Source organism: Benincasa hispida, chromosome 3 (genome assembly GCF_009727055.1).
Source record: "Benincasa hispida cultivar B227 chromosome 3, ASM972705v1, whole genome shotgun sequence".
Classification (NCBI taxonomy): Eukaryota; Viridiplantae; Streptophyta; class Magnoliopsida; order Cucurbitales; family Cucurbitaceae; genus Benincasa; species Benincasa hispida.
Window position 1 is genome coordinate 839,325 of NC_052351.1, and position 71,425 is coordinate 910,749.

The 71,425-nt window shown below is 31.9% G+C and overlaps 7 protein-coding genes across 11 annotated transcripts; 6 read left to right on the forward strand and 1 right to left on the reverse strand.

The window, feature by feature from the left end:
- The first annotated feature begins 1,786 nt into the window (after positions 1-1,786).
- Positions 1,787-4,022, forward strand: LOC120074176 (protein SRG1-like). The gene is made up of 4 exons (XM_039027204.1): positions 1,787-2,148; positions 2,685-2,932; positions 3,004-3,328; positions 3,428-4,022. The coding sequence occupies exons 1-4, from the start codon at positions 1,894-1,896 to the stop codon at positions 3,692-3,694; spliced, it is 1,095 nt and encodes a 364-aa protein (XP_038883132.1). The 5' UTR covers positions 1,787-1,893; the 3' UTR covers positions 3,695-4,022.
- Positions 4,023-4,548: 526 nt separating this feature from the next.
- On the forward strand, positions 4,549-6,852 carry LOC120074177 (protein SRG1-like). Of its 3 annotated transcripts, XM_039027207.1 has the most exons (5): positions 4,655-5,102; positions 5,237-5,508; positions 5,581-5,828; positions 5,993-6,317; positions 6,403-6,852. In XM_039027207.1, exons 2-5 carry the CDS (start codon positions 5,254-5,256, stop codon positions 6,652-6,654), a joined length of 1,080 nt encoding a protein of 359 aa, XP_038883135.1. In that variant the 5' UTR covers positions 4,655-5,102; positions 5,237-5,253; the 3' UTR covers positions 6,655-6,852. The 3 variants fall into 3 exon arrangements, with proteins under 3 accessions (XP_038883134.1, XP_038883133.1, XP_038883135.1); XM_039027206.1 differs by having other exon boundaries at positions 4,549-5,112; positions 5,237-5,828; XM_039027205.1 differs by having other exon boundaries at positions 4,551-5,102; positions 5,237-5,828.
- A 15,510-nt stretch (positions 6,853-22,362) lies between these two features.
- Positions 22,363-29,496, forward strand: LOC120074175 (ABC transporter B family member 9-like). Its single transcript, XM_039027203.1, has 12 exons — positions 22,363-22,596; positions 23,529-23,583; positions 24,186-24,361; positions 24,460-24,681; positions 24,814-25,052; positions 25,137-25,662; positions 25,790-26,063; positions 26,147-26,801; positions 26,874-27,102; positions 27,700-27,966; positions 28,069-28,332; positions 28,690-29,496. The coding sequence occupies exons 1-12, from the start codon at positions 22,363-22,365 to the stop codon at positions 29,335-29,337; spliced, it is 3,789 nt and encodes a 1,262-aa protein (XP_038883131.1). The 3' UTR covers positions 29,338-29,496.
- Positions 29,497-33,588: 4,092 nt separating this feature from the next.
- LOC120073379 lies at positions 33,589-37,336 on the forward strand. Of its 2 annotated transcripts, XR_005480749.1 has the most exons (7): positions 33,589-33,911; positions 34,579-34,880; positions 34,974-35,241; positions 35,341-35,414; positions 35,512-35,624; positions 36,098-36,196; positions 36,826-37,336. XR_005480749.1 is itself a non-coding variant. In XM_039026203.1 (6 exons), the coding sequence occupies exons 1-5, from the start codon at positions 33,836-33,838 to the stop codon at positions 35,602-35,604; spliced, it is 813 nt and encodes a 270-aa protein (XP_038882131.1). In that variant the 5' UTR covers positions 33,589-33,835; the 3' UTR covers positions 35,605-35,624; positions 36,098-36,458. The 2 variants fall into 2 exon arrangements, 1 of the variants encoding a protein (XP_038882131.1); XM_039026203.1 differs by lacking the exon at positions 36,826-37,336 and having other exon boundaries at positions 36,098-36,458.
- Positions 36,623-37,818, reverse strand: LOC120073380. Of its 2 annotated transcripts, XM_039026205.1 has the most exons (4): positions 37,677-37,818; positions 37,357-37,576; positions 37,059-37,104; positions 36,623-36,915 (listed from the first exon to the last, which is right to left on the reverse strand). In XM_039026205.1, the coding sequence occupies exons 1-4, from the start codon at positions 37,786-37,788 to the stop codon at positions 36,832-36,834; spliced, it is 462 nt and encodes a 153-aa protein (XP_038882133.1). In that variant the 5' UTR covers positions 37,789-37,818; the 3' UTR covers positions 36,623-36,831. The 2 variants fall into 2 exon arrangements, with proteins under 2 accessions (XP_038882133.1, XP_038882132.1); XM_039026204.1 differs by having other exon boundaries at positions 36,623-37,104.
- A 13,785-nt stretch (positions 37,819-51,603) lies between these two features.
- LOC120072963 (pentatricopeptide repeat-containing protein At5g46460, mitochondrial) lies at positions 51,604-56,358 on the forward strand. Its single transcript, XM_039025504.1, has 2 exons — positions 51,604-54,262; positions 55,168-56,358. Exon 1 carries the CDS (start codon positions 51,784-51,786, stop codon positions 53,920-53,922), a length of 2,139 nt encoding a protein of 712 aa, XP_038881432.1. The 5' UTR covers positions 51,604-51,783; the 3' UTR covers positions 53,923-54,262; positions 55,168-56,358.
- On the forward strand, positions 55,286-56,176 carry LOC120073018 (interaptin-like). Its single transcript, XM_039025572.1, has one exon. It carries the CDS (start codon positions 55,286-55,288, stop codon positions 56,174-56,176), a length of 891 nt encoding a protein of 296 aa, XP_038881500.1.
- Positions 56,359-71,425: the final 15,067 nt, after the last annotated feature.

Genomic DNA, 71,425 nt, shown 5'->3' on the forward strand with positions numbered 1-71,425 from the left:
GGCCTCCTAAACCTCCATCTATCACCTTGAACTCATGTTGGTCAATTGACTTAACTTCATGTCTGTTTGCTTTGTCTGTCATGTCACGAATTATTGCCATTGCATAGTCTGACAGTCTTGATGTGCTGTTTGATGCATTTGTTCGACGTCTGTAATACAAGTCCTGTAACCAACCTCTAAATGATCTAGAAATGACGTGATTGGTAGTTGTCGTGCATCTTTTAATACTTCGTTTATGCACTCAACGAGGTTTGTCGTCGTTTAATTGTAACTTATGTTACATTGGTACACCCTAGCCCACTACTCAAGACCAATATCTTCTAGGTATGAAATCCTTGATTACTTGAACACTTTGGAAGCATGGATATGTATAGAGGTATTACTGAAACCTCTTCCCATATGAGGAATGTGTGTAGATCTTCATCATTCTGAATTACAAATGCAGGGGTTTTAGATTTCAATTGAAGTCATCTTATAACAAGATTATACTCATCTGACATTATACCACTTATCCTATAAACTTCAGTTAAGAATTCATTATAGGTCATGCCGACCTCAATGTCACACCCCCACAACTCTCATCCATCGTAATCCTTTTCCCTTTCATTCGAAACGCCACCGAATAAATCCAAACACGAGGTATTTTCCTACAATTTATAAAAAAAAAATGTATTAATGTAATGTAGTTAAAGAAAAAGCAAAAAAAAAAAAAAAACTAAAGACAAATTGGCCTGGTCATCCACCCTGTCGGGTAGAACATCGGACCAAAAAACAAAATGCTTAGTTTTTTGTACGCTCGGCCAGGCTAGATTAAACTCTACCGGGCCCCAGACCAGTTCCAGCCCGGTTTCTATCCCGTACCCGGGAAGATCGGGTCAATCAATTAATTTCATACCCAGTGAAGTTCCAATGAAGCTCGATCGGGAATCAAATTTATTCCAACAATTATTTTGTACCCGTGAAGCCCAGTCGGGTAATTTCAACTCATTTGTTTTCTACCCGATGACGACCCGGTGAAGCCCGACCGGGTAATTTCAACTCATTTGCTTCCTACCTGGTGAAAGCCTGGTCGGGTATCGTAAAAAAAAATGGCTGTTTTTTTCGTTTTTTTTTTAATTTATAAATATCAAATGCAAGGCATTATGAAAAGAAAATAAACAATCAACAAAGCAAGAATAAATCAACTCCAAAAAGGTCGTTTATTTTTGTCAATTTTTCTAGAAATTATCGAACTATTAATATATACCTTCTTACGGAGTTTACAAAATTACAACTTTGTGAAATATAAGTTTTGGACTTCATGAATTTCTTTCTGGAATAATTTGGTGAATAGAACTTTTTGTGGGGTTGTAAACAAATCAAATTTAGTTGTGGAGAATTTTTTGTGTGAATATTTTTTTGTTAATAGTTTTTGGATAAATTAATTTTTTGTGAATAAATTTATGTGAATAATTTTTTATGAAATAATTTAATAGGTTGCTTGTTGAAATTTGAAGTGGGAATTTAATAAGGGCAGAAGAGTAATTGGAATTTTTTGAATGAATAATTTTTTTGTTAATGCTTTTTGGATAAATTAATTTTTTTGAGAATAAATTTAAGTGGAGAATGTGAATTAATTTGGTAGTTTAATGGTTGAAATTGAAAGTGTGAATTTAATAAGGAGCATTTGTACAACAAATATTTCTTACATCATTTTCATCAACATTTTCATCAACAAGAGATCAAAAAAAAACTTTTTTTAAAAAAAAATAAAAAATACAATATCAAACTTTCACTAAGCCATTTTTCCCAATTTTCCAAACAATGTCTGAAATTTAAGAGTCAGTGAGACATCCATGGAAATGGAGGACTTCTCGTAGCAACTTATTAATAAGTCAACGCTTTGGGAAATCCATGGAATCGAATACTGAAATGGTCGACTTCGGAAAATCCATCATAGTACCCAGTGTTCTGGAGCTGGCAAAGCAGTCCATCCCTAAAATCCCTCTTCGCTATCAACGTGCCGATCAGGACCCCCCCATCGTTCCCGGCGGAGAATCTGGGCCGCCGGTACCGGTCGTTGATCTTCGCCGACTGGCCATCGGAGATTCTGCTTCTCCCGAAATTGACAAGTTGCATTCTGCGTGTAAGGAATGGGGATTCTTCCAGGTATCTAAATGTAATGTAACCCTTTGCTAATTCTGCCCTAATCTTGTAATTCTACTTCTTTATATCCTTGTATTCTCCGAAAATTTGAAAAGAACTATTGTTGTAATTCTTTAATTTTGAAATAAATGATTCAAAAACCTTTATAATCCAACCATGGTTATTTGAGTTAAAGAAATCTACTGCAAAACATTCCGAATCTTTCCAATCCAACCTAAAATTACCCATTACCATAGACATCTTGAATTAGGGTCTTAGGAAAAACAAAAAGATGAAGAATAAAAAAAAAGATTAGCAGGAAAACCAGAAAGATTAAAGTATGATAGGGGTACCATTAGGCATTGATTAGAGAAGTTATGGTGATTTGTTATGAATAGAGGGAGCTAGGAAGGAGGAAGGGTTCTATTGTTATGAAGAAGAAACTCTGTATGAAAGAAGTATAGGAATTGATTACTAAGCAGTTTCTTCTTGATTTTGTGAAATCTGGCACTTGGTGGTTTGTGGTTGGCTCAAAAGACTGAATTAATTGTTGTTGGCAGATTATAAACCATGGAGTTCCAACCTCATTGCTGGACGAATTCAGAAGGGAAATTGAAAGTTTCTTCAATCTTCCCTACGATGAAAAGAAGTTGCTTTGGCAAAACTCAGAGAGTCAAGAAGGATTTGGGCAGCTTTTTGTGGTATCGGATGAGCAGAAGCTTGATTGGTCAGACATGTTCAAAATAACTACTCTCCCTCTTAGTCTAAGGAATCCTCATCTTTTTCATAAGCTTCCACCAAAACTCAGGTCTTTAGCCACGTCTTGAAGCTCCAATTGAATGGTATGTTTCCGATTTCTAATTGACTTACATGTTGCAGAGAGACATTGGAAGCTTACTCAATTGAAATCAAGAAGTTGGCAATTGTCATCTTGGACCATTTGGCTGGAGCTCTGAAGATGGATGTTGAGGAAATGAGAGAGCTATTTAGAGATGGTGTTCAGTCAGTGAGGATGAATTACTATCCTCCATGCCCTGAGCCTGATAAGGCCATTGGATTCTCCGCTCACTCAGATGCTGATGCTTTGACAATTCTCTATCAGCTCAATGAAGCCGAAGGATTGCAAATTCGAAAAGGTGGGAGATGGGTTGCTGTTAAACCACTTCCAAATGCATTTGTAGTCAACATTGGAGACATCATGGAGGTGATTCATGATTTCTGTGCATTGAACTTCTTCTGATTCTTGTGAATAACTTTGTTAGCAACTTACTATCCTTGGCCTGTCTCTCTACCTTTGCTGCAGATAGTAAGCAATGGAGTATACAAGAGCATCGAGCATAGAGTTTCATTGAACTGTTCCAAGGAAAGGCTTTCAGTTGCAACATTCTATAGTTCAAATCTAAACTCGGAGTTGGGTCCAGCCAAAAGCCTCGTTGGACCGCATAACCCAGCAGTTTTTCGAAGAGTTATGTTGGAGAAGTATTTCAAAGACTTCTTTGCTCGTAAACTAGAAGGAAAATCATACCTTGAGCATATGAGAATAGAGAATGAGGGCGACCATGTTTGTTGAAATTTGGTTACCGAAAGGAAAGAGAAAGAATATCAGGCGTATGCTTGTCTCGCACAGGTGCAAGTGGAAGAAATCATATATCCATATCAGAAACAGTGAAATGAGGGATAAAATTGGTACAGGTTGACCTTACATTCTTAACCATTAATTTCCTGACCTTCACAATCGTAGTAGCATTTGTAGGATAAAAACAAATTTCTCATCATAATTCTGTATTCTTTCCACTGTTATGATTTGAATCTTGGACCTAAGAGATTGATTGTTCTAGGCTTTTTGGGCTGCCCCCTGATCCAGCAAGTGCTTGGAAAGTAAAATTAGAATTAACCAATGGTAAAGATAGGTTAGGGTAAATTTGATCCCTTTAATATATTGGGAAATTGTGATAAATAACCTTCTCACGTTTCCATCCTTCAAAACTTCACATTTTTTTAAAATTCTGTTAAAATAATTATTTTTGGTTCCGGTCAAGAGAGACCATTTAGTTAAAAAAATTAACTTTTGAAATCTCTCACAGCTAATTTTTTCAAATATTATATAATATTTTCAAATTTGATATTAAATCTGACCTAATTTCAAAATCTTTTGCCTAAATATCAAATTTTGCCCAAAAAAAGATTTAGAAAATATAAAGAATTTCAGTGTTATTTGGGCTTCTTGTTGAAATTTTGGGCAGATTAATATCGAGATTTTTTTATATTTTTCAAATGTTACCCAATTTTCATAAAATTTGCTCTTTTCAAAAATTTAAAAATCACAATACAATCATCTAAAATGCAGTTGAAAATTTTAGATAATTGGAAATAGAAATTGTGTGAAAGGTTTGGAGAATTACTTAAGATTTGATAAAAATTAAAGAAATTTTGAAAAGATATAAGATTTAGAAAGATTAAATAATATTTGAAAAAAATTAGTAGAATCTTGGATTAAATAAAGAAGGAAAAAAATCATTTTTTAACTAAATATCGGTGGTCAATTCCGACCGAGATGGATGGAGACAAATTAGTTTAACAAATTAAAAAGAAAAATGTTAGTTTTGAAAAGTAAAACTAAGGAGGTGATATTCGTGACAATTTTCTTAATATATTTTCAATTAGTTTCAATGTTTGGAATGTTGGAATAAAACTATTATGTGCCTCGATGATCCCACAAGAAACAAAACATCATTGGCTTTATAAATAAAAAATATCGTGGTGGGAAGTTATCAAGATAGGTTTCAATTTTTTGTGAGGTTGAAACAGAGCTATTGTGTTCCTGTACGTCATTGTTTCCACAAAGAAACAAAATGTCTCCTTGGATGAATTAAGAAAAATCCAACTTGGGGAAAATTGGTTATTTGATTTAGAATTAGAGCTTATCCATCTCCAATAATCCTTTGCTGACGGATTCAAGATTGGCGGAAAGATCAAAGGTACGCCCAGGTTGCCCAACTGAACACTCTGTCTTGACCTTTGTCTTGTTTGTCTTAACAGTTGCATGGGCAATTCAGCTTTGTTATTTATGCATATTAGATGTAACATTTACTGGTAGTATATGTGTGTTTAGAGGAACTTTGTAGGGAGATGGAGACATTAGTAACAAAACTGCAGCTGGCAGACTCTCTTCCGGTGCCTTGCGTTCAAGAGTTAGCCAAAAGCTCACTGTCGACGGTTCCCTTTCGATATGTTCGCCCCGATCAAGATCCTCCTTTCGAGTTCACTGACACTTCAGCTGAAGTTCCTGTTATTGACATGCACAAGTTGTTGTTCTCCAACAATTTTGAGGATTCTGAACTTGATAAGCTCCATCATGCTTGCAAGGATTGGGGTTTCTTTCAGGTACTTCCAGTTCCATCTATCTTTAAACTTTTCATTAATATCATTCTGTTGATTCGTTTTCTTTATGATCAGGTGATAAATCATGGAGTGAGTGATATATTGGTAGAGAATGTGAAATCAGGCATTCAAGCTCTCTTTAATCTTCCTATGGTAGAGAAGAGGAAGTTGTGGCAAAGACCAGGAGATGTTGAAGGATTCGGACAGACCTTTGTTGTCTCTGAGGACCAGAAGCTTAATTGGGGAGATCTCTTTGGAATGTTTCTCCTCCCAACTTATTTGAGGAAACCTCACTTGTTCCCCAACCTCCCTCTTCCATTCAGGTACTATTTCCTCCATTTTCCAGGAATATGTATTTAAAATCAAATTCTATCATAAAACATGTAAGACAAGCTTGACTTGATGTGTATGATGGGTTTGTTTTAACCATTTGATATTAAAAAAATTGGTTAAAGGATTCTTCATTTTTCCTCCCTTCTTCTTTTAGAGATGATTTGGATGCTTATACACTGGAGATGAAAAATCTAGGCACGGAACTGTTTGACTTAATGGCAAAAGCTCTGAAAATGGACAGTAGCGAAATGAGAGAGCTGTATGAGGAAGGAATGCAGTCAACAAGAATGAATTACTATCCTCCATGTCCTCAACCAGAACTTGTCATGGGACTCAATAACCATTCTGATGCTTCAGCCATTACCATTCTTCTTCAAGTCAATGAAGTGGAAGGCCTTCAGATAAGGAAAGATGGGAAGTGGATTCCTGTTAAGCCTCTCTCAAATGCGTTTGTTGTCAATATTGGAGATGTTTTGGAGGTAAAAACTTCCATTTTCCTCTCTACATATGTTGAATCAACCCCATAAAACTGACTGGGCTTTGACATTGAATACGAACTTTCAGATCTTCACAAATGGAATATATCGCAGCATCGAGCATCGGGCCACAGTGAACTCAACGAAGGAGAGGCTTTCAGTGGCCATGTTTTTCAGTCCAAGGTTGGATGGGGAGATAGGGCCTGCCCCAAGCTTGGTCACTTCAGAAAGACCTGCTTTGTTCAAAAGAATTGGAGTTGCAGATTTCCTCGGTGGATTCTTCAAAAGGGAACTGAATGGGAGGTCATATCTTGATGTTTTGAGGATCCAGAAGGAATAAGACTAATTAAAACAGGTGCTTGCTTGTTGATTTTCAGATCGCATAGGTCAATTCTCTTGTCAAGTTATTAGTTGATCCGTTAGATTTGGATAATTGTCAGAAATAAAACGTTGTCGACATTTTATTACTTAACGTTTCAACACCTAGTTGTTCGCAAATTCAAGTGGGTGAGTGGAGTTCTCTACCGTTTTCATCAAATGCAAACCCCAATACGAGTTGGTGTTTTCCTGTTTTGATCAAAACCCAGTTCAGTTTTTGAAGAAAAATTAAGTGGATAAGTGGGTGTTTAACTGTCTCAGTCAGGAGTGAAAAAAAAAACCGAAAAATCGATAGAACCGCTTAAACCAATCGAAACCGTTTTGTCGGTTGGGGTTGAAAATTCGAAAAACCAAAAATTATTGGTCGGTTTCGGGTTTAACATAAAAATGGATTAAAAAATCTGAGCCGACCGTTAAATATAAAAAATAATGTCATCTAACCTTTCAAAAAAGATATTTGGTCAGGTTGTTGGTGAGGAAGTTTTCTTTGATACATCGGTTTGAGCGGTTCGACTTCTTAGGAAGTCCGTTTGGTTCCAGTTTAATATCCTACTTAAAATTTTGGAACTAATCGTCATTCATTCAAAATCTAGATGATGAAATAGAAACTAAATCATGTGAGTTTACGTTCAAAGTAAACAAAATATCATGCTATATAAAAATGAGGTAGAGATTTTGTTGTCCTTATCAATATAGATATCATAGTCTAAACCTGGCCATGTATTAGAGGAAATTCTCAAATTTCAAAGGAAGAAAATTAGTTTACTTCAAGTTATGTTCCTATTTGAGTGTTTTCCACTCGCCTTGATAAGAGGTCGTACTCTATCTTGGTGTTTCCTACTTGCTTTGATAAGAGCAAATGTGATATGTACTCCAGCTTTATTTGAATAATATTGACCCAGGATGAAAGAGAATCAAGTTCTCACGTGGATGAATTTGTTCGAAACAAGACTCTAATAGGTATCTAATGGTCAATGTTTATACATGGAATGAGTCTGTGTGGAATTATTTTGTGTGAGTAATGTGGGCTCAAGTTATATAGATAATTAGAATAGCTTTAGTAATTGTATTGTGAGGGTAGATATCGTATCTTGATTCTTGTTCGTATATAAAATTAAAGGCAACCTCGAATTCAAGTATGATACTTTGTTTTATGAGAGAATTGTTAGGAAATCAAACAAAAGTCCCACAATAGTTAAGGGAAAAAAGAGATTCATGAAATATAATAGAAGATAATTTTATTTTTTTGGTATGTGACACCTTTTTAGTGAAATGAAAAAATAAAATTATGCTTATACCTAAAGTTGACAATATCATACTAACGTGTATGTCAATCGGAATTGACATTGAAGATTCTAAATTTTCAATTTTATTTTTATTTTTTTGTGCACCCATCTGTCTCAAAGAACGAAGGTCAATTTAGCAATTTTATAAATTGCAAACCCTTTCAGGTCCAATTTTTATCATAACTCATGAAAAATACTTTTTTCAGTCGAGGACTCAAAGGTTGAAATTGAAAAACTGTTTCAAAAAGGGTTGTTAAAAAAAACTCAATAACATAAAAAAATCGATCAACTCAATCCAATCGGTATACTTTGGATTGAGTTATCATCTCATTTGGGTTGGGTTGGGTTCAATAAAATTTTATGTGTTTGGGTTGGTTTATAGGTTGGTTCATGGGTTCACTTAATATAATCCAAATCAATCCGAATTTATTATTAACTTTAAGATATATTTTTTAATACTTATAATACAAGTATTTATATCCATATTGATTTTAATTTTATTTAATTTCAATATTTTTTGAATAATTTATTCGTCAACAACTCCTAAAAGTAGTTTCTTTGTACTTTAGAAAGAAAAGTTTTACTAAAATTAAAATTGAATTGTTAATCTCAATTTAATATATGAAAATAATTAAATTAGATTTTTACATATTTACGTTTTGTCTTTTTAGAACAAAATTTTAAATAAATGATCCGATTAACCCGAACCAATCCAACCCAAATATTTCATGGTCAGGTTGGGTTTGATTCATTTTTTAATAACAAAATTTACAATCTGAACAATTAGGTTGAGTCTAAAAAGTTTTTTAATCCAATCCAATCTGAATCATGAACACCCCTGGTTTCAAATATTATGCCAGGCTTTTATAGTCTCCATTGATTAGCATCCAAAGCCAATGCAACTAGTAGTTCTCATCTCACAATGTCTTTTGATTTTATTTCTAATTTATTTTCATGAGTATAAAATTGGTTAAAATAATTTCCTCTATTTAAGTGTTCTCTAAAACCCTAAATACTAATCTCAAACATCAACTACCAAAATATATTTTGCCATAATTTCAATAATGTCATTAAATAATGTTTTTTTTTTTTTTTGAATAATTAGATATATAATTTATCTTCATCTTTACTCCATTAAAAAGTGAGTGAGTTGCCTTATCTTAAAAAAGGGACATAGTTGGAAATTACTTTTAGACTTAATATTTCTTTATAGGATTCTATTACTTTAAATTCTCAAAGTCATGTCTTGATCTTATAAGGGATCCAAAATGAAGGGTGTTTGGAATAACTTTCATACTTATAAAAAAAAACATCTTTTGTGTTAGTATTTTTAAAGAAATTAATAATTTAAATGTGTTTAGAACCTATTTGAGATATTTTGTTATATCTATAATCACTTCTATTTTAATTTTTAAAATGATGATGTTACACTGAGATATTCAATTTAAGTGATTTTCAACCAAGCACTTGGAAAGTGATTCCCAAGTGCTTTTTGATAAGTGATTAGTGTGAAATTTTCTTTTTAAATGACTATTATTATTTCAAATTAAAAAAACAAATATCTTCCTATTTCACTTTATCAAAAATGGTAAACCACATTTAACAAAAAAGTTAGAAGAATCTGGTTCTCATTTGGCATTTGTTATTTAAATCTATTATTATTATTATTATTATTATTTTGAAATGATCTAAATCAATTAATTGTACTTGAACATATTTTAATAAGTTGGAGGAAGAGAAGGATGTATGCAGTATGTACCATGTCCATTATTCTACAATCTGATTTACAAATTACATTTAGTTTTAATTACTTTTTTTCTTTTTGAAAAAAATTCTTCTCAATTTTTTACTTTCATAGTTGTTAAAAAAAATCTTGATTGTATTCTACTAAATTCTTAAAAAAAATATATACTTAAAAAAATTATTATTTTTATATAATTTTGACTGATTTTGTTTTTTAAAATATTAATAAAAAGGAGATAACAAAATATAGAAAAGGGTAGAATAAATTTATAAATTTAATTTTAAAAACTAAATAGTTATCCAGAATGGAATTTATGATGTCATATATTTAATTGATTATCATATTACGCCACTTTATTTATGGAGACTATGAATAAATATTATTAAAAATTTAGAAATTTAGATGCATATATTATTGAAAAAAAATCAACTATTTTTATACCCCAAAGCCATATCTTTATTCTTGCTTCTTCATTCTACTTTTTTCTTTTCTTCCTTTCTTTTTTTCTTTTATTTTTTCATTTCCTTTTCTATTTTTAGCAGTTCTTGAAAATTTCATCATCTTTTATTTCAACCTCATACCATAATAATTCCAGAAATGAAAAAAAAAAAAAAAAAACTAGACACCAAAATTAGAATTTTGAAATATTCGTTTGCAATTATTCACAATTTAAATAGATGAAACTTTTACTAAGCTTATGAAAATTTGGCCACAACTTTCTCAAAATATCTTTTGATCTATTAGTACGTAATGAATAAATATTGAAATTGAGATAAGTCGTAGTTAACCAAAGGAATATAGCTCTCAAACTAAGTATATTGTTGAGCTACAACCATTATTTCTTAGTTTAACTAAGAATATAGAAACCAAAATATTCGAACATTTGACCTCGTATGTTTGACGACATGTGACTTAATTAGTTGACTTTGGGTTAGATTAGCAAATTATGACTTTTAAAGAATAACGGTTTAACTTTTAAATACTTGTTTTTTAATTCAACAACATGTGAGATGGGGGATTCAAACTTCTAACTTTTTAGGTGATTATATATGTTTTATGTTATAGTTGAATTGTGCTTATGTTAGCCTTTTTAAATATAGAGATAATTTTAATTACAAAATATTTTAAACATTTTTGGAATTGATACACTAAAGTTAATAATGATTTTAGTCCATATAACATAATTATAAAAATTGGAGTTTAATGTGACATAATTAGTTGACTTCCAATTAGATTGCCTAACTACGGTTTTTAAAGAGTAGTTGTTTTAAATTTTATACACATTTTTTTTTTTGAATTTAACAATATACGGAGAAAAAATTTGAATCTTTGACATCTTAATTGTTTGTATATATATTTTATATTAGTCGAGTTATCTTTGTATTGACATTTTTTAGTGCACTATTGACGAAGTGATTTTAATTGATTAACATTTTCAAGTTTTTTGGAACTGAAATCTAACAAAAAGTTAACAATGATTTTAGTTCAAGGTATGATTCATTAATAAAATTTGAAATTTTCTTTTCATAAAAAAATCTTCATAGAAGGAGAGAAAGGAGGAGGAAGGGAAAAAGAAAAATAAAATAAAATAATAAAATCAACCAAATCCCATAATATTGGTGTATTCCGAGTAGAGTTGCCAACGAGGGTTCTTTGAAGGTAGGGACGGGGGCGAGGATTCCCTATCTCGGAAATGGGTCCTCACAGGGACCCATTCTCCGTTTTCCCTTTGTTGGGAACTTTTTTTTAAAAAAAAAATTTCTAAAAATTTTCTTTGGTTTGAGCTTGGACATTTTAGTTAGGCTTAAATTGGGTTAAATTAAAAACTATGCTAAATGTAATATATATATATATATATATATAATCTAATCGTGTCGGGGTTGGGGACGGGACGGGATACCCTCCCCATCCCCGATTTGAGGACCCTAAAGAGGTCCTCGGTTTGACGATCGGGGATTTCCCATCCTAACCCTAACTACGAGCGTCGAATTCTTAAAAAAAAAAAATTGTTTATGAATTCATTATGTCTTAGTGGCAAAGAAATATGTCCAAATTGGAGTGCTCTCATATTTGCGTGGGGTGTTGGACGTTATGGATGGATCGAAACTCTTCAAATCAGGGTCAAGCAGTGGGAAAGGTGGAGCTACAAGCGAAGTCAAGTTCTGAATATGTTCAGGAGCATGTGGAGCAGCAATACTTCGATGTTGATGCTTAAACTAAATGTTGATGCTTTAGTGGTGTCGACATGTTGTTAAAATATATATAGCAATACTATTTAGTAAAGTATTTAATATATGACATCAAATATAAAATTACATTATTTTCTAGACGCATGTTATATGTAAAATAAATATCTCAAAAGAAAACATCTAAAAATATTCTAGATTTTTCTTAGATTCAAGGAATTCTAGAATTCCTTTAGATAAATATCTATAATGTTTGTAGGATCCAAGAATAGCCTAGATTTTTTTTTTTTTTTTTTTTTTACTTGGGCTCAAAGGATCTCATGCCTATAAATAGGAGGTTTGACCCCATATGTGAACCAAGAAAAGCTAGAGAGCTATGGTAGAAAAGTGGGTGAATGTCTTGAGAGTGAAAGAGTAATTTCTAAGTGTTTATCCTTATGTATTTCTAAACAAAAGTTTATTTTTTCAAAAGAGACTGTTTCTCTTCCTTTTGTGCCAATTTCTTCAACAAGTGGTATCAGAGTCAAGCAAGCATACCTTGTTGTTGTGGAGTTTCTGAAGATTGAGTACAGTATGGGACTGTGAAGCTTGTTGTCTGGGACACAGCTACTTGTGGAGTGCATTCATCACTACAAGATGATGGGAGACCTTCAAGTTGTTTGGAGGAATCAAGAAGCTCAACACTCAGAACTACAAAACATGGTCCACATGTATGACGTCGTATCTCCAAGGCCAAAACTTATGGGATGTTGTTGACGGCACTGAAGTCGGTCCACCTAAGGATGTTGCTGCTTTGAAGAAATGGAATATCAAGGCAAGTAAGGCCATGTTTGCAATCAAAATTACAGTTGATGAAGAAATGTTAGAGCATATCAATACATCGAAGATGCCAAATGTAGCATGTGACACGTTTACCTTACTTTTCTCGATGAAAAATGATGTGAAATTGCAGTTTCTAGAGAACGAGTTCCTATCAGTTGCTCAAAGGGAGATGACTATCAACCAATACTTCACTAAGGTGAGAACTGTATATCGTGAAATCTCTTAATTAGATCCTACTTTTGCTATTTCAAAATCGAGGATGCCAATAATTATTATTCATGGACTTAAACCTGAATACATAAGCTTTATTATTGCTATTCAAGGTTGGGCAGTCCAACCTTCTCTAATTGACCTAGAAAATATGCTTGTCAGTCAAGAAGCATTGGTTAAGCAAATGTCGGAGGTCATAATAAAGAGCAATAACGAAAAAACACTCTTTAATGGCTAAAAAAAAGGTCAATATAAATATCAAAAGAAAATAGGATAAAAAAGGGATGAAGAAACTCCAAAATGCTTTCAAGTAGGGGGAGCTAGTAAAACTAATTAAAATCACGAGCATAGAAAAAATGGTGAATGTTATAATTATAGAAAGATAGGCCACTATGCCAAAGATTGCCGTTGAAAGAAAAAGGTAGCAGAAAGCAATGCAATCACCTCTTAGGTTGAGAGCATCGGTGAAGAAGAGTGGGATGCAAAGGCATGCTTTGCGATAGTAGATCCCATCCCCCATTCTACATCCAATGTGGTGGAGAACGAAGTGTTGGCTCTCCATGCAAAAGAAGTAAATGATGAAAATGATTGGATTATCGATTCAGGTTGCTCTAACCACATCACAATAGATAAGAGGAAGCTGCAAAACACATCTGAGTACAAAGGAAGTCGAGTTCTGCAAACAACTTGAAGTTGCCAATAGCCCATGTTGGCAAAACTATGATAATGCCTCACTCCAATTCCAATCAAGTAGAACTAGAGAACGTATTTTATGTGCCTAGAATGAAGAAGAATTTAGTATCAGAATTGTTGGGCTTTATGCCCTAAAACTCGTAGATAGTAAATATTATTAATTGACCGTCATCAATAAAGAGTTACCAATGTTAATTCAATAAATGTTATTGATTGTGTTGTATTCTATTTTGTCTCAATAACCCTAAATCTAATAAACTAACATCCAAGGTTGCCTTATGAGTCTTGAATTGATGTGGAGACATCTAGGGATCAATGTTCAAGATACAACCTAAATGGTCTATAATATAGAGATAAGGTTGAATACCTTATCCTGGTGACATTGTGGATACGACCCACTTTGAATTTGATGCAAACACAATGATCCAATGTGTTCGTATAGGTGACACGCGAGTGGGGGCATCCTATACAATAAGTTTGCATAAGACCAGATCGTGAAATAGTAACCAATAGATGTAACATCGTTAACTAGTTAGGTTCCTATTTCAATTAGAAGACCAAGGCAACTTAGTTTTAATCTTGAATGTATTATGAACTTCTATTCATGAGGAATTATCCTTTGATTTGTATGGATGAGAGTAGTCAGTTCCCTAATTCAACATGCCTACCATTTTGTGGACAAAACCGAGTGGAGAGCTGGGAACATAATAATACAAGATGGAATTCACTCTTTCCCGACTTCAGGGTAAGTAGATGAGTGTTCCCTTAAATCGCGTTTCTGGGACTTGAACAAAGGGCCCTACCCTCTCATTGACCCAAAAGGGTTTCTGTTTGTTGGTTAGACCATAAACATGTTGTTCATTAGAGGAGCACTGGTACTTAAGAAGTCAGAGGTAACCCAAGAGTAAAATGGTAATTTTGCCCAGTTGGCGTTACGAACACTCGTAAAGGACTAACTTATAATTATTGGTCTATATCGTGGACATAGAAATATATTTACAGTGCGAAGAGTTCCGCTATTGGTCTTTAGTGGAGTTCGGGTAGTTAATGAATATTGATTAATTTAATTAAAGAGTGTAATTAATTAATCTCATATCGTTGGAGCTTCTAATCTATAAGTTCATATGGTCCCCTTGTTAGCTCACTAAAGGAAAAGATGAATGATTTGAATTGTTCAAATCAATTGATGGAATAATATATTAATGAGATTAACATGATATGGTTAAATTTTAGACCTAATTTATAGTTAAGAGAGAAATATTTGAATAAGATTCAAGTATTAAATTCTTATGAATTTGATTCATAAAGAATTAATTAATTGATTTTGAGAGGTGGAGGCAAATAAACATATGATGTTTATTAATTAATTAAATATATATTAAAATGAATTTAATATGGTTATTTAATTAATGGACTAATTAATTAAATAATGATTATTTAATTAAATTAGCCTTAAAGGTAATTTTGGAAAATTATGGAAAAGGTCTCCATATAAATTTGTTATTTTGCCCAAATTAGAGCAAAGGAATTCATTTAGTGAAATGAAACCCTAGCCTCCAAATTAATCTCCTCTCAAAATTTCTTTTATCTATATTCTCTATTCTTCTTCCTCATCCGAGTTCCAATGGAAAGACTGAAAGGTCCGATGCGGAAGCGTTATCAGTCTCAATTTTCAATTTCACAAAGAATTAAAGTTTCAGAGAACTACATTATGTAATATAACAAGATTTTACATCATGCATCATAAATAACAGAGGAAATTTTAGGATTAGGCACACCTACCTTTGAAGCCAAACAAATCTTCACGATTTCCTTCTCGATTGGTCATGAACCCACCTTAGAACATGAACAAAAACAATACCCAAGAACCGAAAAAATAAACTTTGGACACCACTACAACGGAACATTGGTATTCTCCTTTGGTTGAGGATCCACAGGAGTTTTGTGGGCTCTGTTTTAATATTTGGGAAGAGAGGGAGAGAGTTTTTGTGATTTTTGAGGAAGAAGAAGATATCTCCCTAAAACCAACCCACTCACACGTTTTTTATAAGAGAGAAACAAGAGGAAGAAGTTATAACTCCCTCTTTAATTAAATTCAAAAAATGAATTAATGAAAAGAATTAATATATATGTGTGTATGTGTGCGTGAGAGATAACTAACTTATCATATAGTATATATTAAACTATATGTTATATCGAATATGACACATAACCTATAGTTTTTATATTGTATCAAATACAATATTACCTATAGTTTGAATTCTCTCAATCATTTACGGTATTTAATATAAATCAAATTTATGTTAAAATTAATTATATGAATCTAATCCATACAATTAATATTTGAATCATATTCAGATATTTATTTACTCTAAAAATAAACCTTATATTATATAGTATATCAAATACATTATACTAACTATAACATATATAATTAAATTTAAATTAATTTGAACAATTCAAATTAACTCAAAATTAATTTGATTCTTAATTATCCCAATTGAACTATCAATGGGACCTTATGCACATGTAGATTGAATCTCTAATGATTCATGGATAATTAATTAAATTTCTTTAATTAAATTATTTTAATTAATTATCCAACGTCCGTTAACTACCGGCCACTCTACTAAAGACCAATAGTTGCACTCTTCGCACTACAGATATATTTTTGTGTCCATTGAATATAATAGGTTAGCAGCTTGATGACCTTTCACAAATTGCTCGTAAGTACAGTGGGCCAAAATTACCATTTTGCCCCTATAGTTAAATCTAACTTCTTAAGTACCACTGATTCCTTTAATGAACAACAAGTCATAGTCCAACTATGATCAAACCTCTCTCGAGCTAAGAGATGGTGTGGCGCCACATTGTTCAAGCCCCAAAATCAACCCTTAAGAGAACAATTTATCTACTTATCCTCACATTAGGAAATGAGTGAATTTTGTCTTGTGTAGCTGTGTTTCCAACTCCCCAATTAGACGAATCTCCAAAATGGTAGGCATATTGAGTCGGCGTACTAGCCACTTGAAGGAACTCGTTTTGAAGGAGATCCTTGAACGAAAGCGGATTATCCAAATTCCATTTTTATTGAAAGTTAAATTTACAGTAAACATACAAGATATGCATTTAATATAAATTACAACATTCTTTTTCAAGAAAAAGGGATTCAAGATACATTACCTTTGAAGACCTTTTCTCACGTAACTCCCTCTCGAACAATCGCAAACTTCGAACTCAGCAACTTCTTGAAGATCTTCTTCAAGAACTTCTCGAATCAAATAGAGACACAACTACAACGAGCCTTTGGTATTCTCGGGATAAGAACCCAGGAGTGGTGGGCTCTGACTATTTTGGTTAGGAGGGATTGTTTGAGTTTGGAGGAAGAAGATTAAGAGAACGCATAGAATGTTTCTGCAAAAATTCTCAATCATTCAGTAGAAGTGTCAATCGTCTAGAGGAAGAAGAGAAAACTATTTTCTTTTATTCCTTTTGCCACAAAATTGAATAACCATCCACTAAGGTGGCTGGAGGGAAAAGAGGAAGTTATTATTCAAAATAATAAAATAATATAAATAAATATGATAACTAACTTATCATATTATATTTATATTAAACTATATGTTATATCAAATATAACATATAACCTATAGTTTTAATATTGTATCATATACAATATAAATTATAGTTTCTTTTCTCTATTTTATGACATTTAATATAAACCATATTTATATTAAATTTCACAACTATGAATCTCATTCATAGAAAATATATTTGAATCTCATTCAAATATTTATTTCCTCCAATTAAATCATAATGTATCAAATACATTATAATAATTATATCATATATAATTAAAATAATTTAATTATATCATATAGAATCAAATCCTTCTTGTTAATTTGAACAATTCAAATTAATCTAAAAACTGATTCTCAACTAAATCCTTTTGAGCTACTAAGGGGACCTTATGGACCTGTAGCTTGAAGCTCCAACAGTATATGAAAAATTAATTAAACTCTTTAACTACATTATCCACCATCCATTAACTGTCGGGCACTCCATTAATGATTGACAGCTACACTCTTCGTGCTATAGATATATTTCTGTGTCTATTGGATATAATCAATCAACAATACGATGACTCTTCACAAATTGCTCGTAAATACAGCTGGACTAAATTACCATTTTGCCCATGTAGTTACATCTAACTTCTTAAATATTATTAATCCCTCTGATGAACAATACATTATAGTCCCACTATGACTAAAACCCTCTCGGGTCAGAAAAGAGTGTGGCGTCGCATTGTTCAAGATTCAGAATCAGATCTTAAGGGAGCAATTTATCTACTTACCCTTACTTCAGGGAAGGAGTGAATTCCATCTTGTGTAATTGTGTTCCCAGCTCCCCAATCAGACGAATCTCCAAAATGGTAGGCTTGTTGAGTCGGCGATCTGGCCATGCTCACCCAAACAAATTAAAGGACCGCCCTCATATGCAGGAGTTCACAACTCACTCAAGATTAAGGTCATGTTACCTATGGTCATCTTGGTAAAATGAAAGTCTCTATTATGAACGGTGTTATATAATGAGACTAAACATTTCGTGGTCCGGTCTTATACAAACTCCTTTGTATAGAATATCTCCGCTCGTATGTCTAATACATGAATGATCAGGATCTGATCATTTATAGCACTTTACAGCAATTGTAACACCTACAAAGTGGATCATACTCGTAGTGTCACCAAGATAAGGTACCTAGCCTTATCCATATACTACAGACCATTTAGGTTATCACTTAAATATGATCCACCTGTATGTCTCCACATACATGTTTAAGTTACAATGATAACCTTGGATATTAGTTTATTGGTTTGTGGTTAATGCAACGAAAATATCACATATTTTATAGACAAAGTGAACAAAATATCATATATTATTAATCACATAAAAGTCTATTCATACAATGTTTACAAACTATAGGACCCTACGAGATTTAGGTATGAACCCCAACACTAATCTCATCCATGCAAATCAAAGGATCGCCTTCATAGGCAGAAGTTTACAACTGACTCAGGATTCAGGTCATGTCACCTATGGTCATCCTGGTAAAATGCAAATCTCTATTATTAACGGCATTATATAATGAGACTAATCATTTTGTGGTTTGGTCTTATATAAACTCTCCCTTTTGTATAGAACACCCCCGCTCACATGTTTCTACATGAATGATCAAGATTCAATCATTTGTAAAACTTCACAATAATTGTAATATCTACAAAGTGGTTCGTATTCGTAGTATCACCAGGATAAGGTACCTAGCCTTATTCATCTACTACAGACTATTTAGGTTATCACTTAAACATGATTTACCTGTATGTCTCTACATGCATGTTTATGCTACAGAAGATAACCTTGGATGTTATTTATTGGTTTTGTGGGTTAATACTACTAAATATCGAATAAAATACTTCAGATTTTATTAAATAAATAATTTTTTTGTATATTACATTACAAACTACATGATCCATAAGATTTAAGGCATCAACCCCAACAGTAGAGACAACTCTTCTACCATTGGATTCCTAAGAGAATAAAAAGGCCTCAATTACGATGGTGTTCATTGTTAGTTGGAGAATCATTCCAGAGAAGATAACGAGAAAATTGTGAAGAGTTTGAGAATCAATGAAGGTATGCGATTTTCTTCTTCCCCTTTTCTACTCTTCAATTAGCATGTTGGTTTATTACATGTTTATCTCCTATTTGGTTCTATTTTATGTGTTGATTTTGTTTCATTTAAATCGAAAAATCAAAATACAAGGTTCATAAGTTAGCTGGGTGGACTATCTCTAATACGAGGGGGAATATGGATGGTTAACTTACTTACCCATATGGTTTAGGCATGTGATTGAGCATTATGTTCTTGCTTGTAACGTGGTAATGATTGTTTCAATTTAATGAAATATGTTTTCTTCTAAAAAAAATTAGGGCAAATATCAATTTATACTCCTGAACTTTGGAGGTTGTATCAATTTAAACTTTAAACTAATAATTGTATCAATTTAAATCTTGAATAATGGCGGTTGTATCAATTATTTTTAAACCTCCAAACTAATAATCGTATCAATTTAAGCTCTGAACTTTCATAAGTTTATCAATATAAATCCTAAACTTTCACAAGTGTATCAAATTTACACTTTCATTCAAATTTTAATTTGAAAAATAAATCTTAACTGAGAGTCTAAATTAATTCACTTATATAAATTTAGAAATTTAATTGATAAAATTGTAAATCTCACAAGTCCAAATAAAACATAACGGAAGGTGTAAATCAATATACTTATGAAAGTTTAAGATCTAAATTGATATAAAAGTTCAGGTTTAAATTGATACAATTATTAGTTTGAGATTTGAGTTGATACAACTCTCAAAATTTAGGGTTTTAATTGATACAATTATTAATTTAGATTTTAAATGGATACAACTCAAAATCCAGGAATATAAATTGATATTTGTTCGAAACTTATTAAAATTCATGAATCTATAATTTTATAAGAAGATCATTTAGTATCTACAATTCTAAATTTATCAAAGAATTATTATACCCAAATTAAAAAGTTTTGACACTATAGATGTATTAAATATTTTTAAAATTCAATAACCAAATAAGTTGAGATAGTGTAATTTAACTTTATTTAAATTGTTTCTATTCTAACTTATTATTATTCTTTATTTTTTTTTTTCATCCATATACAATTTATCGGCTGGTAAAAGAACTAAAAATCGGTATTTCTAGAAGCCATTGTTTTTATGAATTCAAATTCCCACAGTGATTATTATTTCGTCCGCTAATAATAATAATAATATTCTTCTATTTTTAATCCGTTTATATCAATTCNCATTCTCTAGGTTTGATGGTGGATCTTACTGTCAAAAAATAATAATAATAATAATAATAATAATAAAAATAATATTAGTCCCTAAAAAATTAATAAATATTTTAGACCTATCACATAATTAAAACTAAAATTTGCATGCAAATAAGATTTTCGACCTTCAATTTCGTACTTAATAAAATTGTAAATATTAGGATTATTTTCAAATATAGAAAAATGAATCGAAATATTTATAAATATAACAAAATATAGTGTGATAGACACTGAACGTAACACTAATAAACTGTGATATTTGAAAATGTATTAAACAATTTGACATCTAAAATAACTTTCCTAATTATTAACACTTTAAAAGTCTACACTTATTAGACACAAGCCTATTGAAAAACTAAATTTATAATTTAATCTATTAAAAGTTTGCATTTAATTGACGGTAATCATTTGATTTTTTTTAATTTTTAATTTTTGAAAATTAAGCCTACATAAATATACATTTCACCTCTAAATTTCTTGCTTTATTACTTCTCTTCTATCAAATATTTTAAAAAATCAATCTAATTTTTAAAAAATTAAAATCTAAAAACTTGTTTTTTATTTTTAAAATTTAGCTAATATGAAAAAAATAGACTTAATTTTAATAAAAAGAAATAAAAACCAAGTAGCTATCAAAGAAATTTCTAACACAAACCTATAGAATTTGTAACTAAACTCAATAATATTCGTTTGATTATAATTATATATATGAAGAGAAAAAAAGGGAAGAAACAGGGTGTCACATAAAACTAAATGTTGCATATTGTCAAAAAAAATTAACAATAAATTTTAATATTAATCCCTAAAAAATAAATAAATATTTTAGGTCTATCACATAAAACTAAATTTTGCATATGCAAATAAGACTTTAGACCTCCGTGTTTAATAAATTTGTAAATATTAGTGTTATTTTCGAATATAGAAAAATAAATTGAAATATTTATAAATACAATAAAAAGTTAGTCACTATCAACGATAAATATTAATAGATATCTATGAATGTACTGTTAGATCGTGATATTTTTTTTAATAAAATAATTTTCTTAAATATTAACAATTTCCAAACTTATTTGAAAAACCAAATTTATTATTTGACTTATTAAATATAAAATTGAAGTTTGCATTTAATTGCCGGTAACTATTTGATTTTTTTCTTTTTAGTTTTTTCAAAACTAAGCCTACATAAACACGCATTCCTCCACCTCTAAATCTTTTACTTTGTTATCTTTCTTCTACCAAATGTTTTCAAAAAAACGATCCAATTTTTAAAAACTAAAAAAAAAAATTAAAAAACTTGTTTTTTATTTTTGAAACTTAGCTAACAATTTAGCTCTTTTACTTATGAAATACGAAAACAGTAGAAGAAATAATAGGAAAATAGACTTAATTTTAATAAAAAAATAAAAAAAATAAAAAACGAACCTATAGTATTTTTAACTTAACTGAATAATATTGGTTTGATTATAAATATGAAGAGAAAAGGAAGAAAAGAAGAAGAAGAAACAGTCTGCCAGTGTATTTACTAAAAATAAAGTTTCTAGAAGGAGGGCAACGTGGAATCATATATTTTCTGTTCATGAAATTTTAGTTCCCTAAGCATTCGTTGTTTTTAAATGCCTTCCAGATCAAAACCTTTCTTTCCGTCCCATTTTCTCGTTCACATTAAATCTCTCTCTCTCTCTCTCTCTCTCTCTTTTTCTCTTTAATTATAATTCAATTTCTTATATACTTTCTTTCACTCTCTAATCCCTTTTCTTTTTTTTTCTTTTGCTTTTTCTTTATTTCCAATCTCTCACCGCCATGGACGGCGGCGACACACCCTCCCCGGCGAATAATGGACAAGACGATCAGAAAATCCCTTTCTATAAACTCTTCACATTCGCCGATCGATTTGACAATATATTGATGGCCGTCGGCACCATCTGCGCCGTCGCCAATGGCCTATCTCAGCCCATCATGACGCTCATCTTCGGCAAAATGATCGACTCCTTTGGTTCCTCCGATCAGTCCAATGTCGTTACTCAAGTTTCCAAGGTTTTCATCTACCCTTACATTTTCTTTTTTCTTTTTTCCATTATTATTAGTAGTAGTATTTAACTTTTCAAAATATTACTTTCTAATTTTATATCATGATTATTGATCATTTTTTTTCTACACAAAATTAGTATTTATTAATTTATTTTCACCTCAATTCAATTTAATCGTTGTTCATTAATTAGCAGCTTTGGCTTTTCTTTTCTTTAATCTTGAAAAATTGGATGTATGTTCGGTCTTTGATCTAACATTTTTTTTATTGTTATTTTTGCATGAAAAAAAATTGTAATGGTATGATATGAGATTAGATTTACTTTAAAACCAATGGTTTAATCTCGTAAAAGAATTGCAAATAATTAAGTTTCTTTGCAAATCAAGAAAAAAGAAATAGATTTTATTTTTTGCAAACCAAGAAAAAAAAATAGATTTTATTTCTTTCACTTTAACCATAAACTCATGTCTTTCGTGATTCTTTTTTCTCAAAGTCAAAAAGTACTTTCCTCGTCTTTTTCTTCTTTTGGTGAAACCAATCACAACAAAACAGAAGTTCAGGTTTTATATCCGATGAATAATCATCTCAGCTCGCTTTTTATTTTCCAAAACTAAACTTATTTTATTATTTCTACGAGTATTTTTTTAAAAATTTTTTGTTAATATTTTTCAAAAACCAAAGTCAAGTTTTGAAGACTAAGAAAAATGTCGTTTTCAAAAACATTTTTTTTTTTCAATCTAACATTAAAATCGGATTTAAGTATTATTTACTAGGGATAAAAATACAAAGAAACGTGAATTGTAACAAATTTGGAAACTAAAAAAAATCGTTATTATGGGGTCTTATGTATACTGTTTCTTGAAGTTAACTCCATATACATACATATATACACACGTATATATACACATTTTTCAATTAAACTTGTTTGTTTGGGTCTCAGATTTCTATAGACTTCGTGTACCTGGGCATTGGTACTGGAATTGCTTCATTCCTACGTAAGTCCCAACAAATATTTCCTCATTATTGGATTCTTAGTTTCCTCTTTTAATCTAAGGTATCAATGTTATATTAAATTAATAAAAATGTCACATTATTTTCACTATTAAAGTGGTATATTATTATTTGGTAATATTATTTTCAATTTTCAATGCAAACCGTTGTTGCAGGTATGTATCACTTTCACCATCAATATCAAACCCCTACCTTTTGACTTGCGCTGAAACTTTTCACCCCCAGTCTATATTCAAGCTTTATATGTCTCAGAGATTGAAATTGTTTGGGACGCTATGGACTTAATATATTGGAATTAGGAACTTTGTGTTTGGGTGACAAAGTTGTTTAGTTTGGAATTGAGAGAAAAAGATGAAAAGATTAAGTTTCTTGATAAATATGCAAACTTCAATAATACACATGGTAGGAGTTGGTGGAGTCTGAGTTATTTAACACCGACTTATAAAGTCAGTGGGTCAAACATTCCCTTACTCGTTTAATTTTAAATACTCATTTAATCATGTAACTTAAGTATAATTTCTATGGCTTTTTTTAGGAGTATAAAATCAAATAGTAAACTAAGCTCTTTTTGAATAATCCACGGCAGAGGTTGCTTGTTGGATGGTAACAGGAGAAAGACAGGCAGCACGTATTAGAGCATTGTATTTGAAAACAATACTTAGACAGGACATTACTTACTTTGACACTGAAACTACAACTGGAGAAGTTATTGGTCGAATGTCTGGTGATACCATTCTTATTCAAGATGCCATGGGAGAAAAGGTATATATATATATAGAGAGAGAGAGAGAGATGCTTTTATCTTTTCATTTGCTTGTAGAATATCTCATATAGTTTGTTTGATTGTTTAACTGTTATAGGTGGGAAAGTTCATACAGTTAACATCAACTTTCTTCGGTGGTTTTGTTGTTGCCTTTGTGAGGGGATGGCTTCTTGCTGTGGTTCTGCTTTCCTGTATTCCTGCAATTGTAATTGCTGGTGGCACCACTTCACTCATCATGTCTAGAATGTCGAGCCGTGGACAGATTGCTTATGCAGAAGCAGGGAACGTAGTCGAACAAACCGTTGGAGCGATTAGAACGGTAAGGATTGGATTTAGACCATTATATATGCTCTTGATAATGACAGGTCTCCTTATCTTTCTGATTTGGGATCGTTAACGAAACCCGTCTTTTTGTCATCTGTAACTGACTTGTCCTTTTTATTGATTCAAGGTAGCATCCTTCACAGGGGAGAAACAAGCGATTGAGAAGTATAATGACAAGCTGAAAATAGCCTACAAGTCCACTGTTCAACAAGGACTTGCCTCAGGTTTAGGACTTGGACTTATCTTGTTAATTGTCTTTGGAACTTATGGGCTTGCTGTATGGTATGGATCCAAGCTTATCATTCAGAAGGGGTACAATGGTGGACAAGTTATCAATGTTATATTTGCAATTATGACTGGTGGAATGTAAGTTCAAAATTTCATTTTTCATGTCACATGATCCACATTTTCTAAGGGAAATTCACTAAGATTTTGATTCTGGTTCAATAGGTCACTGGGCCAGACATCACCTGTGGTGAATGCATTTGCTTCAGGGCAGGCTGCAGCCTACAAGATGTTCGAGACGATCAAAAGAAAACCAAAAATTGATTCCTATGATGCTAGTGGTGTAACGCCAGACGACATACAAGGTGATATTGAACTTAAAGATGTCTACTTCAGATATCCTGCCAGGCCAGATGTGCAGATTTTTTCAGGATTTTCGTTGTTTGTTCCCAGAGGAACAACTACTGCGCTCGTTGGACATAGTGGAAGCGGGAAGTCGACCGTTATCAGTTTGCTAGAACGATTTTATGATCCTGACTCTGGTGAAGTACTTATAGATGGAGTGAATTTGAAGAACTTTAAACTTGGATGGATTAGAGAAAAAATTGGTCTTGTCAGTCAAGAACCTATACTCTTTACAACTACTATAAGGGAGAATATACTGTACGGAAAAGAAAATGCAACAGAAGAAGAGCTCAAAGCGGCAACTGAGCTTGCTAATGCTGCAAAGTTCATTGACAAACTGCCTAAGGTAAACTTAAAACTCTAGTCCCTAATTAGCACTTTATTCTTTATGCAACAATGTTTGAGTTTGCAAGTTTCAACAACAATCTCAAAGCTTTGTTACTGAAGTTTCAAGTCTGCATTTTATTTCAAAGGGGCTTGATACAATGGTAGGCGAGCATGGGACTCAGCTATCAGGTGGACAGAAGCAAAGAATAGCCATTTCAAGGGCTATTTTGAAAAATCCCAGAATTCTACTCCTTGATGAAGCAACTAGTGCTTTAGATACAGAATCAGAGCGAATTGTTCAAGAAGCACTTGTAAGAGTGATGGCGAATCGAACGACCGTGGTTGTTGCTCATCGCTTGACAACTATAAGGAATGCTGATACTATAGCAGTGGTGCATCAAGGGAAACTTCTAGAGCAAGGTTTGTTGTAGGATCAAGTAATTTGAGATTTCCCTTTCCAGAATTGCACCAATCTAGTAAGCTAAACATAATTTGAAATTTAGGAACACATGATGAGCTGATAAAAAATCCTGATGGAGCTTATTCTCAATTAATCCGTCTGCAAGAAAGAACAACAACAGGAATAGAAACAGAAACTAAACCAATGAATGATGGCATTGATCTAGACAAAACAATGGGAAGTTCTGGTAGCAAGAGAATATCAGTGATAAGATCCATAAGTAGGGGTTCATCAGGTAGTCGGCGTTCATTCACGATCAACTATGCCATTCCAGGCTCAGTTCATATCCACGATGAAGAAATCGATGATGAGGGACCAAAAAGAAACGAAATGGATACAGAAAAGCCTAAAAATGTTTCAATGAAACGATTAGCAACTTTGAATAAGCCTGAAGTTCCAGTCTTGCTCCTTGGATGCATTGCAGCAGTCTTGGGTGGCATGGTCTTTCCTATATTTGGCCTCTTACTCTCAAGTGCCATTGGAATGTTTTATAAGCCTGCAAGCCAGCTTGAGAAAGAATCCAAGTTTTGGGCACTTGTTTATCTCGGTCTAGGAAGTCTCTCATTCTGTTCTGCGCCTATGCAGAATTACTTTTTTGGAATTGCAGGCGGAAAGTTAATTGAACGGATTCGGTCTTTGACATTTGAAAAGATTGTCCACCAACAAATTAGTTATTTTGATGATCCTGCAAACACAAGGTCAGTTTAAGCATTTGGATTTGTTGCATTAACATCTTTAATTATAAGCTGAAACTGCTTCCCATATTTCAGTGGTGCAATTGGAGCAAGGTTGTCCACTGATGCTGCCACAGTTAGAGGGCTTGTAGGAGATGCCTTAGCCTTAGTAGTCCAAAACATTGCAACCATCACAGCAGGGCTAATCATAGCATTTTCAGCTAACTGGATATTAGCTTTGGTCATTCTAGCAGTGTCTCCTTTGCTGCTTATACAAGGTTACCTCCAGACCAAGTTCACAAAAGGGTTCAGTGCTGATGCCAAGGTTTGTTAACTCTCTACCAATTGTTTCTCCAATTGATGAAATGCAGCGTCTTCTTAAGCTAATGCAAACTGATATGAAATGCCTTGCCATTTGTAAATTAAGAATCCTTTAGTTGAACCCCTAACAACAAATTCTAAAAACTCCAAATCAATTTGACGTCAATTGAACGGGAATGGTTAGATTTAGGTTACCTTTTGATCCAGGATCAATAAGTAAGAAGAGCTAGTTCCTCACTCCAAGTTCGAACACTCCACAACCAAGTTTATCAGACCTACCTAAACGTTCTTGGCATACAACCCTAGCTCAAGAATTGTAAAGGGGTGATGAGGATCTGTCATCTACTAGAGAATTTCATTCAGAAAAACCTAAAAACTCAAAACTACAAAACTATTTCGTACAACCTAATGCTCAGGCTTTAGATAGCCTCCAAAATCCTAATGTATGTCACATTATAGATCTTAGTAAAAGAACTAAAATAGTATTTTAATATGTTTTAAAAAGGATAAAATTGGATACAATAAAACTACATTTAGACTATTAAAGAAAATATAAATGATAACTTTGAGCCTTTAGCGGTTTATATCACAAACTCTACAGGTCATGTATGAAGAGGCGAGTCAGGTAGCAAACGATGCAGTCGGTAGCATCAGAACTGTTGCATCATTTTGCTCTGAGAAGAAGGTGATGGATTTATATGGAAAGAAATGTGAGGATCCTGTCAAAAATGGAGTTCGCTTAGGACTCGTCAGTGGCGCAGGGTTTGGCTTTTCTTTCTTTGCTCTCTTCTGCACAAATGCCTTTTGTTTCTACATAGGATCCATTCTTGTGAAACATGGCAAGGCAACATTTCCTGAAGTCTTTAAGGTTAATTAAAATTCTAATTCTTGTGAAACATCAAGGTTTTGCTTTTACTTTATGATATCCTAGTATGAATAAATAATGTTCTCTATTTATTGTTGCCAACAGGTATTTTTTGCTCTTACAATTTCTGCCATGGGGGTTTCCCAAACCAGTGCCTTGGCTCCTGATAGCAGCAAAGCCAAGGATTCTGCAGCCTCTATATTTGAAATACTCGACAGCAAGCCTAAGATTGATTCAAGTAGCAATGAAGGTGTGACACTCACCTCTGTAATTGGCAATATCGAGTTTGATCATGTTAGTTTCAAGTATCCAACAAGACCAGATATTCAAATTTTCCGAGATTTATGCTTAAGAATCCCATCTGGAAAGGTAAAAATATTTCTTCCAACTAACACTTTTGGTGAAAGTTAAATTTAATCAACTTTAGTCGGTAACAATTTTGTCTCTGATTTAGTTCCATCGTAAAATTTTTTATCAAAAGTAAGTATCAATTTTTATTATATAACAACTTAGTCTTTTATCAAGTCAAACTAATATTTTTTTATGATAGGGCTAAATCATTGCAAATTATAAAGTATAGAGACTAAACCGTTATTAAAATTTAGGAACTAAATTATTACAAATTTAAAGAACTAAATTGTTACTCACATGGAAGTTAAAAAGGATCAAAACTTACCATTTTGAAATGTTGTTGCTCATAAATTGAGATTGCATTCTCCTCTGCAGACAGTGGCATTGGTTGGAGAGAGTGGCAGTGGAAAATCAACAGTAATCAGTCTGATAGAAAGATTTTACGACCCTGATTCCGGACGAACTCTTCTTGACGGAGTGGAAATTCACAAGTTGAAACTGAGTTGGCTGAGACAACAAATGGGGTTAGTGAGTCAAGAGCCAATATTATTCAATGAAACAATTCGAGCCAACATAGCTTATGGAAAACCAGAAGCTGCAGCAAGTGAAGAAGAAATAATCGGAGCAGCAAAAGCAGCAAATGCCCACAACTTCATCTCTTCATTGCCTGGAGGCTACGAAACCTCAGTAGGAGAAAGAGGAGTTCAGTTATCAGGAGGCCAAAAACAGAGGATAGCCATTGCAAGAGCCATTCTAAAAGACCCAAAAATTCTTTTGCTGGATGAAGCAACGAGCGCGTTGGACGCCGAGTCAGAGCGAGTGGTACAAGATGCGTTAGATAGTGTCATGGTTAATAGAACGACCGTTGTTGTTGCTCATCGGCTTGCCACAATTAGAGGGGCTGACATTATTGCTGTGGTGAAAAATGGTGTGATTGCAGAGAAGGGAAGCCATGAGGAGCTGATGAAGATTAGTGATGGAGCTTATGCATCCTTGGTAGCACTTCATTCAACTACTTCTTAACTTTAGCAAAAGGAAGAAAATAATCTCAACAAAATAATTATGGTTATCTTGTTGATCATTTTTTTGACTCATTTAGTATAGAATGCAAAATTATGTTTTTTTTTTTTTTAAGATTAACAATATATACATAATATTTTTTAATAAAAAAATTAATTAAAATATATATCTTCCCAATAACTTCAGGATCGCTAATTGAATTGGTATAAAATATATACTCTTGAACAATATGTCAAATTATTGAATCCTTTCACTAAATTATTGTATTGAATAGAAAAAAAAATTGTGAATTAAGTATTTAATGTGTGTTAGTATTTTCTTTTTTTGGATTAACAATATATATTCATTAATTTTTTAATTAAAATATATATATTCGAAGTAAGTTTAAGATTCCAAAATTACTTCAACTGATATTAAATATATATTCTTGACAAAGAGTTAAACAATCAAATTCTTCCACTCAATTTTTGTATTAAAAAGGAAAAAAGGTAGCAGCTAAGGTGAATTAAGTAATTAACGTGTGTTGGTGTTCTAACATTCCTTCTCTTATTTAGGTAGGATAATAGAGCTTTCTTAGTTGTGATTGACCAAATATGATGAACAATTCAACAATTTGCTTGAAAAAGTTATAATTTAAATATTATTTCAAAAATTATATTGGAATGTGCATTTTTATTCATATTGAAAATTAGGAACAACTTTTATTGATGAGATAGTGAATAATAATATATGTGAGGGAAAATGGTTGTTTTAAGGAAAATTAGAATTTAGCCCGAATTTAGTTCTTACAATTTGATAGGATCCCATCAAAGAATCTAATAATTTGATAAAATTCTCATAACTAGTATTTGGTTTAACTTTTCAAATGTTTAATTTTGATTTTTTTTTTTTTTTTTGAAAAATTAAAACATTTGTAACAGTATATATTAAACAATTTTTATCTAAAGAATAAAAATAAAAATATCTTTTTTTAAAAAAAAACATTTTTTTTCTAATAAATTCAACTATGATGTGTGTGGCCTGTGGATGGAGACCTTTACTTTAAATCAAATTGGGCTGTGTTCTAAAAAAAAAACAAGAAGAAAAAGAAATTTGCGTAGCTGTAATTTGTTTGTGATTAATAATTACTATTATTATTATTTTGCAATTAAATTTAATTATTTTGAAACTTATTTATGGCTCTAGCATTTAGCCGTTACTTGAATAATGCATGACATTGACAGATGTCGGTAAAGTTTAAATTTTTATAATATAATAGAATAAACCATATAAAAATTAATGAGAAAAAATAATTAAGGGTTCTACAATTCAAACTCTTAGTTGGACTTTTGTACTTTTCTTTCTTTTTTTTTTTCTTTTTCCTTCTTTTCTGTTTTGAGAAATGGACTTGTGTACGTTTTTTTTAAAGAAAAATGGACTTGTGTACTTCGTACTTAGAGGACTCAAAAAGTTCATATTTGAAGCATTATGATGATTTCTTTTATTTTAATTAGTAGAATATGATTATTCAAAGTTATATTTTATATATCACAAAGTAATGATTGCTCCTTGTTTGTAATGATATATTTTATCATTATATTTTTATTTTTATTTTCTCCTATTAATTCAAATGTCTATACATCTAAATCAGACTTCTATGATATTTAAAAGTTAAATTATTGTTAGTTTCTAAATTTTTATATCTATGTTTAATATATTTTAGAAGTTAAAAGTTTCTTATAAAAACTAATATCCACTTTTATAATATAAGTCTTGAAATCTATGGATTTTATTGGTCACAAATTCGATAGTTTTTTTTTAACTAAAATTATAATTTCATACTTAAATAATGAATTTACAATTCACTAGACAAGTTGCTATTTATGTAACTTGTTTTTTAAACTATTGTTTTAATTATTAGATCATAAAAGTTTTTTCACATGGAAAACTATATTTATGAATCAATTATTTTTTTTTAATCTAGATAACTAGAATTTTTAGATGTCCAAAATTATAGATATTTGGAATTACAAATGTTCGACATTAAATAACCATGTTTATTTTGTAGAAATATTTTTGAAGATATCTGAAAATATTTGGATAACTGTGTCTGTTTGGTATGATTTCCACTTGTCAATATCTTGAATTTATATAATATTCCAAGAATGCTCTTATAACTAGTCATTAATTTAATAAAATTTGAACTTATATAACATATTTATTTTTATTAATTTGAATTTTTTAAAATTAATCTATTTTTATTATTTTATTTGTTATTTTTCTTAACAAAATAATACAATTTAATTTTCTATAAAAATAAATATTAATTTGAATGTCTTTCCAAAACAACACTAAAAAAATATAATATAACTAAAGAAAGTGAAATATATAGCTCACGATTTTTATTTCAATTATAAAATGAAAATAAAGAAGAATGATATATATTTAAAGGTTAAAAAATAAAAAGTGGATGTCATCACCATGAGAATCTATAAAACTATATTTCAGAAAGACATCCAAAACTCTCGAGATATCATTCGCGAAGACATCTTAGGATGTTCGATAATTTTGTATCTTTATATTACCGTAAAATAAATATAATAACCCATTTTATCAGAATCTTGGATTCCTACCAAACAAACAACTCGGTAAAATGATGTCAAAATCTAGTAACAAAGACAATTCATAACATTTTTTGGGGTTTTTTTTTTCTTTTTTCTTTTTTCCAAAAAATAGTGTCCTTGAGATTATATAATGACAAAAATAGTGACACTCGAACATGGCAAATTCCCAATCACTCACATCCGTCCCCTTTTTTCTTGGATTTTTCTTTCATTAAAATTGGGGACCAAAATTTCATTGTATTTATATCTCTACTTATTATATTTTTTTCATAATATAATGTTTCTTCATTTCTTAAAATGTCCCACACAGATTCTAACTTCCCCCACATCCACACATTCTTCTTCCTAAAATATATTAATCTTAATTGCTTTTTCTTATTAAAATTACTTTTCAAATTTTATAAAGTTTAAACATAGATTTGTTTGGCTTAAGACTTAAATTTAAACCTACTTTGTAAGTTTTTTTTTCTAGAACTTATTATTACGATTAGATCATCTAAATTTCTAGCCTTTTACTTATAAATATATATCTTAATCATATGAGCTATGTCGAAGATAATATCTTGTACCTTTGACAAGTTTGACAGCTTACATAAATTCATAAGATTCAATATTTTACCTAAATCGTTATTTTATCATATAATTTATTTTAAAGAAAAGAAAAAAATAATTACATTTTTTCTAAAATAGGGTGAACCGATTCGACTTAATAATCTCTATCTTAATATATTGAATTCATATCCCAAACATCTTTTAAATAAACTCCCAACTTTTACTAGAACAGATCAAATGTGAGTGTAATGATTGGAACATTTGACCAATGACAATAAATATGTAATGTTGTTTCTCTTTATTTCTTTGTTGGATAAAGAATTTGATCCTCTAACTGTTAGACTTATTTGGATTAACATTTAAGTATTTTTAAATTAAAAAGATTTAGACACTTAAAAAAATAAATTTAAATATATTCTTAATGGAATAAATATCCTCTAACACAATTACACGATATCTCTTAAAACTTTTTTAGAAAAATAACTGAGTGCATTTCGAATTACACCCATCTAATTTGTGCGATAGCCCAATCAATATACGTTGTCAAGTGACAAACTTTTTCCTTTAAAAAAAAATTAATTAATTTTACCTTTCATAATTTAAAGAATTGATACAAAGATGAATGCAACTAGTACTACCATAGTATTAAATTTCCATCGACATCTTAATATTTCCATCGATATTTATCGATATAAGGAGTGAATTGATATTTTCATTATATCTTAGAAAAATCCATGAAACATAATAATTAAGCAACAAAATATCACTAATGTAAATGTAATATAAATAATAGATATGTTAACTTGTTTAATAATCATATAATATTTATTTTATAATTTAAATTTATTTAAAAAATTCAAAAATATCTATCGAATCGAAATTTGATCAATAATTTTATCGAAATTTTTATAAAATTAAGATTTTGATATTTTCGTGGACATGAGCATTTTAAACATTGAGTACTACTAATGTTTTTCATTTTATTGTTTTTATTTGATTTAAATCACCTGAAGCTCACCTACCCAACCAGAGCATAGGGATAAAAATCGAATATTTTTTTCTTTTTCTTTTTTTGTGTGTGATTTTTAATATTGGGGGAAATGAGAAGAGATTATGAGAGGGCATAGGGATTGGGAATCTCAATTGGCGCTTCAGCAAATTTAGGGAGTGAGTGAGTGAGTGAACCTCCAGATCGTCATCCCCACCTGTCCTTTCCTCTGCCATATCCTTTTTCTTTTTCATTGTTTTTTTTTTATAACGCACCTCACAAGTTTTCTCTCGTTCAAATCCATTCTGAGGCTGCGGAGCCTCCAAGTTTCTATTCCCTTCCTTTGCTTTTGTTCATCATGCCCTCAGGCGCTAAGAAGCGAAAAGCTGCCAAGAAAAAGAAGGAATTGGAAGCTCATATCAATCCTTCTCAAGGTACAATCCTCATCATTTTCCAATTTAACCCCATCTTTTCATTCTCCTTCTCCTGACGATTCAAATCCCTCCTCCACTCCTTGTATATGTAATGTAATGTAATTTCTGAAGTGGGTTTTTCCTGTGATGTCTTCCTTTTGCTTTTGAGATCTTATTTCGTTTAGATTACATTTGGTTTTTATTTGAACCCTTGTAATTTGAATCTGCCCACATATCCTTTCTTGTTATTATTGTTTAAACCAATTTACCTTTGTCGGTAGATTCAAATTTCAGCTATTCTTTATTATGACTCTGTTTTTTAATTTGACTTTCCCCCTCTTGGGACGCTTCATGAATTAATCTCGCTTCTCTGTCTGATCAATCGCAATTTTTAATTCTTTTTTCCCCTTTGGTATGGCTTTTGGTTGAAATTTTTAATTTTTATACTGTTGGGTTTGAGAACTTCTGTTACTGATTTATTTAGCAAGCTGACTCTTGGGGTATTTTAAACTTCAGTTCTTTGATTGTTTTGGATAGTATGATTTGACTTAAACTTGATTACAGTGAGTTGTTTCATTTCAATTTACATCATACATACAAAGCCCTTTGAGATAACTTTACGCTTTTTCCACCTGGGGATTTACATAATTCTCTTTTGAATTCTTCTGATTGTAATTTTCCATGTCAGGAAATGAGGATGCTAAGAACCAAGATGATAAGGGAAGTGACAGTGGTGAGATTGATTCCCCAGCTTCTCAGAATCACCCAAGCCACAGTAATCCATTTGGTGAGGGGAGTAAGGAAATACAAGAGAGCAGCTCGTCCGATGCTGGGGTCTCGAGCAATGTAGGGACTAATCAGAAAGTAGGACTTGTATCTGAGAGAAAAAATGGTAATGTTCAGAATGAGTCTGTGAAAGGATCACGTGCTGACGATCATAGCAGTAGTAGTTCAGATGATGAGTCTGTGGATCCAACAAAGAAACCTGAGGTATGTAATCCAGTTTCTAAAGTTTAAATTGCAACATATTTTTGTCAGCAAGATTAATTTGCAACTCTAAAAATTTACAAGGTGGATGGATAGGTACTGGATGGGAAGACCAATGATTTGGTTGTGCCAACTGCTGCCTCTATTGTTGACTCGATTACACCAGAGCTCTCGGCATCTGAGGAAACTATCAGCATTGCTGAAAGTGCATCTGTTGAAAATACTGCCACACCTGATATGATTGTTTCGAAAAAGTTAGAGACAACCCCCTTCTCCACAACAGATGGAGTTACATATGTGCTAGTGACAGCTCCAAGGGATCTATCATCAAAACCAAATGAAGATAGAAATTTACACTTATCAGGTGAAGCTGTTTAATAAGGGCTCTTCTTCTTCTGATGCCTTTGAATTTGCATCTGGAAAATTTAGACTGAAAGTATTACTGCCATTGTTGGTATGACAGGAACTAATAATTTTGCAGCACATGCCAAAAATTCTGAAAGTGCAAAAAATTCCAAACCTGAATCTGAAGATCAGGTTTTTTCCAATTTCATGTTATTGCTTAACATAGCTGCATATCATATGTTTATTCTTCCTTGAGAAATGAGGCTTTTGTTTTTCAATTTCCATGCAGCCGTTGATTGGGTCAAGGCCACCAGTGCCACAAAGGACCTCATGGTTGAGTTGCTGTGGTTTATGTGATGTATTTACCAGCTCGGACCGATAATTACAGTTTCTATATATAGGGTTAGAACCTAAACTTTTTGTTTATCAACTTTTACCTTGTCCATTAATAAGCGCTGCTCATATCATGAAGTTGTTTACGATTGAAAATTTAATTGTTATGAAAGGAAGAAAAGAAGTTCTAATGTGTACATCTTGTCAAATCCCGGAATCTACAGAATATTTCCATTTACTAATCTGTGTATAAGGGGTGTGTGAGATTCAGCTTTATAAATGCTGAATGGAAGAGATTCAGTATTTCATATTTCACATTCCATCCTGTTATGGTTTGATGATATTATTATCTACCAGACTGGTGGTTCCTTTATGACAAATGCTTTATAGTCAATATTAGAATCGACTAGTATGCCTACAATGTCAAATTTCCATTTGAACAACTTAAATACGCACTCTATTAATGGTTTCTTTTCTCGAACAATACAATCCAAAATCTGGTTGGCATTGGCACTCAGATAATGTGTTTTATGTTGAGGCAGGAATGAAAATTCTTCACAGGAGGGGTGAAGGTTTAAACAGCAAGGGTCTTTACAAGCGCATGATAGGATAGTCATCGAACTTGATGAGCCCAGCCTAAGGTAGATCATATTCTTGGATTTAGAAGCTAGCAAACATGGTGACATTCCCTTACTACATGTTTTTTTTTTTGTCTTACAGTGAGTTTTTTTTGGAGCATGATGTTCTCGATTTTGTATTAGTCTGACGTTTTGCAATTATATTATCATAAATGCTTTGATTGTGTCGATAAGCAGTTATCACCTTTTACTTTCATATTCATATGACATCTGCTATTGCTTGGCCGAATGAATTCTCTCAACTTATGCAATGCTTTTTCCATCACTTATACATGGTTTATTCATCTGTGGAAATCTTGCACAGCAACTTCGTTTTCTACTGATATTGACATATTTTTTCTTCTCTTTTTCACTATTTTCTGTTAGTTTAGTGGTACTTAGACTTGCAAAATTTGTGTGCATACTGTTGAAACTATTATGGAGCAAATGAAGACATCAAAGTCATTGAAATTTTATTCTTTTTTTGCACACCAATTCTCATATTATCTTCTTTGCTTCATCTGCCAATGCATTGCAAGTTTCTTCCATTTTACATGATTGCAACCAAGATTTGAGGTTGAGAAAAAAAAAAGAATGAAAAGAAAATTGAAGACAAACCCACAAACTAAGCATTCAGCGAACTCTATTTCTAGAATCTACTAGCCGGTTGAGGTCCACACGATGATTGCGGTATAAACAAATTGCGTAACTGAAAGGATAATCAGGAAAGCCTCCAACGCAATCTGCATAAGAAAAACACAAAAAATACTCAACATTGGCTTCGTAGCTTCCATTACTCTGTGAAGCACTTTGGAGAACTGAAACATGGTTTGCTAAAAGGGAAAAGAAAAGAGAGGAAAACAACAGAAGCTTTTAGGTTCCTCACCAGATGGCCACTGGTGACAGTCAGGGCAATCTCTTTCCAAGCGAACCTGCATCAGTGACATTCATTCTAGTTATAATCCATTTTGAAAAGATTCAAACTTTTATATAGGTTTTCAGTTCCCAGATGTTTGGACCATGTCCCCTTTGACACAACTGTATTTCAACTGTTCGTACCATGTTGAGGAGTACGACTTATAGCTTGTTATGTGAAGTTTATTATTGACTAGAGATGCAAGTTTCGATGAAGATGAAATAAATACACAAGTTCTAGAGTCAAAATAAGATTTAAACTTGCATACCCCATAGCGAGAAAAGTTAGAAAGCAGGCGATGAGTGCTGTTGAAGCGGCGGGGGGCAGGTTGCTGGAGTCCGAAAAACGAAAATAAAAGCTTCCAGAGATGGCAGATGCAACAACAGCAACAGCAGCAATCAAAGCAAAAATAACAAAGAACCCAGTGGCAGAGTTCCCAATTTGGAAGAAAATTGGAGAAAAATACTGAGGAACTTCAAATCCTGCACCTGATAAATGAAAAGTTTGCACAACATTACCATTACCACTAAAGTTGAAAGAAGATCAGCAGAAAGATGAGAAAACAGAGAGAGAATTTAAAGTTCAAACCAATAACAAATCCATTATCCATAGTGTGATTCATCACCCAGCCACCGATTCCAAAAATGACGATGCATATGCAGAAATTAAAGAACAAAATCGGTGCTGCAATCGCCTTCATGTCTATATGGAAGAAGGTTTTTGAGATGATGATGAAATTCGAGGAGAATGAGTTTTTAGAGTTTAATGTTCATCCTGTGGAGAGTTGGGATTTTGTTGAAAGCATTTTAATGGAAGATGTCAGGTTCTTTGCTTGCCAAAAGGGGTCAGAATTGGTTGGAAAGAGGAAGTGAATCATTCTTGCTTGGCTCATCTTTCAGAGGAAATTTGATGCATCTTTTTCACATATAAAAGTTATTTTCATTTTTTGCTTTTCCTTGCAGGGAGTTATATTCTTTGCCAATTTCATTGATCTCTCAATATTTAATCTACCCAATGTATTAACTGAAGGTTTTAACTCCTAAACTTCATCATCAATTTCCATATAATTTTATAAGAAGTTATTATCACTTGAAGTTTTACTCATTTGATAACCATTTGATTTTTAGTTTGTAATTTTTAAAAAAGTAATCTTATAAATATCAATTCTACCTCTAAATTTTTTTGCTTTATTATCTACTTTTTACTAATGTTTTTAAAAAAACAAGCTAAATTTTGAAAACTAAAAGTTAATTTTAAAAAACTTGTTTTAGTTTTTAGAATTTGACTCAAAATTCAACTCTTTTAACACAAAATAGATGAAAATTGGGAGAAATTGAGAGGAAATAGACTTAATTTTTAAAAATAAAAAATGAAAAATCAAATAGTCACCAAACAGAACTTTAGAGAGAGATCTAAAAGTTATCTACTTTAATCGAATAAAACACGTTCCGCTGAAATATGTCCGTGATAGTTTTACTTTTTACCTATAATGCAATTGGAGCTTATTGTTATAGAAAATGAGCAATTTCAATGGTCAGTTTGAGCTCTGAGAATGAAAGTACCCTTATAACACTCTAATTAGTTCTCGTTTCAAATGTCATAAAAAGTTTAAATCTTATTTTGGTCTCTAAACTTTGAAGTTTATTCTATTTTGGTTATTAAACTTTTTAAAATGTCTATTCTAGTTACTGAACTTTTAATACTTTGGTCCATATTATTAAAATTTTGTTAACTCTTAAACAAAATGATGAGATGACTTGAAATTTTAGATGATTAAGTTGCCAAATAAGTAGTCACGCTAAAAAATGTAGGGTTTCAATTTTGAATTAGATGGTAAAACAATTTTCTATAAAACTCAAAAGTCATTTTGCATTCAAGATTTCGGTTGTTTAGTATTTTGGCTGGTTGTTGGCATTTTACTTCACCTTTATTTTGCTAAATACTTTTAGGAACTAAAACAATGGTTTTTAATGCCAAATTGATAAAATTTTGGAAAAATGGCATTGAATTAAATTTCTGCTAGAATCAATAGGTGAATTAGCAGATATTGAATTAAAATGGATACACAATTCATAATTTATTATAAATAAGTGTTAGATGCCTATGCTTAGTGTCCAATGCCAAATGTCATTTTTCCATATGTCATTCAACCAGTTATGCATAGTGTCCAAAGTGTACCATATCCTACTTGTCACTTTGTCTATAAATAATAACATTTGGTGGATATTGAAATAACACAAGTGGTGAGAAATCCACTTCAAAATTCCACTCAGTTTTTATATTATCCAATTTTCATAATTTTAGTTGTTTTATTTTATTTTATATGTTTATTTATTTATTATTATATTTATATTTTATTATATTATATTATCTCCATATCCATATTACCATTGTGCTCCTCAATTTTACAACACGTTATCAGCATAAGCTCCTATTGTTTTTCCCGCTAAAGGTAAGTCCTAAAGGCATGTTGGTTTTTCCCTCTTCGTTATAATTAATAAATTTAATGTTATTTTGCATATTTAATATCTATTAAATTTCTAATATAAATACAATATTTTATGATAGTGTTGTCATGATAAATCTCACAAAATTAGAATTTGTCGCCCTTGATATTGACCACAATAATTATTTGTCATGGGTGTTTGATGCCGAAATCAACTTGGATACTATGAATCTTGGAGAGACTATTAGAGAAGGAAATACGACATTCAATCAGAACAAGCAAAAACTGTGATTTTCCTTCGTCATCATCTCCAAGAGAGATTGAAAATGGAGTATCTTACAATAAAAAATCCATTTGTCTTGTAGAAAAATTTGAAAGAAAGAGATGATCATAAAAAAAAAAAAAATTATTTTTTCTAAAGCTCGTTATGAGTGGATGCATTTAAGGTTACAAGATTTTAAATCAGTAAGGGTGTGTTTGGTATGTGATAAAAGTAGAGAGTTGAGTTGAGTTGAGTTGGTAATTATTATATGGAGAGTTAAATTATTTGGGGAATTAAATTGTCTATGTTTGTTATGCAGAGTTGAGTTGAGTAGTAATTATTGTCTGTGTTTGTTGTGCAGAGTTGAGTTGAGTTGAGTTGGAGGATCTGATGCAGTTTTTTTGTGAATGAGATTAGTTCTATTTTTTTCTGTTTGTTTTTTATTTCATTCTTTTATTTTTTTAGTTTTATGCTTTGCTATTGTTGATTAATTTTCAAATATACACGTATTTTCTTAAATCATTTATGGACAAAAACTGGACGATCTCAATTTTTTTTCCTCAATTTGTAGAACATAATAGATTATTTTTCATATTTCTTTTCAAAAACTGTAATAATTCTAATTCTCTTCAATCGATAAAAACATACCAACAAAAATATATTTCATATTGCTGCTCAATTATTGGTATATTGTATGTATATATATTGAAGGTATATATACTTCATATTGAATGTTTGTATGTATATATATCCAAAAAAATTCACAAATATATGTTCTTTTCGATACTTATATATTAGTTATATTTACAAATACAAAAATTAACATATTTTCAAGTATGCAAAAGTTATCACTCTTTTCGACATGACAGTCCATTGTCCATTTGCTGTTATCCAAAAGAACTATAAATAAAATATAGGGTGTGGTCAGTCTACATGTTTCTTCTAGTAGACGGAGGCAGTACCTCTTCCGTGCGTGTTCTGGTACTGCAAGGAAGCAATCTGTCTTCTGAATGTCTGTGACAACGAGGTCAATAAGGGTGACCTGATCATCCTTATCCAGGCCATCAATGTTGTATATGGCATTTACTACTTCCTTCCAACGCCCGAACTCCAGCTCATACTTTCCTTTTGCCACGATGCAAGTCTACCCATGCGTGTGCTTTGTATTTCAACAGTCGATCTCATGATGTCGATCATTTCAGCTTGGAATGATGACCTCTTCCTCTTACTGCCTCGAGATGACTTTGTAGGTACACTTGCTCTACCTGTAGATTGCTCTGCTGACTTTCATCTATTTCATCTTGATTTAATGGTGATTCTGTATGGCAAACCTCAGGGATGTGACAGTCCTGTGATCCAAATCGAATCTCATCTTCAAACTCTCTGAATGCATTTGTCGCCATCACGTATGGGTCCTCACTTGATTGCCCTACTGCTCTGTTTTTCCAAATATGGTGGAGAGGTCATCGTAATGTGGGAATGGCTTGTTCCACATCCCCTTCGCATTGAGATGACTCTGCATTGATACACATATACATTATTAATATTTATATTATAACACGTATCCGTACATTTTTTTTTTCAGAATCTTACCCGAACCCAAAGATCGAAAAATCTCCCTCTCGACCTGGACACATTTGAACTCCTCGTCCAGCCGAACCCCGACTGACTTAACATCTTTGATACTGCGTTGTATTGTTTCTTCAGACTCCTCACCTTGCACTCAATGGTGTTTGATTTAGTGCGCACCTAGGCACTTTCTCATGCAGAATTCGCTCTAAGTGTTGTAGGCAACCTGGTCGAAACGTCCCATTATCGGACCTCAAACTGGTCTCCACCAAATACAATAGAGCTTCCACCAACTTAGCGTCCTCCACCTTCGACCATATGTGTTTAGACCTCTTACCATTACCTGCCATTATGCTGCTGCATACGTTTGTTGAATGAAAAGATGCTATAAATTAAACAAATGCACAAACAAAGGATAAACTGTTGAAATTATATGTTCCAATTTAACTTGTTCACACAGAGTCTTGGCACAAAAAATTTTCACGCCATACTTGGAATGTTCCATAATTAAATTCCATTCAGTAGTAAAGAAAAGTAAGTAATGAACATTGAATAATCAGGCTCTTTGCCATTGAGTAAACATTTCAACTGCTAAGTCATCCCTGAACTTGGTCCATTCCTCTGATGATTCAACAAATTCAATATGATCCTAATCAAGACCAACTGATGCAGAATTCTCCTCATCGAGCACGTCAAGCATTGCACCGATTCCCATCTCCCTTGCTGATCAAGTTGTGAAAGGCACATAAAGCAGTTATTATTCGACATTGGACTTGTATCTGACGGGATAGAACTGCATTATTCCACCCTAACGAACTAGCACCCGCCCCTTTAGCAACCCAAACGCTCGCTCGATAACGTTCTTTGCTGAAAAATGTTTCATGTTGAAAAATTCTCTTGCAATTGTCGGTGCGTTTCCTACTCCACGCCAATCAGAGAGATGGTATCGTTCCCCTCTGTACGACACCAAGAATCCTTCAGCGTTGGGGTATCCAACATCACATAGGTAATAGTATCCTGTACACGTTTCGAAATGTCATTCACATGTGTTGTGGCAGGTACGCATGTTTAAATAATGTATACGGCTATTATAATACCCTTTAGAACCCTTAATCCGTACGGTCGCGAAACCGTATCCCTAAGAACCCTTGAATCGGCTGCAGAACCCTTCCCACCCTGGCAAAACGAAGACGAACTCCCCACTTTGATCACACACCGCAAGAACGTTTGTGGCAATCTCTCCCTTTCTCATCCTATATCGAGGTGATCGACGACACTAACATTCACTTTAATGTATGTGCCCTCTAACGCACCTAGACAATTATGTTTCTCTCAAGTGATCATAATGAATTAAAAAAAAAAAAATCTATCGTTGCATGCATATTTATGGCGTATTCATATAAAAAACTGAGTACTTTTTGTACCTGAAACCACTTCCATCTTCCATCGGTGCATGTATTTGTGATCGGTTCTAGTTTTCTTAACAAAACAGTGTGAAGTTGTAAGACTGCCCTAAGAACTGTGTTGAAATATCTCGAAACTGTCTCATCAGACCTCGAAAAGTTTATGCGTACCACTTGATTCTTGACATCGTGTGCAAGAATGTATAGGAATATCACAACCATCTCTTCGACGTCCATACATCTTGTTCGTTCCAAACAACCAGTCGACCGTAGCATATTACATAGAATCGTAAAGGTACATCTATCCATTCGGGTGCTTTCACGACATGCCAAGTCACTCTCGTAAATTAGGCGAAAGAAGGTCAACTGCCTAATGTAGTGCCTAGCATATGTCGGTTGTCTCTCTATCCTTCGGTAGTTGTCCAATAACGTGGTTAGTGTTATGAACAATTGTATTTGAGAATGCGAAATAATTCTCATGATCGAAAAGAGGTCTTCAACAGTATCCATCTTTATAGGGAAAGGGATACACAAGTTATTCCTGAAAGGGTAAGGTATTTGGCAGATTATGTTTCATGCTTAAGAAAGAATAGCAAACGATGTCAAGCGTCGGTATTGGGCATATTGGGTTATAATTTAGATTTATAGTGTTATTTCCTAATGAGGATCTCGCTCATGAGAAGGATCTCGCTCTTCATAAGCGAGATCCCCCTCATGAGCGAGATCCTCATCATTAGCGAGATCCTTATTGTTTTTCACCCATTGAAATGAACTTATTATTAGATAAAAAAAAATTACACAATAGTACTATTTTACCCATAATTCATAAAAAAATTGAGAAGTATCAGATTAAAAAATATAATGTCGCCAACCATTAATAAAAAAAAAATTGTGAACTAGTATTTCAAAAAAATGTGACAAACAATTAACAAATAACATATTTCCATAAAAAAAATAAGTCCTAAAAAAAGGGAGATACTCTGAACCTCAAAATAACAAACCTCCTCAAACTAATTAGGAATGATTTGTGCAATTAGTTTAGACCCCACAAGAAACACAAAATAATATAGTTAGATTAAAAATAGAATAAAATAAATTGAACTAAGAAGTAACCAACAACAAAAAAATAAAATTGAACTAAAAAGTAACCAACAAAAGCATACCTTTTTTAGTGGAGAAAGACAGTGGAAATATGAAACGTGGAAAAAGACAGTGGAAAATATAGTGGAGAAAGACAGTGGAAATATAAAATGTATGAGTGGGAAGTCATCTATAAATAGAAGAGGGAGAAAGAAGTGGTTGTTGGAGAGAGTTGGGTGCATTTATTAAAAGAGTGGAATTAATTTAACCTCATTAATTAAAGAGTGAAATTAATTTGAGTGTTAGTTGAAAGTAAGTAGCAGACACGTTGGTAGTAAAGCCAAGTTAATACAAATAGTAAAGTCAAGTAAATAGAAATAACATATTTCCATAAAAAAAAAAAAAAAACAATGAGGATCTCGCTCATGAGGATCTTCATGATCGAGATCCTCATTTCTAGCGAGATTTTCTTCTAAAGCGAGATCCTCATCACAAAATTAGCGAGATTCACTCATGAGGAGGATCTCGCTCATGAGGCTACTCTCGCTCTCTCCCACTTTCTCACTGAAAATCTCGCTCTCTCCACTCTCGCTCTCTCCAACTTTCTCGTTGGTCTTGCTCTCTCCAACTTTCTCGTTGGTTTTGCTCTCTCCAATCTCGCTCTCTCCTACTTTCTCACTCAAAATCTTACTCTCAATGATCTCGTTGGTCTCGATCTCAATGATCTCACTCTTAGCTCATACTTCTCATTTTGCCACAATGCAAGTCTACCCATGTGTGTGCTCTACATTTCAACAGTCGACATTTCTAGCGAGATTTCCTTCTAGAGCGAGATCCTCATCACAAAATTAACGAGATTTCACTTGTACAGGGTTGAAGTTTCGACTTATGTATAACCCTTTATACATATTGTTTCCAAGTTTTTTTTTTGTTTGTCGAGTTATTTATGTCGAAACTTCAACCTATGACAACCTTAATATACATTGTTTCCAAGTTTTTCTTTGTTTATCGAGTTCTCAACGTTCTACCTCTACATTAATCCAATCCCCAACCCTCGACTTCTAGCAAAACAACAATATTTCTCTAATATAAAAGGTCTAATATTTCTCTAATATAATAAGTTTTGAAAACAATCATATTAATATAAAAGGTCCTAGTTTTGAGGGGATAAAAAAGAAGAGTTTTGAGTGGGTAAAAAATGGGGTTTTAATAACCCATAGGTTTTCTTTATGGGCTTAACAAACATGGGTAATAAATACCCACCCAACTCAACTCAACTCATACCCATTTATCAAACACCCCCTAAGTGATTACAATTCTGCATTATTTAATATTAGTTCAAAGTTGGTGTTATACGGAGAGAAAATTACTGATGTTGATATGTTAGAGAAGACATTTTCTACATTTCATGTCTCAAATATGCTCCTGCAATAACGATATCAAGAGAAAAGTTTTAAACAATATTCTAAGCTAATTTCATGTCTTCTCGTGGTTGAACAAAATAACGAGTTATTTGATGAAAAGTCATGAATCTTGACCAATCGGAACGATACCATTCCCTGAAGTGAATGCTATGAATTTTAATAATAATCATGGTCGAGGTCGTGGTTGTGATCGAGGTCGTGACCGTGGCAGAAGAAGAAATAATTATTATTTTCATGATGGTCGTTCTAATCATTCAACTTTAAAAAAAAACCACACAAAATGATGATTACAAAGGAAAAGCTCCACAAGATAAGAGTTAAAAAAATGTTGAAAATAAATGCTTCTGCGAAATGATTAGTCATTGATCACGTACCTGTCGTACGTCAAAATACTTAGTTGATCTCTATCAAGCATCCTTAAAGGAAAAAGAAAAAAAATGTGGAAGCAAATTTTGCATACCAGGTTAATGACATATTTGACCCATCCTATATGACAAATTTGGATGTGGTGGACTTCTTTGAATCTCCCAACGAGAAAATCGGCAAAATTGATGGAATATCAAGTGTTTCCTTTGACTTTGAAAATATCTAGCCTTAATGTTATTGTTTTTTTTATTCATCTACGTGTTTTTTTTCCTCTTAGTAGATGTTAACCTTTGTATATTCTAAATGTTGTTTTTCTTTTTGTAATTATTTTCTTTTAATGAAGAATCCTAGATCATTTTCATATATAGGGTGACTAAAAAATGAGTAAAGAAGATTTATGTTTGGCAGATAGTGCAACTACACCTACAATACTTATAAGGAGAAAATATTTTCCCAAACTGACAATGCTAAAAGCAAAAGTCAATACAATATCAGGTTCTGCAATCCTAATTGAATGGTTGGAAAAGCAAATATTATTTTGTGTAGAGGAACAAAGTCTACAATTGACAATGCATTGTTCTCTAGTTAATCAAAGATAAATCTACTTACTTTTAAAGATATACATTACAATGGTTATCATACTAAGACTGATAGAAAGAATAATATGAAGTATCTTTATATCATATCTACTGTCTCATATGAAAAACGTATACTGGAAGAGTTGTCTACTTTATCTTCTGGATTATATTATACTCATATACGAGTAATTGAAACATATGTAACAATGAACCTAAAGTTCATGAATCCAAACATATTTACAATTTAACATGACCGATTGGGTCATTTGGGATCTATAATGATGAGAAGAATTATTAAGAATTCAAATTGACATATCCATTGAAGAGCCATAAGATTCTTCAATCTAATGAATTATCATGTGATGCTTACTCTCAAGACAAATTAATCATTAGACCATCACTAGTCAAAGTGAGGGCTGAATCACCTGCATTTTAAAATGAATTCATGGTGATATTTTATGGTATTAATAAGCGCATCCAGCAGATTTGCAAGATATTTACAAGATTACATGCTCAAATAATTAAGTTAAGAAAATAATTTTTTTTATTATAAATTAAGACTATTCATCTTGATAATGTTGGTGAATTTACATCCCAAGCTTTTGATAATTATTGTATGTCAATTGAGATAAGTGTTGAACATCCTGTAGCTCATGTTCATACACAAAATGGTTTAGCAGAATCATTCATAAACGTTTGCAGTTAATTGTTAGATCATTGCTTATGAGAGCTAAGTTATCTATACCTATATGGGTACATGCTATTTTGCATGCAACGTCACTTGTATGCATTATGACAGTATCTTATCATAAGTATTTGCCATTACAATTAGCTTATGACCATGAGCCAAATATTTCTCATCTGAGAATTTTTGGATGTGCAGTATATGTTCCAATTGCTCCAGTACTAAAATGGGTCCTCAAAGAAGGTTAGAAATATATATTGGATATGATTCTCATCAATTATGAAAAATCTTGAACCCCTGAGGGGTGATGTATTTACTACACGATTTTCTGATTGTCATTTTATGAGACAAATTTTGGGGAGAAATTAAGAAGTTAGAAAAAGAAATTACATGAAATGCATCGTCATTGTCTCATTTAGATCATCGTATAAATCAATATGAACTTGAAGTTCAGAAGATAATTTATTTGTAAAATATAGCAAATCAGTTACCAGATGCATTTATAGATGCAAAGAAAGTAACTAAATCATATATACCAGCTGCAAATGTTACTGTAACACCTTGCACATTTTTTTAGTAATAATGTAATTTCAGTAACTTTATTATTTGGAATTTCAGTAATTGTTATTAGTTAGAGGGCATTTTTGAAATTTTGGATTTCAAGTGTAAGTACAGGAATTTAATTGTTGGCGTGAAATTATTCAAATTGGAAATTAATGGCAGAAATTAATCTTCTTTTGAAATAAAAAAGAATTTAATAGTATAAAACAGAAAGGAATTAAATGTAATTATATTTATTTCCTTTTTTGTTATTATTATTATTATTATTATTGTTTTTTTATATAAAAATTCAAACCCCACCCCCTTTTCTTCCTCACGTTCGTGAGCCCGTTCGACGCGCCCAAAGCCGCCGCGTCAGTTTCTTCTTCATGACCTCCGTCCACCACTGCTCAAGCGTCGTTCGCTTTTGCCGTTACTAGATCTATCGATTTGGGTAAGATTTCTGCCGTTTGGGTTTGTTTTCGGTTGATTGTTGAATACTCATTTACTTTTGGCATCAATTGATTGAGACCCATTGTGTTTCAACTTTGGATTCAAGTTTGTGAAGGTATTGAGGTGTTGTTCAGTGATGTTGGAGTTTGTTTTAGCGAGTTTTGATAAGTTTTATGCTTTGATTACCCTTTCGTGGATTAATTTTGGTTGGTGAGAAATTTTGGTAAAGTCATTTGGAAGTGATTTTTTTTTTTTTTTTACAAAGCTACATATGGATAATTTATTTGAGACATTGGTAGTGAAGTATGTATTTGATTCAAGCTTTAATCATGTAAACCAGGCATTAGATGTATGCTTGCATGAGAAATGTACGTTATGGAAGAATGTTAGCATGATAGACTGATAGTATAATATGATCAAAGTATGTTCTAGTACGAGATCTGAATTATTTATTTATGCACATAGACACTTGAATGCTAGTATGAGATGGTATGTGCTTCCATATGGTTGTATTTGATCTGATGATGTTGAGGTACACATGTATATTGTAGAGCCATGATGTTGAGATTTATATGTATATCATAGATTCGTACAGTGATGATTATGATGTTGAGACTATGCAAATGTTCTTATTGATTAGTTAGATGCCCATTAGATTTTGTGTTTCCTTCGTGATTCACCAATTTATGTTTCCTTTGGGATTCACCAGTTTGTGTTTCCTTGGGGATTCACCAAAGGTAGCGGGCATACTTAACTACAGTAGGATAGGACTCAGTCTCCTTCTTGTTTCATGTGCATATGTGTCCCATAAGGACTAGAGCAGTTTATATATTTCACCAAAGGTGGGTATCTAGAGGACATAGATGCCCAGCCTGACCCCAGTAGTGGATTACTTACTGAGTATTTTATACTCATTCTTTCTCATGTTGTTGTTTCAAGTAAGGGTAGAGATGTACTGGCGATGGACAAGCAAAATTCATGATCGAGCCACTGGGACTAGTTTTTATGCTTCCGCATCATGAAATTTAGAGTTCTTTTCATATTTCTCTAAACTTTTTGTTTTGATGTTTAAAACTTACTTTAAGAATCGTTTTTCAAACTCATTTACTATCCTTTATGATTTATGGGTACCCTATTATTGTTTTAGTATTTGAATTTAATAAAAGTCTTTTGAACCTACCTTATTTAATTAGCATTTATTTCGCCATAACCGAGTGTCGTTTTGAGTTCCATGCATGCATGTATTTAGTAACGGCCTAACTTAAGTCTTAGGATGTCGGGTCGTTACAGTTACATTGAAAGTTGATATCCCAACACAGCAAGTTGTCACTAATGAGTTTAGAACACACCAAAAGCGTGGTAGACCATTGGGTTCGAAAGATAAAAATCCTCGAAAAAGAAAAATAATTAATAGTAAAAAAGACTTGGTTGAGGATGTTAATACCTATGAAGAAATCTTTGGCGTGACTAGTGAGGAAGGTGATATACCTAAAGATAATAATGAGATTTCAATAAACTATGTCATGACAGGAAAAAGATAAAACCGAACTCATGTTGGGTTTGATACCCTAAAACTCATAGATAGTAAACATTATTAATTGACTGTCATCAACAAAGTGTTATAAATGTTAATTCAATAAATGTTATTCTTTGTGTTGTTTGTCTATTTTTGTCTAAATAACCCTAAATCCAAGGCTACCTTATGAGTCTTAAACTGTGTGCGAAGACATACAGGGAACAATGTTCAAGATATAACATGAAGGGTCTATTGTATAGGGATAAGGCTAGGTACTTTATCCTAATAAAACTATAGATATGACCCACTTTGTATTTGATACAAACACAATGATCCTATATATATTAAAATGAATTTAATGTATAAATAATTATTTAATAATGTGAAAATTAAATTAAATAAGTATTATTTAATTAATTAATTGTGGAAAAGGGAAATAGGAAAAGAATTAGAAAAAGGGCTTGGCCCTTCTCTATATCAAGACCTCCCTATGGCCCCTTTGGGAGACACAGACACTGACAATACACAACACAAAAGTCTTGTTGAGCAAAATTTTTCCTAAGCCACAAAGAAAATCTTCTCTACTCTCCAAAACCCCTTTCTCCTCTCCCTCTCCCAATAGTTGGATACCACTTATCCCTCTATTAGAATCTTAGAGAATAACGAGGTTACTCTCGTGGTAATATTCGAGATTGTTCAAGAAATCGTTCGTGATAAAGATCGTTGGAGAAGCCATTCGTTGAAACTTAAAGAGGATTATTCGTGAAGCTTGGGAATCTATAAAGGTAAGAATAGTTCTAATATTTTTCCTTAAAGCATGCTATATTACATGTTTATATTCTATTTTAGTATACTAAATTTGTTTATGTAAAAATCAAATTGCGGGATGTAAGGCATTCACAACGCTTCCACTACGGGATTCGATCCCTTTAACTCATGTAATTATTGATAACATTTTTGCATATAGTGTTGCTCTTGATATTATATCTGAAAATCAAGATTCTGAACCAAAATCTGTTGAAGAATGTCGACATAGAAAAGATTGGTTTTAGTGAAAAGAAGCAATCGAGGCATAATTAAACCCATCTTCAAAACTTTTTAGGTTTTTAGACCAGTAGTCTGAATACCAGAAGGTATCAAACCTGTGGGGTACAAATGGGTATTTGTGAGAAAAAGAAATGAAAATAATGTGGTCACAAGATATAAATCAAGACTAGTTGCATAAGGTTTCTAATAAAGACCTGGTATTGATTATGAGGAGACATATTCTCTGGTGGTGGATGTCATTACATTAAGATATTTAATTGGTTTGACTATATATGAAAATTTGGACATGCATCTTATGGATGTAATCATAGCATATTTATATAGATTTTTTGATAATGATATTTATATGAGGATCCTAGAAGAATTTAAGATACCTTAAACATATAAATCAAATTCCCAGGAATTGTATTCAATAAAGTTACAGAGATTACTATATGAATTGAAACAATCAAGATGAATGTGGTAAGTTGATATTTGTTGAAAGAAGGATATCAAAACAATCCAATATGTCCATGTGTTTTTATAAAGAAATCACAATCAAGATTTGTTATTATAACTGTATATAATGATGACTTATTTACAAAGGCATTATGTATCGTATTCTTTGAGAAATCAGTGCACAACATTGAAATGTGACAATTCAGAGATCGCAAGTGACGTTTCTATGAGGGAGAACAAATATATTGCATTATTTTAGGATTAATAGATTATATGAAATATGTAATCTTTTTTCTTTATCAGGATTTTCTTTTCCATTGGGTTTTTTTTCTAATAAGGTTTTAACTAGACATACTTCATATATTTATAATGGGTATCTAATGAGGATTATTATAAATAGATGTAAGATGCCCATGTTTAGTGTCCAATGCCAAATATCATTTTTACATTATCACATATGTTGTCCATGTGTCATTCAACCTATGTATAGTGTCCAAAGTATACCACATCCTATCTGTCACCTTACCTATAAATAACAACATTTGGTGGATCTTGAAATAACACAATTGGTGAGAAATCCACTTCAAAATTCCACCCAAATTTTATATTATCCAATTTTCATAATTTTAATTATTTTATTTTATATATTATATATTTATTATTATATTATATTTTTTTGATATCATGTTTTCGTTGCGGTCTGTTTTGCTCTCAATTTCACAAGAGAATTGATTTTTTTTTTCGCCGACTACTCTTGATGTAAATTAATTAATAAATTTAAACGAAAATAAAGAAGAGACGGTGCGCTTTTGCGCTCGCTGGCTCGTCCCTCTCAAAGGCAAAGCGAAGCGAGTGAATTGAATTCTCAATGACCGTTGACCAACGGCCATGCAAATCGTTGGCGCCAAATTACGAACTACCAAAATTTTGCCATTGTCATTCCAACTCTCGCTCTTACGTACTGCCTGTTCTTTGATTTCCTCGAATTCTTATATTTGTTTGTTTGGAACGAAAAATTTCTCTGTTTTGGCCACTCCCCCTTACAATTCTTTACTCTCTTTCCATCTAAGAAACGGAAGAATTGATGAAGCTCGATCATTATTTAATAAGATATCGTCCCCTGGTGTTAACTTATACACAATGATGATTGGGGGTTATGCAGAAAAAGGTAGGCTTGATGATGCTCTGAAACTGTTCTATGAAATGCCTGTGAAGGATCTGATTTCATGGAATTCTATGCTCAAAGGGTGTCTCAAATGCGGGGATTTAAGTATGGCTTGTAACATGTTCGAAAAAATGTCTGAAAGGAATGTCGTTTCTTGGACGACGATTATTGATGGGTTGCTGGAGTTCGGGAGAGTTGAGGTTGCTGAGCGCTTGTTCTGGGAGATGCCCACTAAAGATGTGGCTGCCTGGAATTCAATGGTTCATGGATTTTTTAGTAATGGTAGAATTGAAGATGCTATAGAGTTGTTTGAGAAAATGCCTTCTCGGAATGTGATTTCGTGGACTTCGGTGATTGGTGGGCTTGACCAGAATGGAAGGAGTTTTGAAGCTCTAGTTTTTTTCCAGAAAATGTTGGCTTCCTTTTTCAAGCCCACTTCAAGCACATTGGCCTGTGCATTGACAGCTTGTGCAAACATATGTGCTTCCTTCATGGGTGTAAAGATTCATGGTCTAATTGTTAAGACTGGTTACTGCTTTGATGAGTATGTATCTGCTTCCCTTATAACATTTTATGCCAACTGCAAGCTTATAGAGAATGCTTCTAGCATTTTCAATGATAACACACATAGAAATGTCGTGGTCTGGACAGCTCTTGTGACGGGATATGGATTGAACGGTAAGCACGAAGATGCATTACAGGTTTTCAAGGGCATGATGAGAATGTGTGTACTTCCTAATCAATCTTCTCTTACTAGTGCTCTCAATTCATGTTGTGGATTAGAGGCTGTTGATAGAGGCAGGGAAGTTCATACTGTAGCCCACAAGCTAGGTTTGGAAAATGATATCTTTGTCAGTAATTCTCTTATTGTCATGTATACTAAATGTGGACACATTAATGATGGGATTGCTGTCTTCACCAAAATGTCTAGAAAGAATGTTGTGTCCTGGAATTCAATTATTGTTGGATGTGCACAACATGGTTTTGGAATGTGGGCTTTAACTCTATTTACTCAAATGATTCGAATGAGGGTGGATCCAGACGAAATTACACTCGTGGGACTACTTTCTGCCTGTAGCCATTCTGGGATGTTAAAAAAAGGTAGATGTTTCTTCAAACATTTTGGCAAAAACTTGCGTATTGAGATGACAAATGAGCACTATGTTTCTATGGTCGACCTCTTAGGCCGATGTGGCCAATTGGAAGAAGCGGAAGCGTTGATTCATAACATGCCTAGTAAAGCAAACTACATGGTGTGGCTAGCATTGCTTAGCAGTTCCACCAACCATTCTAATGTCGATGTAGCTGAAAGAGCAGCAAAATGTGTGTTGGATCTACAACCAAACTGTAGTGCTGCTTATACATTACTCTCAAATTTATATGCTTCTACTGGCAAATGGACTGAAGTTTCCAAAATAAGGAAAAAGATGAAAGATGAAGGGATTTTAAAACAACCTGGAAGTAGCTGGATTACAATTAAAGGGATCAAGCACGATTTTGTTTCAGGAGATCGGTCTCATCCATTGAGAAGAAAGATATACCAAAAGCTGGAATGGCTACGTGGAAAGTTGAAGGAACTGGGTTATGTGCCTGATCCTAAATTCTCCTTGCATGATGTCGAGACGGAGCAAAAGGAGGAGATGCTGTCTTATCATAGTGAGAGACTTGCTATTGGATTTGGATTAATCAGTACAGTTGAGGGTAGCACAATAACAGTAATGAAAAACCTCCGCATCTGTGGTGATTGCCATAATGCCATCAAGCTTATATCGAAAGTTGTTGGTCGTGAAATCGTCGTAAGAGACACAAGCCGCTTTCATCACTTTCGTAGTGGAATGTGTTCTTGTGGAGATTACTGGTAGCAACTGTGGTGGTTCAAAACACGTTCAGATAACGAATTCCATAATGCTCAAAACATCATGCTTACATGAAGAGGAAAGAAGCAACATTATCAACTATCAACCACTTTGAGAGTATATCTTCTTGAAGCAGAACAAGAAACCGAAATACCACCAATATCTAGTACCTTCAAGCACTTAATAAGGAGAGTTTTCAGCCTGTCCAAGGGATCTATACCGGTAGTTCTTGTTCATAGTTCATCCTAATCTTGGCTTGAATGCAGTTTGGCTGGTGAGAAAGAGATGCCTTTGAAAAGTAACTAGGAGAAAATGTTTTACAAAAAAGTTCAAAAGACTTTATTAGGTAACTATTTCATTTTTAGCCATGTTCGGTAACCATTCCTTTTTTTTTTTTTAAATTAAGTTTATTTCCTCTCAATTTCTTACACTAATTTGCATATTTCTTAAATATTGATTTTTTAGTCAAATTCTAAAAACAAAAATAAATTTTTAAAATTTATTTTTTTTAATTTTCAAAATTTTGCTTGGTTTTTGAAAACATTGGTAAAAAGAAGTAGATAACAAATCAAGAAATTTAGAAGAAAAATAGATATTTTTATAGGCTTAAGTTTCAAAAACAAAGAATTATGAAATTAAGAGAAATACGAGATTTGATATATTTTGGTTGATGAGAAAATTGCTCTCCAATTTGCCTACCAAGGCGCTTCGTGAAGGGGTGTTCGGCATTTTGGTATGTTTTGGTTGTTGAGAAAATTGGTTAAGAATTGGAAAATTAAGAGAAATATGAGAGGACGTAAATGAAAAAAAAAATGAGGATATCTATATAATTTATTTTAAGACTAGTTTGTTTTAACATAAGAAAACTTCAAACAAATTATTCGATAGGAGATTTTGTATTATTATTTTTATTTTTAAGTCATTTTTGTCACCAAGAATTAACCGTTTTTGTTTAAATACTAATGGTTGAGGTATGTATGAATTTTTATTAAGTTAAGGGTATTTTTGAAATGTTTTGAAAGTGCATGAGTATTTTTTAAATAAAACTTTAACGTTTTCCATCCAAAACTAACGTATTTTTTAATCTCTTTTTTAAAATTTGAAGATATTTTTAAAAGTTTTGAAATTTTATGGGTATTTTTTATATAAAGGATAAAGTTTAGGATATTTTCTATTAAACCATTACGAAATGATGAATGATAATTTGAATATCAGATATTAGCGTTTAAAGCCCATTTTTCTGTTGTGTAGGTTATAAAGTTGTGTAACAGACGAATCTCGAAGAAAAATGGTCCACATGAATCCACTGAACTGGACGTACTACCAAAACCCTTTCTGAATATGAATTAAACCCAAGAAATTCGCAAAGATGACGGTTACAGAGAAATCAGAGAGAGCCAATTCATCGAACACGAAAGTTGTAGAAATCAAGAAGGAACAAGTAGAAGGAGGAGAAGAAGAAGAAGAAAAAGATATCGATCTTTGGTTGAACGAACTGGTGAAAGATTCCGATTTGAATGATCATCAACTTCCAATCGAGAAAGATCTGATTAATGAAGAGGAGGATGAAGAAGACGCCGAAGAATTGGAGAGGTCAACGAAGCGAACAAGAACCACAGAATCAATGATGAAGAATACGGCGGCGAATGCGGAAGCAGATGAATCTGAATGGGGAATAGATCCTCTGGAGATAACCGAGGAAATCGTATTGAAATACCGCGACTTCATTCATGACATTTTTCAAATGTTGAAAGATGAACAGAAGGAAGATAAAGAGAAGGAAGATGAAGAGAATGAAGCAAAAATCCAATGGCAGAAATGGAGCGAGATTCTTGAGAGGGCAAAAGTCCTGGTTGAAACTCTGAATCGAGGTCTGGGAACACTGGCTTTAGAAATGGAATGGATGAAATCCATAGATGAATTTGAGAAGGAATATACTCTCAGAGAAACCCATGTTCCTGATCTATTAGCTCTACTTCGAGACATAAATACAGGTATAGAATCTTCCACACATTTCAGGCTAGTTTCAGACATGAAGAACAGGGATGAAGTGTTATCAATGTGTTTAGATGAGCTTGAGAGATCCAATGAAGAATTGACTGAAATGGTAGAGGTAATCCAAGAACTGAAGGAATTAGAATTACAAGATGTTGAAGAAGATGGAGAAGATGGAGAAGATGGAGAAGATGAATTAGTATTAGAATTAGAAGATGATGAATATGAAGAATTAGATCTAGAAGTTGATGAAAAAACAGAGTAAGTAATGGAATTTCTGCAATTTGATCTTACAGGATTGTTTTAGCTTTTTGATAGAGTGAAATTTCTGTAAATTTCTTAACATAATTCTTGGGAAATTTTTACTCTATAAATTTTTAGTTGTGGCTTTTCAGGATCATTGATGTTTGTTTACACTCTAAAACACTTGTAAATGCTACCAGACAAAGCACTTAATTAGTGAGTGGTTTTTTTTTAGTATAATTAGTGAGTGATTTAATCCTGATATTAAATTTTCAATGGGCATGTCACACTTTCTATCGAGATTTGAGGTTCGTTTCCCCCACCCCACACTTTAATTGCAATACCTTTAAAAAAAAATTCAATCGACATGTCAATCTTTTCACATTTTCTTGAGTTCGTTGCATAAAACGGTCTAGTAAGTGCACTATTAGTTATTTGAAATTGAAATAAGATGGGTCTTGATATTAAACTTGTGACAAGGTTTGATTTAGGGTATGTTTTCGATGGCTAATTTAAGGTAGGTTTTAATCAATTTCGGAGTTACAAAATTGCAATTTTGTATGCCTAAAGCACTCTTAACTATTATTGAGTGTATATTTGAGAGTAATTTTATAATTATTAATATCACTTTTGTTGTGTTTAAAATCTCTCCAAAACTCACTCGAAATCAATTTAATGTTTAATTGTACACTTTTAAACGTATTTTTTATTGAATAATTTTAAAAATGATAAAAGTGATTTTAACTATTTTAGAATCACTTCCTTCTAAATGTGCTTTTAATCTTTCATTAAAAAATGATTATCCAAAAAGTATGAACTAATTTTTTTTTAAAATATGTGGTAAGAAAATAAAAGATTTTTTTAAAAAAAAAAAAATTAATTGGATCATTCTTCAATGTAGTGCAAACAAACCAAAATTTAAGGAAATTTTTCAATGTCAAACTATTTACAGAAATAGGGAAAAAATAACTGTATACACGATAAAAATTTTGTTATTTTGTATAAATAGTTTTTCTTATTTTTTTATTTTTGAAAATCTCCCTAAAATTTAAGATTATATCTAATATATCAGTTAATTTTAAATTTTCATAATTTCTAAGGACTAAAAACACATTTATGACTAAACTTCTAATTTAGCCCAAACAATATTCATCACAAAATAAATACTCAATAAAAATCCTTATGTTAAATTAAAAAAAAACTATATAAATTCCTGTCTTTTTAAATTCGTAATGAAATTTGTTAATTCAAAAAGTTTAATAATAATAGTTGTCAAATTAAAATATTGTTTTTATCCTAAAGTTTTCCTACTTTTCACTTAGCCATTGGCTTTTAAATTAACAGATATCTTAATCATTAAACTCTAATATGTTGCAGTTTTTAAATCCTTTGTGTCAAATTGAGATTAAGTAATTAAAATAATTGCCAAAACAAAACCTAGCTCAATTATGGAGATACGTTAACAACGAATGCCAAATAGATTAATTAATTTTTAAAATTAAAAAAATTAAAAATCACTTTTAGTATCTAAACTTTTATAAAAATAACAATTTAGTCCATAAATTTTGGTTTGTAACAATTTGACCCTTAAACTTTAAATTTTGTAATATTTAATCCTTGAACTTTACTATGTAATAATTTAATTTTTATAATTTCAAATTTGTAACAATTTAGTTCGTATAGTAGAAATTTATGTAAAGATTTAATAAGATTTTTTATATAACTAAACCGATAAACTAATTAGAAACTCAATATTTTTATAAAATACAGCGTTTATATCATAAAATAAAAAAAGTTAACATCAAATTTTGATAAATTTTTTTTATGTTAGAAATTAAATTGTTTCAAATTTAAAAGTACTAAATTGTTACATAAAGTTTATGGACTAAATTGTTATAAAACTGAAAGTAACTAAATTATTACCGATCAAAGTTTAGGAACAAAATTATTACTTTTATAATATTTACCTATACCATATATCTATTTTACGCTTCCAATTTAACCAAAATAATATTTAATGCAAGACCAATGCTCATTATATATTTAATTTGACGATCTTAAATTATTTTATCTTTCCATTTTATTAATTTATAATTTTGAATCGTTTTTGTTATTTATTTCCATCATTCTCGGAAGGCCATATTGACTTGTTCAAAATCAGTTAGTTCCATCTTCTCTATAAATTGAGACGAAAACTGTAGGAGAGAGTAGAAAGAAAGACGATGGACGAATCTCCGATGGATTCCATGAACAAACAAGATGATAACCAGCAAAATGATCAGAAATTGAAACAAAATCTTCAAGATCTTGATGATAATCAGCCACAGGATTTGGAAATGAAAGAAGAAATTCAAGATCTGCATTCATCAGATCCTCTGTCTCATATGGAGGTGTCTCCGAAACCAGGGAATCTTGAAGGAAGAGAAAAGGAGGATCGTGAAGCAGAATCATCGAAACGAACAAGAATCACAGATTCTCCTGCAGTCATTGTTACATCATCTTCAGATCCATCTTCGGAGGCTATGAAATTAATCGAGGAAATCGTGATTATGTACGGTGACCACGTCAATCATGTGATTGAAGAGGCGAAATGTGGAATTAAAGAAGAACGGACGTCGAATTTTGATCGAACTAAGTGCGGCGGTGACGGAGATGAAACATTTGCACAGAAAGTCAGGCGATTGGGATGTGAATTAGAACAAATGAAGCAGGATGATATTCAATACAAGAATTATCTGTACATAGAACCTCGTGTTATTCAAATCATGAGTCACCTGTTAATAATCCATCAACTGTATGATCCCTCTTCAAAATGTAAGGCTTTTTCTTTCACGGAAGAAGAACTGAAATTCTGTAAAACCCAAACGGATCAATTCAGGAAAGAATATTATGCGATAATAGAGAGGGTTGACGAACTGAAAGCCATGAGAGTGTATCGGGAGACGATGGAGGAAAGACGGAGGTATTACAGATTATGAACCACAGATTTTCTTCTTTGTCAAATTTGTTCTTCCAAAGGTTCGTTTTAGATTTTTTTTCATGTGCAATTTCAATTCATTCTTTGTTTTTTCGCAATGATTTCATGTACAATGTTAATAAATGAATGATGAATTTCAATGAGAAATTTTTCCATAACTTTTGTTGCCTTGATTCTTTTTGAGTAAATTAATCTTCTCAGCAATGTGATTACGTTGATGATAAATAATTGCGAGGACCGAATCTTTGGGAATTGTTTCGATTAATTTTAGTAAGGAAATATTGGAAGAAAATAATGGAGATCTGTGGTTTGAAAATGGTTGGTATATAAAATTTAATAGGAAAATTATAATTCGAAACGAAAAACAAAGTTTATTCAATTTAAACTAAAATTAAAAAATCTTAATGTTACAATTTAATGTCCCAAGTTTATTTATTTAATTTTTTTAAAAAAAAAACGAAAAAAAGGGTGTTATGATAGTTTAAAAAACAATCTAGCAATACACATAACAATGCAAAAGAATTATTATTATTATTATTATTATTATTATTATTATTATTATTATTATTCATTTATGTTTTAGTCAATTTCATTTCTATTCAACTCACCGCGAAATTAATTATAAAATTTATAATCACTCAAAATTGATTTAATATTTAATTTTAATTATTTCAAAATCACTCCTAAACATACTCTAATTACATATTCTAATATTTCCTATCACAATTTTGAACTTCATTTCTTGTCAATAAAAAACTAAAATACCTTTATTTTCACCATCCAAAAACATTTTAAGATTATTTATTAGCAAAACCTGATTAATTATAATTATTTTAAATTGATTAATAATTGAAATATACTTTTTTATGGTGTCTATAAGTTGGTTTTGAACTACTTTTTTAACCATCAAATTTTAGTAAGTTTCAACCAAAGTGAAGCTCAATAATAATGGGTATGGTCTTCCAACTTAGATTGAACTTTCTATCTAAAAAGTATAGGTTAAATTGCAAATTTGATTCTTAAAAGAAAAAAAAATATAGAATTTAGTCCTTGCATCTATTCATATATACCCTTCAATCAAAGGCAAAAAATATTAAAAATGACAACTTGTAATTAGATATTTGAGTGTAGAGTTCACCTAGATTCACTTAAATAAAATAGTAAACAATTTTTAAAAAAATTGGGTATACTTTTGGATAATAATAACTAAACTCTATCAAAAAAGAAAAAATCCCACCTAGATTTTGTGTAACATCCCGAATTTCAGAAAAAATTAAGTTAATTATCTAAAATTATTGAGTTTAAATTTTTTCATTTGGAAAATTGGGATTAAACTGAAATAAATGAAAAACTTTTATTGATTAAATTGAATTTAATTGATTAGATATTCAAACTAATGAAGGTTTAATTGATTTAAATATTTGGAAAGATTTAATTTGTATGATAGATTTTATGCCCTTTAATTTTGGTTTTTGAAGTCTAAATTAAGATAATTTGAAAAGTTAATTGATTTATAAATTTAATAGGAGATTTTGGAGGTATTGTGATAAATTATTTTATTTATCTTTTAAAAATTTGAAAAAAAAAGTTGAGATTTTTTCGAAATTAAATGAGAGTGAAAAGAGGCGAAAAAAATTGGGGAGAAAACAAACCATTGGATCGTGCTCAAATTTGGTCCGTTCGAGACATATGGAGTTTTATTTTGAACGGTTGGATTGTTGTTTAAAACTATGGTTTGTTCGTAATTGCTGCTAATAAAATCTGTAAAACTAGAAATTCCCTTTCTCTCTCACTCTCGCAAACCCTCCTCGTGCAAGACCCTCGCTACCAGCCGCTAACCTAAACAATTTATGCCGTCCGACAACAACACCCACTGCCTATCTATGGTAGCCACGAGCTGACGTGCCATCAGACACCACTTGCTCGATCTTTGCCGGAATCTTGAGAAAAACCTGAAAAACCTTGGGTAAGACCTATTTTCCTTATAATTTGGGGGGTGAAATTCATTTTTGGGTTAAATTAGTAACCTGAAACTTAGATTCAAGATTTGGAAGTTTTGAGCATTGACCATCAAGCTAGAGACTATTTTTCGGTTTGCAGAAAATTGGAGAAGATCAGTAAATTTTGTAAGTTGTTGGATTGAGAGTAATATGGAAAAATTAAGTTATTGATTTTGGATTTAATTCTTGATCAAATTGGCTAATTGAATCAAGTTTTGAAATTTGTCTTTGACCAAGCCAACTTTAGGTTGATTCAAGTATGCTAAAGAAGTTCTAAGGAGATTTGTTTTGCGTTTTTTACCAAGTTGAGGTAAGTGGTACTATTATCAGTGCCTTTGAAAGTTAACTAATGGACTCTTGAAGCATGATTTTGTCATTATGTTTTATTTGTTGCATGACAGTTATAAGTATTATGAGCATGTTCGAATTTCTAATCAGTACTGATATTATGTATGTGGTGCATGAATAGACCAATAGAATGGTTTACTGTCTCGCTTTGCGCATGTTTTATTTCAGAGGACCTACGGGTCTAGTTTCATGTTTGACGGTATGCCTACGGGCCGTTAGACATGCGTGAGCCGACAGGCTTACGTTCATATTACTTTTAGCGAGCCTACGGACCGCTAGACATGCGTGAGCCGACAGGTTTACGTTCATGTTATTTTCATGTTTGACGGCTAGCCTACGGGCCGCTAGACATGCGTGAGCCGTGAGCCGACAGGTTTACGTTCATGTTATTTCCATGTTTGACAGTGTGCTTACGGGCCGCTAGACATGTGTGAGTCGACGGGTTCACGTTCATGTTATTTTCATGTTTGACGGTGTGCCAATGGGCCGCTAGACATGCATATCAAGACAAGAAAGTACGTCTTTTGGTTTTCCTTTCATCATCAAAAACCGATGTAGCTGTATGAGCAACAAGCTTTTTTCTTTGCTCGTGGATGCATAGCCTGATCCTGGTAATGGGATCACTTACCGAGTATTTTATACTCAACCTTTTTTAATTTATGTTTTTCAAGTAATGATAGAAACGGACTGGCGGGTGACGAGAGGGACCTGTGATCGTGCCATATGAGACATGTAAATCGCTTCCGCTCGGTTTATGTTTTCAAGCTATTTAAAAGTTTTGATTTAAAACTCAATGTTGGTCAAAATTTTATTTGTTTAAGTTATTTTTTTTCTTCATTATTTTAGGGGTCCCGAACAAAGGTTTTTCTTATTTGTTATCTATTTAGTACTCAAAAGGTCGGGTAGTTACATTTTGAGAGTTGGATCCTTTTGTATTTTCGTTAGATTAATTTTTTGTTTAACCCTTCAATTATAGACGAAATTGTGTTGGTCAAAATTGATCCCATATATAATTTATTTTATTATTTATGTAAAACCGTCAAATTATAAATCATCTACACAAAAGGATGTTGTAGATACCTATAATAAAATGTTTGACTCATTCTTTCAATAAAAAATAATAATGTTTGATTCATTAGAATTTAAGCTTTAACAAATTTTGAAATAAAAAAGAAAATAAAAATAATGAAAATAATGGGGGATTTTAACAAAGTTGGTAAGCCGTTTTCAGTTTTGTAGGCTATAAAATAGGATAATTTGAATCAGCAAACGGGACCAACAGATTGCGAATCTTAATGACTTCTCCAAGATCATAAGTCCATCTTCAGGCTCTTAAATTCAATCGCCTCCTTACTTCAGGATTTGAGATTAATAATAATTCAAACATGATTCTTCATGACGACGACGACGACGATCTTCAACTTCGCATTCAACAATTTCTAAATCAGGATGATTTGAATGAAGAACAATTACAAAGCCTTGCCGAATTCCTACAAGTTTCATTTTATTACATACGAGATTCATCTTATTCTCAATTTCGTATCAATGAAGATGAAGATACTCGCATGTGCTTCACGGAAGTGTCCGTCGTGTCAGATACTGAATCCAACACTGAACTGGATGATCGTTCAAGCCTTGTGGATGAAGAAAGCCATAGAGGATCCGAGCATAAAATTGAAGAAGAAAATCAGGAAGATCTAGGCCTTGAAGACGAGGAAGATATTCTCCTTCGGCTCACGGAAGTGTCCGTGGAGTCGGATCCTGAATTGGATGATTTGCCCCAAGGTTTGGATGCTCGTCGACGCGTTGCAGAGGAAGAAATCCACGGCGGATTCAAGCATAAAATTGAAAAAGAAAATCAGGTACATTTTTCTCAAGCTCCAGCGTATGTTCAAAATGATATCAAGGAAGAAGAAGATATCCTCCGCCAGTTGGAATCAGAGAGTGAATTCAAGACAGAACAAAATGATAACAGGTCATATGATGAAATTCTCCGTCGGTTGAAAGAATCAGTCAGGGTGCCGGCTCGTCAATATAAATTCAAGAAAGAACAAAAAGATCTGCATATATGTTCGAATTGTCTTCGAAGGCTTCCAGCCAAAGAAAGCGATGGCGGAATCAAGCAAAGAATGGACGAAGCAATCCAGGAAAAACTCCACGGAGAAGCAGAAGATCCCCTCACTACGTTCATGGAGTCAGTTCTTGCATCCGTGAACGCCGGTGAGAATAGAGATTCGAAATGTCATCGAAGAGTTGCAAACAAAGAAATCGATAGCGGATGCAAGAATAAAATTGAAGGAAAAAAACAGAAATATCTTGATAAAGATGCAATGTGTTTTCCTCATGGCATGAGTGAAGACGAAGATCGCGTCGTTCGGTTCTTGGTGTCACTTATTGAAGCCGTGGACGCACGTAAGAAAGAACAAAAAGAAGTGCAGGGAGATTTGAAAGGCGAATTGAAGCAGAAAATGACAACGGAGAAGGTCGATCCGTTTGATTTGGGAACTCTTCAAGATCTGGAAGAAATTGTGTTGAAATTCTATCAATTCATTGATCATATAATCCCGATGTTGAAAGATACTTCGAAAGTGAGATTCGAACTGCAGGATAAGTTGAAATTTCTTCAGAAGGTAAACGATCTGCTTCTGACTTCGTCTAATACTGTGAACAAATTGATCAAAGAACTGGAACGCATGAAGAATGATGAAAAAAATCATGGAAAAACACAAAATGTTCCTGAAATTTTAGTTCAATTGATGGAGTTGAATGCAGATTTGGTGGAACAATCTTTCCATCACGGCATTGGGGTTCTGTTCAATAACAAGTGTAGGAAAAATGAATTATCAGATTGTGTAAAAGGGCTTAATCGATCAAGGGAGAACTTGGGGACTGTGCTGATGAAAATCAGAGAAATGATCAACGTCAAGAGAATGGAAGAAGATGGGAATTCGAGAGAGAAATGGAACAAAATGAAGAACAAGAGATTTGGTTTTAATGCTTCTCCTCAGCTTCCAGATGGGTATGAGAGATAAATCTGGTTAGTTTCTTTTATCTCTTCTGTTAGTAGTTTTTGTTAGGAGGTTCTTATGGTTTTTCAATATAGATTTGGTGTCATCTTTTTTAATCAAATAAAGTTGAAAAATGGAACTTTTATTTTGAGCTGATAGATTTATTAAAAGAAATCAGAAGAAGAAAAAGCAGAGAAAATTGGGAGAAGAGAAGGGATGATTTCATTTCTATACCGTCAATGACCTCTTTAATTACACATCAGTATTTTGTGTCTAATATAATCTAAATATGTCGGATTAGAATTGGAGTATTTGAAATTTTTTAAAATTAACTATTTTATTAGAATTATACCTAATTGAAAGTTTGATTTATTAGATGACACTTTTTTAAATTAATAGATTAGATAGATACATACTAAAAAATTTGGGGACAATTTATATGGGGTATTTGGAAAGCGTAATCCACTAAACCCCCCTATAATTTAATCCAAATTTTGGGGAAAAAATGTCATATTTTAATTTTGACAAAGTATACAAATAACCCATAAATTATAGATGTGCATTACTTGATAACCATTTTTAAATGAGCGTAATTTTTAAAAATAAAAAAAAGTTACCAAACCAACTTCCAAATGACATAAAAGAATAAATCAATTTGCTCACCATTGGAACAAGAATTTTTTTTCCTTTGAAAAAAAATAAAACAACAAACAAGCAAGGATCTGATTAGTGTCTCTTTTCAAGGTTCAGAACCTTTGTGACGTCGAAAGCTTGTCGTTTGTTGCCATTTTTTTTGTGACTTTCTACATTAATAGCCTAGTTAAATAGGTCATGTTTATAAAAAAAATTTTTATTATTAATAGCCTACTGAGCCAAAATATTTCATAAAAATAAGGCCATAATAGACACCCCACCCTCATTATCCCTTCAGAATTTAAAACAATGTGTGACGACAATAGACTCCAAATGTGCAATAGAATCTCATATCAAAACTTCTCTTTATCTTAAACATACATGCTAATATAAAAATTTTCTTTTAACCTTAAACTTAACTTGGATTTAATACATCACTTACACATTTTGATAATTAGACAAATACTAAAACACTATACTTGACCACATATCGCAGCAATCTGATGAGTTCAGTGGCAGCTTCTGATCATCTAATTCCTCTTGAAACTCAAGAGCAACCTAATAGAGGATAGTAGAGGATGAGAGGGAGAAATAAAAAGAAAAGAATGAGCTAAATAGTCCAATGAGTCGTGAGTTTGGTAAAACTTCTTTCAAACCAAACTTGTACCCCAACTTAAACGTATTGATGTAGATCAGTATACACAATCAAATTTTCTTTCCATATGTGTCAATATTTACATCACTGAAACACATTCTGGTGGTGTATCGGACAATATAACCATATCATTTACACCTCAAAAACACATTCTCAAGGTGTATCGAGAAACATAATCATATCATTTACAACCCAAAAACACATTCTTGAGATGTATCAGGTAATATAACCATAACATTTACACCCAAAAACTCATTCATGAGTTGTATTGAGTAATCACATAGGTACAAAATCTAGTGCCTTAAAAATTACTTTATCATAAAACTCATAAGTCATAATCTTTAATCATACATAAATATACTTTCTAGATATTTTGAAACCATTAGAATAAAACATGCTTTTAACCTACTCAACCATATAACTTCAACTAAAGCATGCATTACTAAAAAATTCATAAATATTTTCTTGAAATCACTATGCAATTCTTCTAAAAGCTATACATAATTAATAAAATTTCACAATACTTAACTATTAATAAAACATTTGAAACTAAACCACTCTCGAAATTATTATCCATCATGCTTCGGAATGACCAGAATTCCAACTTTGTCCCTCCTGATATTTCAACAACCATACCATCCATTAAGAACTATTTCAAAAAAGGAACACAAGTATAAAAACACTTTTTATCCAAATTTTGTACCATTTGTTCTTATTATAAATAAGAGAAATTATTTCAAATTGTAAAACTGTTGAAAATACTTATAAAATATAACAAAATTTTAGAACTATCAATGATAGATGACACTGACTTCTAACCACTATAGCATCCCTTTATGCATTAAAACTCAAATTACTTTCTTTCTCACCCACTAATTAATTTATATGAATTTCCATCTCAATCCTCTTTATATAACTAAGCATACCCATATAAAAGAATATAAGCAATAACGAGACAAGTTTACAAAACCATGAAATCTCCTAAGAAACACCCCATTCATTTCCATTCTTTAATTGAAACTTACCAAATATATAATCTTTATCCATTAGTTCTCCAAAATCCTCATGCTCTCTTTTTGTTATTAAGATCGGACTCTCATATCAAATGTTGGAATTTGGCAATTTAAACTAAAATGTGGAAGTGATTAACACCTATAGATTTTAATAAGATAATTAAATCAATCAATATACATATAGGAAAGGAGTGAACATTTACTTGATGATTCCATGATGAATATTTGAAATTCTTTAAATCAATATTCTATAATTCTAATATTGTATATTCTTCTTCACCCTTTGATAATATAAGGACTTGTTTAATTCAATGAATTAAACTTTGACTAACAGACAGTAATTTTTTCTTTTAGAAACAAAAACCATGCAGAGATTGTAAGAGTCAACTATATATATATAGGCAACTACCACATTTAAGTAACTTCCCACATTCCGGGTAACTACCAATTCATCCACTACATGGATAACTACCCATATAACTTAGGTAACTACCCATAATCCAGTTAACTACCAACTCTCCACTACATGGATAACTACCTATGATTAATCCCTTTATTTTTCTAACTTCACATAACACCACTCAAATTTATAAATTTCACAGTATGGGATGGAGGAATTTACACCCGACAATAATCTCTTCAATACTACACTAATCATCATCATATGTACAACAATAACAATTATCAATTATTTAAATTATATGAACCAACATGAGAAATCAAAATTTATAATCCTCACCACAAACTTTTAGCTTCCCCATTCTTCCTTCTTAATTTGTTATACTATTAGTATTATTATTAAAAAGAAATTTTATCCTTATTTGATGGCTTGACTTTCTATCCTTATCTTTTGTTTCATATTTTCATTAGCATGTGTATTGTTATGTAACGTTGAGAAATTTACATTACCAATATGAATGCTATCACATTTTCTTGTCTATATCCATCTTCTTTTTACCAAGTATGAGCAACTAATTTCATAATGGGTTGAGGAAAATGAAACTAACATGTATTAAGTAAATCATATACTGGCGTTCAACTTGTTTAATGCAGCTTGAAAAAAAGAAAGGGATTTTAGATCTCATTAAACAAGGAAAGAAATATCTTTAGACATAAAGATACGTCTTTTGCATTAAATGCTCATTGCATGATCCTAGAACTAGGATATTGTGGCTCAACGCACTGAAAAGTATAGCTTGTGATTATGAGTAAGTTGCTTGAACGCATGGTATATGCATTGCTTAGGAAATGTTAGTAGGTATTTTCTCAATCCTATTTCATTTATTGGAATCTTACATTTCTCTCTGCATCTTGCTTCACTTGAACTCTGGTACTCATTGCATCTCCTTTTACGCATTTTAGTAATAGCGGTAGAATAGAACCTTTCATCCACATTATTGACAAAACGTTGCATTAAGATCAAAACAATCATTTCATCGCCTCTTTAGAAAACAATCTCTAAGTTCACCCTACACTCACCAGGACTCAGTTAAACTTACACTTTGATTTGATTAGACAAAACAATACGCTTACAGACCAAGCACAATCATTTCATAGTATCTATAGAAATAGATCAACCAACAACTCAAATTCTATTTTTGCCTTTATTTCCCGTTAATTCAACACTTCATCTTCCAATTTCCAACAAAAATATTTCAAAAAATCATCAACCTAAGATAAATCAAATGCCCAAAATCTAGAAGATATAAATTGGGTGTTACTAATGCCATATACACCCTTGCATATTCGATTTGACGGTCTTTTAAATAAATAAAAAGAAACACCATATATATGTATATAGAAAGTAGTTTAAAAGTTGAAAAAATAAATAAAAACCATAAAAGGGAAATATTTGGGGAAAAAATATTAAATTGAAAACCCCCATCTCTCCCTCCTTCTCTCCCTCTCTTTTTATCATGAAAAAGAGGTCAGCCGCACACCCCCTCTCCATGGTCTCTCCTTCCAGTTGTCGTGCCTGAGGTCTTCTTCTCTGTCGAGTTTCTGTTGAAATATCGTAGTGACCATTCGTGTAGAGTTGTATCGTTTCATAAATGAATATCTTTTAATAATTAACCAACTTGAAAAAGAGACATACTATTCGAATGACCACGAATAGTCTATAAATATGTTTCTTCAAATTGCAAAAAAAAAAAAAAAAAAGAAAAAAGATTTTTGGTACTAGAGTAATTAAAATTGTCTTAAAGAGACAACATGGAGTCATTGGGTTATTAGATTTGATTTTCGTGTTTTCTAAATGATTCCTCATTATTAAATATTAATTGTACTTTGAAACTTTTTACTATAAAATAATATATTTTAAAATATTTTTTATATTTAAAAACCCCAAAAAGACCTATTTTCTGAAATGTATTTGTTTGTCATGATTCGTCCTCGTTCACATCACTTTTCTCATTTACATTTTTTGTTTCTCCCCTCTCCTTTTCAACTCAATTCTTTTCTATTTGTTTTTTTTCTCACGATGTAATTTTTTTTAACCTAAAAAACAAAAGAAAAAAAAAACAAAGAGAGAAAGATCTCTCTTGTTTTGAGATTTCTTGAGCAAGGAGTATGATTAAATTTTTTTTTGGGGGCAAATGTTCACAGTTGGCTATATGAGCAGTGGATTTATTATTGATGTTCTGCAATATTTTTGCATTTTTACAATTTTATGTATTACAATGGTTATTTAAATCATGAGTATTGCACTATTTTGTATTAGTTTTTAATTGGCGTATTTTAGTATGTTTTACTATTATGCATAAGATGGGTATCAAGCATAATGCTTTCATCGTTTTACCATTTCAAGCATAATAAATAATGTCTCAAGTTTATTTGTTATTTATTGATTTTCTTTTGTGAGAACTTGTTCAGTAAACTTGTTCGCTAAAAGTTGTTTATTTTTGGTGATCAATTTCTCATAAATGTCATCAACAAATAGAAATTGTTGTACCACATTTTGGTGAAAATCATGGAAATAATTATGAGAAATTTCTGGTAATGATTTCAAATGACGATAAGAAATTCCATCACCTTGCAACCTGAGACATAGAAACATATGAAAATATTTATGCAAGAGCCACAATTTTGAATGGACTAGATAACGCACTTATATATGTACATAATGGTGGATTTGGCAAAAATCTCTGGGAGTCATTAGAGAGAATAATATATATTATATATATATATAATATATATATAAGATAAAGATGTCATAGCAATGAAATCTATAATTAGAAATTTTGTGCTCTATAAAATGATTGATTCCAAAATCGAGATAAGACACATTTCGCGAATGTCTTTCCATGGTTGAAGGTTAATTATATTTTATATGGGATTACATATATGAAAATATAAGAAATTTCTTGTGAATTATGGAAAGGTTGAAACCTTCTTAAAATTTTATATTATCATGGGGTATTTAAGAAAAATGGCTATTTCAAAATAATAATCCAAGTTTTAGAATATCGGATAACAATTGTGGAATATGCTTGATTTGTCTACAAAATTTTTGTATGACTCTTTAGTGAATAATAATAAGTCTCGACATATATGACAAAGATTTAATACACTCGAGAAAATACTTTCTAGTGGAACTATCACAAATGACTTTGTAAGATCAGAAAATAATATTGCAGATCTGTTACGTTTTTACTCTTTGCATCATGTTTATGCCGTTTTCTTAATGTGAGACTATGCGTTAGAAGATAAAGATTAATTGTTCATGCAAAGCTCTTAGTTGCATACAACTTTTCTTGAGTTAGATCTAAGTATAAACCTAGTCTGAGTTTCCTAGCAAGCCCGGGGTCGAACGCAGGGATTAGTTATAAGTTTTCTTGAGTTAGATCTAAGAGTTATAATATATGCATGCATTATAACATATCCATGCATCATTTATATTATAAAAGTTATAATATAAGGTTGTATGTATATATGGAATGTATGCAATAGCTTAGTCCATTATTTCATTATATAAAAGTTATATATTAGTAATGAATGAACATTGCATGAAGCATGACACTACCTTAGATTAATTTATAAGTGTTATAAATAACTATATGTCTAGCTAGCAATGTTGATTGGTTTTAATTGTTATAATAAATGAAATTAAAATTAAAATAAATAATTAAGAGTTGCATGCAAACCTTAGGCTTTAATCATTTTTTAAAAGTGTTAAATTTGATGGAGATAGACCTAAGATCACATTTTTAATAAGATTAGAAATCTAAGTTTAATCTTTTAAATCGGTTTAATAGGATTAACTTGATTCCGAATAAAAGATTAAATATGTCATAAATGTATTTATAAGAGACCTTTTGGCAAGGCTGGTTCTGGCTAGGCTGGGGTACTTAAGTTGATGGAAATGTCGCACCTTTACCTGGGAACCTACCTGGAAAGGTGAATTAGATAGATTTGTTACATGCATGCAAATTTGATGAAAATCCGTTAAAGAGTTTAATAAGACTTGAATCAAAATTGTTTAATAATAAAAAACAGGTACTGTTTTTTAACAAATTAAACAAATCACTTAGATAAAATCAGTAGCCGAATTTTCTAAGTTAATGAACCCTAGGTAGAACATTCAGTGGGAGGAAAATGGAGTATATGATACTTTACTTCTACCTCTACATATTTCTCTC

What these genes read in the sequence shown, in the direction of transcription:
- LOC120072963 (XM_039025504.1), top strand. Translation starts at nt 51,784, where the DNA reads ATGCAAATCGTTGGCGCCAAATTACGAACTACCAAAATTTTGCCATTG.
- LOC120073018 (XM_039025572.1), top strand. Translation starts at nt 55,286, where the DNA reads ATGACGGTTACAGAGAAATCAGAGAGAGCCAATTCATCGAACACGAAA.
- LOC120073379 (XM_039026203.1), top strand. Translation starts at nt 33,836, where the DNA reads ATGCCCTCAGGCGCTAAGAAGCGAAAAGCTGCCAAGAAAAAGAAGGAA. An exon ending in TAGAAATTTACACTTATCAG is followed by an intron (nt 35,242 to 35,340) that starts GTGAAGCTGTTT and finishes TTGGTATGACAG; the next exon opens with GAACTAATAATTTTGCAGCA. An exon ending in AACCTGAATCTGAAGATCAG is followed by an intron (nt 35,415 to 35,511) that starts GTTTTTTCCAAT and finishes ATTTCCATGCAG; the next exon opens with CCGTTGATTGGGTCAAGGCC.
- LOC120074175 (XM_039027203.1), top strand. Translation starts at nt 22,363, where the DNA reads ATGGACGGCGGCGACACACCCTCCCCGGCGAATAATGGACAAGACGAT. An exon ending in TCATTGACAAACTGCCTAAG is followed by an intron (nt 25,663 to 25,789) that starts GTAAACTTAAAA and finishes TTTATTTCAAAG; the next exon opens with GGGCTTGATACAATGGTAGG. An exon ending in CATTTCCTGAAGTCTTTAAG is followed by an intron (nt 27,967 to 28,068) that starts GTTAATTAAAAT and finishes TGTTGCCAACAG; the next exon opens with GTATTTTTTGCTCTTACAAT.
- LOC120073380 (XM_039026204.1), bottom strand. Translation starts at nt 37,788, where the DNA reads ATGAAGGCGATTGCAGCACCGATTTTGTTCTTTAATTTCTGCATATGC. An exon ending in GGATAATGGATTTGTTATTG is followed by an intron (nt 37,577 to 37,676) that starts GTTTGAACTTTA and finishes TTCATTTATCAG; the next exon opens with GTGCAGGATTTGAAGTTCCT. An exon ending in CTAACTTTTCTCGCTATGGG is followed by an intron (nt 37,105 to 37,356) that starts GTATGCAAGTTT and finishes TCACTGATGCAG; the next exon opens with GTTCGCTTGGAAAGAGATTG.
- LOC120074177 (XM_039027206.1), top strand. Translation starts at nt 5,254, where the DNA reads ATGGAGACATTAGTAACAAAACTGCAGCTGGCAGACTCTCTTCCGGTG. An exon ending in AACCTCCCTCTTCCATTCAG is followed by an intron (nt 5,829 to 5,992) that starts GTACTATTTCCT and finishes TTCTTCTTTTAG; the next exon opens with AGATGATTTGGATGCTTATA. An exon ending in ATATTGGAGATGTTTTGGAG is followed by an intron (nt 6,318 to 6,402) that starts GTAAAAACTTCC and finishes ACGAACTTTCAG; the next exon opens with ATCTTCACAAATGGAATATA.
- LOC120074176 (XM_039027204.1), top strand. Translation starts at nt 1,894, where the DNA reads ATGGAATCGAATACTGAAATGGTCGACTTCGGAAAATCCATCATAGTA. An exon ending in AGGAATGGGGATTCTTCCAG is followed by an intron (nt 2,149 to 2,684) that starts GTATCTAAATGT and finishes TGTTGTTGGCAG; the next exon opens with ATTATAAACCATGGAGTTCC. An exon ending in ACATTGGAGACATCATGGAG is followed by an intron (nt 3,329 to 3,427) that starts GTGATTCATGAT and finishes CCTTTGCTGCAG; the next exon opens with ATAGTAAGCAATGGAGTATA.